Source organism: Nesoenas mayeri (assembly GCF_963082525.1).
Source record: "Nesoenas mayeri genome assembly, chromosome: 1".
Classification (NCBI taxonomy): domain Eukaryota; kingdom Metazoa; phylum Chordata; class Aves; order Columbiformes; family Columbidae; genus Nesoenas; species Nesoenas mayeri.
Genome location: NC_137541.1, coordinates 116760977 through 116832773, shown reverse-complemented (window position 1 = coordinate 116832773; position 71797 = coordinate 116760977). Strand labels below are relative to the sequence as shown.

Genomic DNA, 71797 nt, shown 5'->3' with positions numbered 1-71797 from the left:
GCTGTGGAGCTTGTCACCACTATGGGATTAAAAAGAAGGATTTGCTGCTGTTTTCTTGACATCTTCCACACAAAAGGAATATGTGGTGCTTTGTTTATGTGGATGCCAGGGTGATGAAAAAATGATGAACGTAGGTAGAGAATCAAGTTGCTTCCCCATGGGCAGAGGGAACTGTGAGCACTGGCTTACATTTTAAAATACCTTCATGCCAGCTCTTCAAAGAGAGGTATAGAGTCTGGTTTAACAGGTAACCAGTCATGCTATATTCTTAATTTATTAACATGTTTGATGACAAATTTGCTATCATGAAAGTTCCATCAGTTTGCCATCTTCATAAAACGTATTATAGGAACAATCATGGAAATAATTGTATTTGTCTCTTACAAACTGATTCGTGTTATTATGTATATTTTGTAAGGCTCTTAAGAGTTTGGGAAAAAAGAAAAAAGAGGGTTACTTGCTTGTACAACTGTATATTGTAAAAGATGTAGAGTCATGGCACAAAATTCTGTGTTAACCAAAGTACTTGAGAGCTAATTGTATGAATACTTGATAACAACAAGGAAGTGAGCAACCTGAGGCAGCCCCTTGTCTTTCCTTGAACTAGTACCTTATTTTTGTTTTCTCACTGGAGATCTTGATTCCAAATAGCACACCTGCTGTCAATAAAACAAAGACATTTAATCACAAGCGTATATCTAAGCCTTGTCTATCACTGGAACCCAAGACCTGGAAGAGAACCTAGGGACTTCTATTAAAATAATCTTCCTTTGTCCTCAGTGAGACTATGGTTTCACTGAAAGAGACTTTACAGTAGTGCAGAAATTTAAATATTATTTTTCTTTCTTTTTTTTTGGAGACATGAAAAAAGAAGTTTTTGAGGAAGAAGGAATTGTATGTCCTCCAAAATTACTTGGACGCAAAGAGGAGCCAGGATTAAATAACAACAGATCTGCCACTGCTCTCAGGCAAGAAGCCAACCCCCTTAAATCACAGATTACAAATATTCCCAAATAAACATGACCTGTGATTAAATGGACTAACATTCCCTTTTACATTTTCCTCACCTTAAGATCACCTTGGTCTTACAGTCTGTTCTTCAACAGAGATAAAAATGAGGTAGCCAAAGCTGTTTTACTTTCAAAGTGTCTCTAACAGTCAAATTGTTTAGGCATTGTCATAGACTGCCGCTTATAGCGTGTCTCCTGTGGTTGTGTACGGGTCAGTGTTCAGTGTTGCCTGCCTCTGTGTTTTGGAAAAAAAAAAGTAACTTCACTTTGCAGGAATATATATGCTGTGTGTGTGATGAATTTGTGCCTTTTATAACTGTAGCATTTTCTCAAGTGCCTCTGTGGTGACTGTCTCCCTTGGTTTCCTTCTTAAGTTCCCTTTTCCATAGTCTCTGCAGATATTTTTATCTGACAGCTGTGAACTTTTTTTAACCTTAATTAGAATCAATAAATATTGTCATGTCTCGTTTACTGTTTGAGGCTTTTCTTCTGTGGAAGCCCCTTTTGACTGGGTTGTGAGGGTGAGCATTACTTAGTAACACAACATTTCACATTTCATACCAAAGCCAGTGAGATACATTGAGCTACTCTCAGTAAAGCCATCACTGTAAAAAAGGAGAAGAAACCCGAATGAATTCCCAAAAGTGCCAAAAAAACCCAAACCATAAAAAACCAAAACAAAACAAACCCGAACACCAAAAAAATCAGAACACATTTCACAAAAATTCTTCCTGACTTACAGACAACAGTCTTACAGCAGTAAAAATATTTTTTTAAGTTTAAGTAGATCTGGAGTGTTCCCATTGTGAATGTACCCCTCTCACAGCACCTTGTTTACTAGAGCACGTATGGGTAGGGACCCGTGTTATAGCTGCTCATAAGAGTCAAGGGCAGGTGGTGTGTGGCTCTGACTGAATATGGGAAGAAACAGACTTTGTACCAAATACTATGTGGTGTAAACATAAAAAAAATCTAGAAGAAAAGACAAAAATCACTGGCTTCATTTCATCCATCAGCTCAGTGTCAGTGCTAGAGAGATAATGTAACGAAAGAACAAATTTGGCCTTGGGAGGGGACCTGTGTTTCACAAAAACAGTCTATGAATACTAGAAAAAGCATAACCATTCATGTGAAAAACACATCAAAAGCATGCAGTGCTCTTTGTATAGGCTCGACTTTCAGTATTACTTACAAGTTATAAAGGAACACAACCACCATGAAAGCAAATATCCTCAACTAATCCTTTGTATACTCTATAAAGCATCTGTCCCTAAGAAACATATCGGAACCAGCAATGCACTTCACAGGCCCTCAGAGCAACTCACAAATGGTTACGAACCTTAAACATTGCTGCCTTGGGTCAGACTTGAACTACCTCTTGCCCTTTGTTCAGACACATCCTGTGGCATCCCAGAGGAGGTACTGAAATATTATTATTATTTGTTAATTTATTTACAAAGCTTTTAGTGTGCATGAAAAAGAAACTATGTTAGCCAGGGGAACACTTCATTATTTGCAGCAGCAGTCCTGTGCACAGAAAATTAATTTGGACAGATTAATGTAGAAGAAATAGAAGATACTAATACGATTTCCTGAGAAACGAATTAAAAATTCCTCTAATTGTTTAGGAGAGGATACAACAGCTACGTGTTTGCAAATTATTTGGCTAAGGATTGCAAAACTCACTTCTAGTATGAGAACTGAGGATCATTTTTTCCTCCCACCTTATATATGCATGTGTTTATACCATTCTACTCATCTGAAACAAATCCCAAAATGTTCAAGGGACTGATGAGTTTTTTCTTCTGGTTCAAGACAGGATGAACACACCTTGGCCTATAGAGTTGTTTCAGAAAAAAACCCATCTGGGAATGGAAAGCAAAATTTGCCTCAGGTTTTACAGAACCAAGATACAGTTTGGTATCTACTGGAAACAAGGGGAGGCTTTCTGTTTAATTTAGACCAATGCATCAAGGCCCAAGTTTCTGCTGCCTCACCTGGTGTTCTTCCATCAATGGGACTGCCAAGACAGTTCTGGTCTGGCTGGTCCTTCTCTCTGGGGTGAGTGGGGAGAAAGTGGCTCCTCACCTGGCCATTCAACACATGCGGGACCAGAGGTGCCTTATGGACTCCTCCTTCTCTCTCGCTTTCAGTGTTGGAGGATACCTAAACTGATGAGGTTTCTAACTTCAGTAGCTCAGTTACATGTTTCAAATAGATGCGATTAACTCACATCTGTCTAATGCATGTGTTTCACTTGTTCTGCAAAGACGTTAATAACAAGGTTAGATGTTTTCAAAGAGTGAATGATATTTTGCCCACTTAGAGAGCAATTTAGGAGCCGAAACACAATTGCCTTGTGCCTTTCAGAAACCGTAAGGGCACCTTGTCTGGCCTCCAGCTGCTGCTCCAGAAGGTAGCAGCTCTTCCAGAGGCCACATGTCCCAAACCAGCCCTGCACAGGTGGCACAGACGTGCTTTGGACACCAAACTAGGCATCTTCTACTTCCCACCAACTGCTGATTGCACTTCGGCACTTAAGTGCTTTATTGGGATATTTAGCTTTGGAGAAATGCAAACAGGGATAAAGCAGGCCCTGTGGATCTGCTGTTGTGCAACTTAATGAATTGCATGTTAATAGATAGCTGCATATGTAGTGTGCTAATCCATAGCTGTCCTTTTTGCAGGCATGCTATACAATGATTTTGTTGGCCATTGAAAAGAAAAACAAAGGCATGATATTCTAGTCAGAATTTAGCCGAGTTTGCTAGAAAAACCTTCAATTAGCAGCTGAGTGCCAAGTTAAGCTGTAAGAAAAACACACCTGGGTACGAGGGTTCATAAATTTATTTTAGTCTGCGCAATTTGTACAGTCAGTAACAATAAGCTGTTCTGAAGCTAGGCTAGAAAAAGCTCAAAATGAATTTTAAGTAGCTTTGATAAGATGTGAAACACACACTAAGAGTCTTCTCCACTGAGTCTTTACTCAGTGTCATGCTAGCTCATCCCAGTTTTCCATTCTTCCAGGCCATACTGAAAGACACAAAGTTGTTTTGAGTTTTTACATCCATTGTAGGTCAAAGGCAGTCTCACTCTGTGTTTTGACAGAATGTGAGAGTTACCTTTTCTAATTTAGAAGTAAAAGGTTATTAGCTTTCACGAAGGGTTGTTTTTTTCTATGTGCACAGGGATTTTTCTGTTAGCAGTTTTTACAATTCCTCCTTAACAGAATGACCCTAATGAAATAATCAATATCCATCAAGTTGCACTTACTCTGACATCCACAGGGTCTGTAGACTCCCTCCATCTCATCCGAGTGATCCGCTCATCTGACCTACAGCAGAAAGGGTCTGAGCAAATACAGACTAGCCTCACCCACCCAAGGGCATAAAGTCATCGAATACCAATAACAACTTTGGGAGTTCATCGAGCACCATCTCCCTGCAGCAGCAGAGACTTGTTGAAGAAGCGCTTGAGGAAGCAGTACCCAGCAGAAACACCAGTCTTTTGGTGATTTGGTTTGTCAAATGGCTCAACTCGCTCCTTTACCACCGCCTAATGAGATTCAGCACTGCACTTGAATACACTCTAATGCTTGGATGGGAAGGAAGGGAGAAAAGGAAGTGTATTAATAATGCACTGAGGCACCCCTATTGGCCCTCAGGCTGCTGACTCCCAATTTGCGTATGCTCCAAGTTGCAAGAAAACACTTTGCGCAGCAGCGTTGCATTTGGCAGAAATTACATTATAATTTCAGATGCAGAAACTTCTGTTCCAGGTCTGAGTCAGTGAGATGTCCCATTGGGTTGTGCAGTCATTATCTTAAACAATTGAAATGCATGCTTGCATTTAATCAAAATCGAGCGGAGATGTTACACCCGTCTCCACTTGCCAATTCAGCCCAGAGTGTAATGAGAATATCAAACTAAATTAGAAACTATGTTATTTCGCAATTATTTCTTTATGAGCTGGAGCTTGGCCAGACTACTTTTTTCAGAGGTTGCGTATTTGAGCCAACACCGCTATCTACATCCACAAAGTAAACTGCTCCCAAAGAAACCCCCTTCTTAGAGGAGAGGAGTGTTCAGGTGCATTTAGGATCTGTGCTCACACTTTTTCCCAGCTCCTTCATGCTGCCAAGCAGCAGAAGACTCAAGTTTGAGACTTAAGACTTAAGAAAAGGCTTAAGACAAGGCTGAAGACTTCAGAGGAAGTCTTGCAGCACCAGCAGAGGGGTGGTGGAGCAGCTGTTTCATCACCCCGATTTCTGCCAGGGACTGACTAGTGCAGGAAGCAGAAGCTGCAGGAATGGAGCCTGCCTTTCTCTGCTTCCTCCAACGTGGCATATCGGAGTTTGGAGACAGGTGAGAACTTGGGCCTGTAGCTGGGCACTTGCATCTCTTTCCTTTCATGTGTTTCTGTTCCAGAGTTCAATATTTTGGGTACCCAACAGGACTGGTAAGAACCAGTGCAGAAATACCCACTGATACCTTTCTGCAAATTGAAGTGGTAAGCTTTTGGCACTTTTTTGTTTGTGAGGTGATAAAATACTGCTATGATGTAGCCAGGAGATGGCAGCCTTTATTTCAGCCTTGAGCCCCACTGCACCGTGTTGCTGTGCAGCAGATGGGCTGCAGGCCATGCATCAGCACAGCTGTCTGCAGCTGGTGTCTGCTACCAGTTGTGTCCCCTCCCCCAAATGCTAGGCTTCAATTTTTGTAATTCGGCCAGACATCCTGGATTTAACCAAAGTTTTGATGAAAATGGTTGTACCCAGGCTAAAATCCAAGGAGTTTTCAAATGAAAGGTCTGGCCATGGAAGTCCTAACCCCAGCACAAATGGTAATTACATCCTTTGCTTCATTTTTCAACCTCATCTTGAGTGGAAGTTCTCTTGGTGCACTGTGAGTGGCAGCAGAGCTCAGAGTTACATTTCACAGAGAGAGAGTGACAGTCAGAAGAAGGCGTTGGAACAGGCTGCCCAGGGAAGTGGTGGAGTCACCATACCTGGAGGTGTTTAAAAGATGCATAGATTAGGTTATTTGGGGACATGATTTAGTACCAGTGTTAGGTTAATGATTGGACTTGATGATCTTGAGGGTCTTTTCCAACCAAAATGATTCTATGATTCTATAGAAACGGCAAAGGACGTCTGCCTTATTATCATCTTGTACTTGGTAAGGTCACAGGGTCACAGGCAGTGCAAACTTACACCCCTGTCTGATCCATTCATGGATCAGGGTAGGGTACATCACATCTTCTGGGATCCCTGGAAAAGGAGATGTGCAGCTCGGAGGCCCTGATGACCTCCCCTGGCACCCAGCAAGTGGCCAGCCCTACTCTGCTACACTTGCCCTTTCCTCTCATAAGTACTGTCTCTCACTTGGGAAACTTTTTCTCCCTGCTCCTCCTTTGTGACCTGGGTTATTCTGTCTCTGCTACATGAGTCAACCCTTCCCCCCCCCCCCAGATAGAATTAAAAACAAACAAACAAAAGCACAAACAAACAAAAAAGCCCACCACCAAAACCAACCAACCAACCAAGAAAGCCCCAAACCTCCCCAAAACCCCAAAGAGAGCAAGAAACAGAAAGCAGAAACTAAGCAGCCATGTGCTACAAATAAAGAACAGAACAAGAATTGCAACTGGAGCCCAAAGCATTGATTGCCAAGTCCAGGAGCTGAGTGGGAAAAGAAAAAGTTACAGTTCGCTAACAAAGAGCACATTTAATTTCCCCTTCTGGATTTTCACCAAGATGAAATTTGCTTTCTCTCTGTGTGTGGAAAGCAACTGTTCCAGGGATCATTTAAAAAAAAAAAAACAACCAAAACTTGTTTATTTCCAACAGCTCTGTGGAAGAGAAACAGCCCCAGAGGAAAAGTACTGACTAAAATAATGTTTCCACAGAAGAGGAGTCTCTGGATTTGTCCGTTTTTCTATTTCTTGACGTTGCTGTCAGGAACTGGAGCTGAGGTCTGTGCAGAGAATGTAAGACCAGCCTCCAGCTTGTTCCCAGCCTGGTTTGTGGCCAGAGAAAGCCCTTGCTGTCAGGCAATAGAACCTGGTCAATGGGATGTGGCAACCAGCTGGTGGGAAAACTGCGTATTACGACCTGTCAAACCGTACAACATTGGCATATCCCCCAGGGTGGTATTTTTATTCAAATACATAATGCTAATTTGTGTGAATGATTGGAAGTATGCTTGATCCTGAGAAAAGAGATGAAGCATGACACTGGGGGCTGGATCAATCATGGGCTGGAAAGTATTGCCAGTGAATGACTATTGAAGAGACCAAGTGTAGGCTGCAACCACTTGCTTGCTCAGAGTGGATTTTGAGGCTGGATATTCCTTTAGCACCCCAGGTGAATCTGTTCAGACCTCCTCTTTGCCCCACATGATGAGCACAGCTGGAGCGATGCTGCCTGACCCAGGGGAAGTTCATGTCCACTGAGCCAAAGCATGCAGCCCCTGCACCCTGGCACTTCTCCTCATGATGATGATCCTTTCCCAGACACCTCATATAGTGGGTTTCCAGCCAGAGGTGTTTGGGTTGCAGGTCCCACGCTGGGCATTTTGGCGATGTGTGACAGGCAGGTGATGAGAGACAGAAAGCCACGTTGGGCTGATAGTGCAGAAAAGCCAGCTGGTGGCGCTCCTCCTGCACCCCCAGCCTGTCTGGCTCCTGACAGCCCATCAGCCGTCCTGTTTCAAGGTCCCCGTCCCCACGGGACTGATTGATGGCAGCTGGCAGCCAGGGAGGGGGCAGCCGTGCTGCCCTGCACAGGCGGGAGCTGCTGCTCAGGGCAGCGGGACAGAAAGGAGGTGGGAAGCATGGGAGTCTCGCAGGAGTGTGATCCCAACCCTAGTGCCAATTTCTGTGCCTCTCAAAGGTGTTGAAAGGCTAATTATGTGACATGTGGTGAGGGGCTTGGGCACAGCTGCTGTGGTATCTGTAAGCAAAACCAGCAATTTAATTAAAAGAGAGGCAGGTTCTTTTACATGCATCATCTCTACTTGCTTATTTCAGACTGCCTGATCTCTCTGCTCTGTGGTGCTTCCTATTTCACTGCTAGTATGGAGGATTAGTCTGGTGTTTTTTTTTCTTCCTCTCTTTTCCCTCTGTTGCTTATTCTGCCAGTGGTTGCTCTGGTCTTTGCTTTATTTTCAAGAATCAACAGCAGCCTTTTCACCTAAGGCTTTCCCATTTCCCAGACATGTGAATGCAATTCACTTCCCACCCCGATGACGATGGACTTGGTGAGGACCTTGGCGTCTCCCATTTCACCCCAAGGGGATTGGACGAGATAATCTTTTGAGGTCCCTTCCAATCCCTAACATTCTGTGATTCTGTGATCTCTCATCTTTGCCAAGGGAGTGCAGGGCTCTTCCTCCACCAACTGGGGCACTGAGCACCCCTGCTCAGAAAAGGTCACCAAAGGCTTTCCCACCCTGTGGCCCGAGTGAGGACTCCACTCAATCCACAGCAGAAAAAAGGTATTTTCATGGTACTTCAGCCTCACGGTTTTAATAGCGGCAGCGGCTCTCTTGGAGAGTTGTCAGCAGTGATAAAGTCTGTCCCACTCTCTTTCAAAATTGGTTTAAGAAAGATGCCTGGCTGTTTAATATTTAAGCTGAATGTTTAATGTTTAAACAGGGAAATTGTTCTGATTGTCAGAAAGGACATTAAAGCAGGATGGAAACTGGTCTACAATCTCTGACAAATGCTGCCCTTTCCCTGAAGCAGCATGGTGCCTGGGAGCTGCAGGAGTTTCAGAAATGCCAGTTTTTATCAACCTTCATTTCATTTGCTGCTTACCACTCCCACAGCAGTGAGACGTGCTTTTTCACTGCAAAGTGGGGAACATTATTTAACAGTATGAGATTAGTTCAGCCAAATTGAACATACACTTCAAAATCCTAGCAAATTGCAATAGAAATCTGCATGGATAAGGTGAAAAGTGAAGCTGGACAGTATTGGCTCATGGGTGTATTCCAGGTTATTTGGGGTGCCTTTTGCACATGCACACAGAAGCTATGAAATTCAGATGTCAAGTTCTGAGTCAGCACAAAAACGAATGGCTGTAACTGCCACAAATACATGTATGGATGAGTATTTTTGAACGGCTATGGAAAGTGTTTTTCGAGCAGTGGAAATATCCCCCTGGGGGAGTGTGTAAACGGTGCAGAACTGTTTCATGCTACATAAGGCTTGTCAGGAGTGAGCCGGTGCCCCCTCTTCTGAGGCCTTGGGCAGACACCATGGCTGTGCCAGGCTGCGTGCACAGGGGTGCTCCTGAGCACAGGAATCCCTGCTCTGTAATGGCTGGAGCTGGGGAGAAAAATATTCTGCAGGGAGCCCTTGAGGCAAAGAGCAATTCACATTAGTCACTTTTCTGCCCCCTTAAAATATTACTAAGGCGGCTGCTAAACCACTCTGTCAAACGACCTGTCAAAAAATCCTTTAAAAAAGCATTTAATACTACAGTTTATTATGTTCAAAATCCAACATTGCTGCTTCCTACTGGGATTATTCACTCCTTTCCAGCGTGGGTGATTTCAAGTGCATGTGTAAGTTCAAGGTAAATGTGAAAGCTGAAAGTTTAGATAGTCTTCTTATAAATACTCTGTTCAGGCTTTTTTTTTTTCCCCCCAGAGAAACTGGTATCAGCCGGTTAATCCTCACACAGAATGGCTGCGAACAATGAGCAGAGTAGCTCAGGAGACATATACTGTCTGTACAACCTTTTCTGTGCAGCGCTAAGTGCTGGCAGTGGGAGCACCTCCTCATCTCTGATGACAAGGGGCTTCCTGAAGCTCCCCTTCCCTCTGGGAAGGGCTTCTGCTTTGGAGACCAGCAGCACCTAGGCTGACATTGATCTGCACTTATGGTGTCTACAAGGCTTTTGCACAAAAAAAGTGAGAGGACATATGAATGTGGTTGAAGCAAAGTCCAGGGGCAGAATTCTCTTGGGTAGGTAGGTATTTTTGTTGGCATATAGACGGATGATACTGAGCAGAACTGTTGCATGTCATGAACCTAGTGATTTAACACAGGTGCAGAGAAACACCACCTTCCACAAACTCAAGAAAACAACACAAGAAAGAATTTGAAGAAAAGTTTATAGAAGAGCTCCTCTTATCAAGGTTTCAGGAGTGTTGAAAGGCACATTTCACCCATGTTCAATGACAGTTGAGTTCATGGACACATACAACACTCACATTTCATGGCAAGAAGATTGCATATAATGATGGTACATTGTGAAACATATATTCCAGACTTCAGTTAAACACTAAAGTGGTTAATTCTAAGTGTGTCATGTACATAATAAGAGCAGAACAGACAGATGCATCCAATCACTGTAATTTACAAGGCAGTAATTCAAGCCCCAAATATATTTGTCCTTATTGCAGGAAGGCGGTACAGATTAGGAGCAAAAGGAGGGGCAGTGAATTGACCAGGAGCCAGGAAGCTGCTGCCACTCGGAAAATAACAGCCAGCACCTGCTGCAAGTCAGAGGGCTCTAACTTGGGTAAACTCATTTCATTCCATTTTAACAGCAAATGGCTGAGTTGGATTGGATGCTCTTGGGCCAGGAAGCAACCAAGAGCGGTGCTATGGCCGTGCCGCACCGACACAGGCGCCCTGCAGAACAGATAAGCGTGGCTGTTTGCTCAGTAGCGGGCAGAATAAAGTCCACTCATGCTTCCTCTCTCACTGTTTAGCAAGCTGCTTCGTACTAATTACCTCTTCTCAACAAGCTCATGGTTAAGTTTCACGTTGCGATGACTAATAATTAATCAAATGCATTTGAAAATTAATTTGGCAGTTCTACGTCTGATTGGCATGCTAATCTCTTCTGTGCAGCGGGGATGTTATGAGAATAACCTCAGATATTCTGAGCTGCTAACCGAGGTGAATACATAAGGGTATTTATTATCTCATGTGGTAAAAAAATAAAACAGTGAGTGGAAATGAATGCATTCTCCAAGGCCTCTGGCTCTTGGGAGAGGTGTGATCTGCATTTTGCCTTCCCCTGCTAGGAATACATTATCAATATTATCATGTCCAATCAAAACAAATGGACAAGGAAAATGTAAATTTGAAAAATTCCCTCACAGTTGATTTATTTCTGTTTCACTGCTAGCAACTGCAGTAGATTTGATTCATTAATTATGGTACTAAAAAGAAAAATCATGAGGAGAACAACTTTTGTCTTTCCAGATGTCTTTGCCGCTTCTCTCCAAAAATAACACCCATCTGGTAAAAGGGAAGAAGAGGGAGTATGCAGCTTCCACTGGACATGTGTTCCCCACTAATTTCGAACCAGTAGTCCCTTTTTATAGGCAAACAGCCCTGCAGCAGCCACAGAGGTGAAACACACGGTTGAGCTAAGCAGGCACAGCAGTCCTGGCACGGATGGCAGGTTCCTCTCCCAGAAGCTGGTGGTGAACGGTCGGGCTGGGACATCCTGCGAGAGAGAGGAGATGGTGCCACCACAGGGTCTCCTTCACCATCTGAGAGGGGACGTGGCAAACATTCTCTGCTAGGCTGGGAAAATCACACGTTTTTTCCGAGGTTCAGATCAGGTTGGGTGAAGGAAGGTCAGGGCTGTGAAATGCTTATTTTCTCTTGTCCACAGGACAGCAAAGGTGGAGTTACTTGTGACTGGAAGGAGGTTATACCTGGCTTAAAACCATGGCCTGGGACTGGGCAGAACTAGGTTAATTTCCTGCATTTTGCGCTCCTTCAGGTTTCAAGGTCATTGTCCCTGGCTCTTGGCCATCAACCCCTCAGACAGGGGTAACAATATTCCTCACATGATGAAAAAAATGCATACCATCAGCATGTGAGGCGACCAAAACCTTGCTGAAGGAAGGACAGCAGGGGTGCACGCCTGACCGGGTGAAAACGAGAAAGTCCAGCTTACCTTTGACTCTGGCTCTGGCATCCAAATGTCAGTTTTTGAGATCCTGCCCATACTGTGTAATATCTAAAAGAAAAAAAATATTTGTACCACATGAGAAAAAATTTAAACCCACACTGCTTTCAGTTTTGGAAAAGCAGAGCAAGTCTAAGCAAGATGACATTGATAAAAGGCATAACTATGACTAACTGAAAGTGCTTTGTATCAGAAAATGTATAATGATTTCTCCATTTATATCAGCAAAGAGAGAAGAAGGCGGCAGTTTTGGCAGTTTGTGTAAATATAGGACAGCAGGTGATCAAATGGCTATGTGGCCAACCTATGTTTTAAGGAAAAAAGGACAGTTTCACAGAGCCATTTGTAAAAAGTAGCACTTCACTCAGAAATCCATACAAACTATAGCTTCTCCAGATGTTTATTTTAATTCCTTACTGAGGACAAGTAAAAATTATTTTTCTCATGACAGTTTCAGAACAAGCGAGGTGAGGTTACCACCATGCACGCAGGACACACAGCCTGTTAGGAGGGGTGCTGCTTGAATCACAAACTAGCAAGAGGAGAGATACAATTCTGGGGTTTTCAAAACATACAATTATGAAGTTATCTCTTGGCTATTCAGGCCGTACAAAGCTCATAGAGATTTTTTCTTGAGAATAAACTGATTTTAACAGTCATGAAGGTTCTCAGGGGCAAACAAATGCCTCCAGAAGAAAGAGATGACCATCTTTCTACCTACTGCTCACAGGCGTGGAGAAAGAAATATTAGTTGACTTGATACAGAGCAAGCAATTAAGATTATAAGGTGGATATCATGTTCTGTCAAATGGAAGCAAAGGGTGATTTTCCCTTAAATAATGGCTCTATGGCTCTGCCATACAGCAGTCATAACTGTAACGTACACCCTTTAATGCCTTTTTTCCCCTCCCTCCAGACCATTGTAAAGGGATTTCACTGTGACTGGGAACCCAGCCCAACGCATGTCATTCTGAGGAGATTTAGACAGTATCAGAGCCTCCCATTACAAATTCATAAAGGCGAGCTAACGGTACTCTCATGTAAAAGGAGAAGTAGAGGGATAGATCAAAAATGAGAACAATGCTCAGATTTCCAGATTGCTGCACAGGAAATAGCTGCAAGCATTTGTAATGACTTAAATTACTTTTAAAGCATATAGTGATTAATTCGCTAGAGATTGTGGTATTATATCTAAGGGCAGCATCTGGTTGGAGGGTTTTTCCTCCAGACACGAGGTACATGGCACGAGCTTTGTTTTAAGTCTCCAGTGCAGCAACACACTGTGTAATGTTCTGATTCATGTGAGATTCTCAGCTTTGCTTCATTCAATAACAAACTAAGTAAAGTTTAAAAATAAAAATGGCCTTGGTTCACATTCTCTCCTGGGATTCTTCCCCAACAATTCTAGGAGTCTCCACACAGTTACAGGGCTTGATGTACAAAATCAGACTCTCCAAGCTGTACTCAATCCTTTTAACCTTTTAATAGAGATGTTGAAAGCAAACCAACAGTCTGTACCTCTCTGGCTGCTCTCTCTCCTGCCTGTACAGCCCCCTCCATGTATCCACTCCATTGGGTAGCTGTCTCCGTGCCAGCAAAGTAGATTCTGTCAATGGGCTGGCGAATGATCCTTCAAAACAAATGGAGAATGTCAGATGACAAGTAACAGGAAGGCAATGATCCTTCTAAAAGCAATTTATGAGCTTTGATGGAGCACTCAACTTCAGCTCTCCAGAATTCCTGCAGATCTGGGCTGGGGAACATGGTGCAATAAGCTGTCCCCACAGGACCACCTACTTGCTTCTGTACACAAAACTCAAGATCCGAGAGAGAGAAAATCTAAGACATAAATCAATGTGCCCAGTTTCTGTGCAAAATAATATGAGCCTTATTATAGCGTTGGGATAAGGGATAATCCCAACAGCCCTCAGAAATGCAGTGCAGCTGATAAGATTCATGTCTTCTGCATGGCAGCTTTGTTGTTTTCCTGCCATTACAATGGGATGTGAATGATGTTTTTGCAGTGATGGGTCACTAATACCAGCTTCTATTTGGAAGCTGGACACCCCTGGCTGCAAGTCCTGCCAAAAGGGGATGGCAGCTGAAGCTTTCAGGGCGTTGCATTCAGACCATAGGGTCATATAAACCAGCCCTTCAGCTGTGCAAAGCTGCACAAGCATTCCGGTCAACCCAGTCATAGGCCTTTTCCCATGGAAAGATGTTCTTGCTCTAAGGGCTCCCATCAAGCCGCAGATTAGGTTTCCCCTGTCTGCCTGATTCCAGTGTCCCTTGGTCAGAGGTCTCCCCATCATCACCCAAATATTCAGATAAATTACAGCAGCAGAGACCACACATGAGTTGACTTCTTCCCACATACATCTTGGCACAGAGGCTGCATGTAACTTTGCGATGGACATGCTAAGGAGCTCATGCTGTGATGTGCTACATGGTTTTTCTGCTCTTTGGCTATGGATACAAGATTTGTCTGGTTGTTCCTATTATGTGCTGAACTGTGCTTTCCACACGCTTTTCAGTGATATACGTAGTATTAATCAGTATTATCTAGCTTGTTCCTTTAGGGAAACAGCCGTTCTGCGCGGGGATGGCCTGGGAGGCTTTGTTGAGTGGGAGGAGAGAATGAGTTTTAATGTAAGAGTTTTGTGTCTTTCCCTTGTGGTGTGGCTTGATGGGCTTCACCAAAACCTGGTGCTCCACCTACACAGCCAGTGGAGGCTTCATCTGTCCAAGATATGTGCCCTCAAGGCCTTAAAAAACAGTAAAGGGAACTACTGTAAATACTACGTAGTGGTAAATTATGTAAGTAACCTACTGGGGAAAGGTTTCCTGTCTCTAGCAGGTCCCCTTGTGACTCTGTTTTATTTCCTTTAAAGTCACAAGAGAAACTCTGCTGTTACTAAAGCCAATAGCAAGATACTTGTTATCTGGGGAGTAGGGGAGCAGAAAGAGGATTGGAGTTCTTCCAATATACTACATACTCTGTAAGTTTGTTGCATAAGCTATAACATGATACATGAGCTACGAAATGTCAATTAGAAAGCAAATAGCTCTCTGGTTTACCTTCCATAAGAATACATTACGCCTGGTGGGAAGTGGGATGTGTAACAACCCCCTGAATATTGCTCCATGCTCCAGTTCTTTTCTTCATAATGCACAGGCTGTAAGTATTATCAAACAATAGAAAGTGAAATGGTGGCAGACAAACTGGAAATAAAAAACAAATTTCATTTGAAAAGGGAAAAACAGGCTAAGGATACCTGTCAAAGGAGTGCCATGTCATCTGGCTAATGCTATCCATCCACACAAAACAAATCTTTGCACTTTTACAGAAGCACTAGCCTCCCACGGGGAAATGACAGCACAAATAAAACCATGCACTGCTTTCTCTTTTCTTATAAGGAGTGAGACTGGCAGCTCTTTTCTTCTTGTACTACATGCTGCTGCCCTCCCCTTGGGAGTACAAATTGTATGGCACAACATGCAACTTTAGGTATGTTGTAGGTACCAGGAATTTTGGTTTCATCCTCTACAACAAAGGAGCAACATTATGTACAACAGAGGTGAAAACAGGCATTCATCTCTTACATGTAAAGCCTCTTCCATCCCCATTGCTCTGGCATATGCCTCACAGATCTTCTTCTTCCTATATGAAAATAAAATCAGAGTCAGAAAAAAAGAAAAAAAAGGTGGGAAAGGAACCTCTCAGCTATTGCTTTTCTTATAAAAAGATCACATTTATTGCAATACACTGGAAAGAAAGTTGGGTCTGGCTCTGTTTTCAAGTCCGATTTCAAGTTATTATTCTAACATACATATTTCAAATGCTTATGTGACATCCAAAATGGACCCAGGGAATGGGAAATGAAAGTTGATTTTGGCAATGAGCTCTGAAAAAATAAATCTTTGTAAAGTTATTTTGGGATTCAGAGCCAATTCATTCTCATGTTCACTGATGTAAGACCAGAAGAGAAGCAATATAAATCAATGAAATGCCTACAAATTTGCTGTAGCTGAGAACAAAATATGAGCTGGAGAATACACCTCACATTCCTAAGCAAGACTCCTCTTTCACTTGCATGTTTACCAAAAATCACATTTAGAAATCACATTTCACAGACTAGTGGGGAAACCATGCTGTTGTAAACACATAAATTTAAAAGTTTTATCACTCAGACTCAATGTGAAGGACACCCAAAACTACGCATGTTGGTGCTCCCTCTATCCCTTGGGTGAAGCATCATTCAGTGGGGATGTAGTCTGGGAACGTCTTCGCAAAAATCTCAGTTCACATAGAGACAGGGAGCTGATAAATCACAACATAGAGGAGTGGGTAGGACTTGGAAACACAGAAATATCCATAGCTGGATGGATATTAGTGTCTTTGGCCTGTTTATGCTAAAATCTCAATTTTTGTCTCAGTTTCCAGTATTAGTAGTTGCACTGAGTCTCTGTATACATGCATATACAGACATATCCACACACTTATTCCTGTGCGGAAGCATCTCAGAGAACTGACTTTTTTCTGAAATATTTACCGTTTCTGAACTCTTACCTCTCCTCCTTACTGAGATGAGCCAGTTTAACAGCTTTTCTTGTAAGGATGAAACTGAAAAGAAAAATACAGCATACAAACGTCATGCAATGTCAGCACCCCAGCTGGTTCACAAGCTATTGCTTGAAATGACTCTAAGAAAACACGGGCAAAGCACTTTACTGGTGCATAATGGGCTTGACATTTTTTCGTCGTACCTCGTCACTTAACAACTACAGGTCACATGGGTGAAAAGGCCAGTGCGGGGTGTCCTGGGGTGTTACTTAAAAGGGAAAACGCACATTCCCAGGGGCTCAGATGCAGGGGACTGCCTGGCAGCTATCAGATGAGAAAGCTGTGGATTTCAAGTGTGTTTTCAAAGCTGCCAGCATTGGCCTCATTTTGCTCCATGGGAATGAACTCTCCATCCTCACTGACTCGGGAGAGCAAAGTTATACCCAAAGTGGGCAGAAAGATGACAGTGTCCAGCAAACTAGCCTGCACTGCCTATCCTCTTATACCTAGGTCTTACCCAAAAGGCCTGAGACCCTGACTTTTCTTGAGCTTTTGAAGTCTTGCAGACAGCTGGCCGTATCTGCGCCATATCACTGCTCATGTCATTTGGTGTTAGTAAGTGATGGGAGCTTGCTGCTCGGACAAGCACCGCACAGCGTCATGGACCAGTCCTGTAAGAACTGGGATTAATACTTATTCAGATTGAAGGAAACAGATTTGGTGGTTAGCTCATCTGACCTTAGTGCTGATGCCTTAGTGCTGAAGTATATTCCTGTACTCTTTTAGAAAGCTGCATAAATCCACAAGGAGAAAATAGGAAACTGCCATATAGGGTTTGGAGAAGGCTTATTGCTCTCAGGTCACAGAAATTTTTATGCCCTGAACATGCTCATAAACATGCACAGTTCAGTAGAAGTGGCAAGCTTTCCTTACCAGATACTTCAGGAGTAGCTGTCTGACATTTATATCGGCCTTTTTTTGGCAGTGTCATTTCAGATTACAGTGGAAACATTTGTAAAGATTGTTTGTTTATACTGGCTTAACCTGTTTTAAATCTAGTCAATGCTGTTACATGTTTTCATATCTATTTGTACAAACTACAACTTTTTTAGATGGCAGTTTCTTCAGAATCCTGATTTTTTTCACTACACAGCTGCTGCTCTGCTCAACCACCAGCTGATGTTTGTTGTCATGCCTCAGCTCAACAGGGAGAGGAGGCAAATGAGGATTTATTCAGATAACTGCGTTTTCATTTTGGCCCAGGCACTAAATACAAGGCCCAACATGAGCTGAATACAGGCTCATAAAGCTAGGTAGGAAAGGGATTTATTTCTAAATCTACTCCACAGCAAAAAAACATTAAGTGAATGCTTAAAATTAACTACAGATGAATTCTGTAACTTCTCCCCAACTGTCTCCTTTGTATTGGGCTATTTGTAGCAGAAGCTTCACATAAAAGCTTATACAGGATATAGAGGCACAAGAGGTTTGTCAGAAGTGCTCTCCTCCATCTACGAAGTCTGCGGGAGCAGGCACCACTGATGTAACCTGGTCATTTCATCTCTTCCTCCTCCTGCTATTCTGTACAAAAAGAAATACACATCTGTAATTATGTGCTAGAAGCTCCTAACCCCATAATGGCAGGGAAAGATCCGTCAGGTTTTGTGTCATCTAGGGTTATTCCAATTGGAGACTCTTCATCCTCAATAACAAAGGAACCGCAATAACCTAAGGGACGAAAAGGAAACAAAATTATTGTCAGAAAAATTTGTTGAAGATCATAGTTTCTGATAGTAGTGAAGAAGTAAAATTATCCATAAAAGGAATTGTACAGTAATTCCTTCATCACCAATAATACCTACATGTTTGAATTATTTCTGGAACAGTCTCTCGCCTTTCTTCCCTCTGACTTTGGGAAATTTTGTACACAGAATTATAAAAGTCATATTAAAATTCCATTACTACTTAGCAAGGAATTTCTGTGGATTGTTGCAAGTCCCCTTGGCTTTCTATATGGGGGCCAATAAACATTAAAAATAAATGGATTTAGCAGGAGCTATGATAGTCCATTCCATGAGTAACTTTGTCTAAAACAACAGCAGTGACAAAACCTAGTGTAATTAGATCTGGTCACTGCAGGCTCACACTTACACATTGTATTGATTTTGCTGACAATAAGACTGTCAGGAATGGTGTCCCATAACAGTAATGCAGCAGAAACATGGGCTGTTTAAACTAGTATCACATGAGTACCTGGTTCAGATGAACAGGCAAAAAATCCCACATAGATAACAATGTATAAACCTGTCCAAGTTTCTTTCTAATCCCGGTGGCTGTTTTATGCCCTGAAACACGCAAAATGGTGTTCTTTTAATTAAGAAATATTCTCATCCAGTGCAACTCTCAGGATCATTACATAGGAAGTGGAAACTAATCTGTTCGTACAAATAGTTCTGGAAATGGTATCAGTTAAAGCTGAGAAACACATGATGTTGCAGCACATGGAAAAATATCTTGACTTAAACAAAAAGCTAACCTATTTTTTCCAGTCCTCTGAGACACTGAGTCTGTAGAACAGAGGATTAAAAAGAGAGGAAGGTCTTGCTTACATCTTAAGCTCTCCTTGTCATCTGCTGTAAATTCTCTTTGGCTGCCTTAACTCCGTCTCTGGCAGGGAGAAGCAGGGACCCGCTGCTGCAGGGTCACTGCTTCTGTGCATTGCAGCTTTCAGCAGCAAACACTTCCCAAGGAAATCTCACTTGTTCTCTCAGTTGGCCATCCTCAGCTTGCAACAATGAGGTTCAGGATCCTATTTGGGTCTGGACTCATCTTTTGGGCAAGGCGTGCACTCAAGCTTGGAGGAAAAGCTCTCCTTTCTAAGGAGCTTTACCTTTCACTTCTGTGTGTGTTTGGTTTTGGGGTTTTGCACATTTAACGACTCCCCCCCCCCCCCGCTCAGCTTTGGATTTATCCTCTGACAGGCGGCAGAGCTTCAAAATTCGCATAGCATGAAGTTCCCAAGTCCTTCACTTTCCCCACATACCCTTCCTCTCCCAGAAGGCTTCCCTGTAGTACATCATGCATTTTATGACACACCCCATAGGCAAACGCTGAATTAACTGGTTTCTTTTTGGTGGCAGTTCTGGCTTGTAATGAATCTTTGTCATCAGGATTGGTGGGATAGCACTGATCACATACTTGCACTGAAATGTAAAACACAGTCAGTACAGACAATGTTTTGCCTCCCATTGAGCTCACCCTACAGAACACATTTGAAATACACTCTTATTAGTTGTTAACAGCTTCCCCACAGCTGACTTTGCTACCCGGCTTTTGCACACAGACATTTCCAGATGACCAAAATAATTCTACCATTTCAGAAAAAAAAAAAAAAAAAAAGCTAGGAAAAACATATTTTGTGGTTAGAGCATTCTTGATAGTTTTCTGGACACTACAGAATCAGAATTGAAACTTGGCTGGAGATAAGTGAGGAAATGGGACAAAATAGATCTTACGGCATAGGTAAAACTGCCTTTTATCATTCCCAGGAAAATATGACCCACAGCTGTCCAAATTATAAGGTTTAAAAAAAAATAAAATCACTTTTGTGTATGTTTATGGGACACTACTTCAGGACAAGCAACACTGATGGTGATTTCAGCTTTCCTGAACATGCTCCATCCTTCTCGCAGGTCCCGTGTCTGACTGGTGGGATAAAGAACATTCTGCTTTGGGTCACAGGGGGACCTTGTATCACAACAAACACTGCTGCTCTCAGGCATTCTAATGCTCGTGGGGCCACTGAGTGCAGGAAGCTCATCTCCCCCAGCTTGGCTGCCACTCAGCCAGAGTGGAGGGAGAAGCCAGTGGTTTAACCCCAGGGTTTAAAGATCCCTGGAGGAGGGAGTCCTCTCTCCAGGACATCCTTAGACCAGCTTCTCGGCCAAACAACCCCTTCTCTTTCTGCTGGCTTTCTCTAAATATCCTCCAAACACCGCCACCAGTGAGATGAGGGTCCTGCATAAAGCCCCATGGCAGGCTGGGCTCTGTGAGCAGAAGGGAGCTGCCACCCGTGGGAGCCACTGCGGGTAATCATGTACTGATGGAGCATTTCACAGCACGACTGCACAGAGGCAAAATCTCACTAAAGGCATTTAAAATGTCTTTTTTGTTGTTCTGCAAACCACAAACTTAGACACGAACACAAATGTTATTTTTCTTTTCTTCGAAATGGTCTCAATGCAGAATTAAAATCTAAAAATATACAATCACAGAAAAAGTTGAGGTAGAAAAGGCAGAGTAATGGCAGAAAAAAACCTAGCAGAACACCTCGAAGAGACCCAGTCATAAATAAACCGTAAAGCATGTTTCACAGAGTGTCAGCATAGTCTGAGAAATAAACACACACAAATGGGTACTTCCTGATTACATCTGGCTAAGAGCTACAGCAGATATATCCCCCACTAAATGCGTACTCTACTTTTATTCTGATCAAATTACCTCATATAACTCATGGTTTAGAGTCTCCACAATGACATTATCACCTGTCTGATCAATACGGACCACAGGTCTCTCCAGTTTAACGCTGCCTTTGAGGCGTTGCATTATTTTCTCTGATATCTGACCAGAACCCCCTTTAAACTTCCTCTCCTAAAAAACAAACAGAAAAGAAACACAAACAAAAAATCACCAGCATTAATCACAGTGACATTGAATATGACTTCTGCTCATAATAAAGAAACTCCAGGCCAAATCTGCAAATTCTAAGGGTGAGTAAAGAGGTTCAGACTTTCAGAAGAGTGAAGGCATAAACCTGAGCATCAGTGGGGATTGCTGCGTAAACCACTTTTGCAATGGCTTCCTCAATCATCTGGCTTAAAGCCTCTTGAAACCTAGAGAACAAATAAAGATAATGCATGTATTCTAGCTAGTATAAATATAACACTTCATTAAAAAGTGGTTTTGAGTATTTTATCCATCACTGTGCTACCCTCATGTGTGACAAAGACACTGACTTGCATCTCTACAGCAAAAGCCTGCACCAGCCCAGACGCAAGACAGGTCTGTAACTGGGTCTGGCCTCAAGTGCAGCAGGTAATGAGCTTTATCTGTCCCTGGGAGGACACAAAGACATTGCTGTCTGGAAAAAAGCACAATCTGTGACACATAGTTCCTTGCAATGTCTGTGCAGAGGCTCAGAGGAAGCACTAACTCTCTTTTATCTACCAGCCACCAGTGTTATATCAAGCAGCTCAATTTTACATATAAGATGCAGGTACTGGCATGGAGGAAAGGATCCACAGAGTTTTGTGCTGAAAGACTGAAATGGCTGTCTGAAGAATCTTGGGATTCTTCAGAATCTTGGGATCTTAATTAATCTTCGGATTGATTTCATTTTTAATTCTTCCTGCAGTGTCAGTTGCTGACAAGGGACAGTAAATGTGGCTGAGAGGCTCCTGAGGAGGAAAGCTCTTGGGTCCTTCTCCTACCTCAGGGCAGCATTAGCTCTACTTACATCCTTCCTGACACATAGTTGCCTGTTCTTACCCCAAAGGACAGATGTTGATGGAGACTTCGCATCTCTCCAGGCAACCTCTCTTAATGTCTCCCTATCCTGGTACACTTGGAAGAGTGTAGTAGTGTCTTCACTTTGGTTGTGGTAGCTTAAGTCTGAAATGCTGTGTATGCTTTCTGAGGCTGTGTTAACTGAGGTAGGAGGCTAGTAAAGGGTGCCGACATACCACATCCAAATTACTTTGACAGCCCCCTCTCCCCTTTTCTGAAAATTCATCCAGAATAATCACATGAAAAGCATGATGTTCTGCAGGCAACCACGCACCTGCCATGACCAAGGCGAGAAACAGCCTCAAGTAACTCATAAAACATGCTGTCATGTAAGCTGTCCAAAGAAATAAGGGCCTTTTGATATCTACTTCCAACTCTACTTATTAGAGGCTCCAACACCAAAAAAACATATTTCACTCTGAAGTACACTTGCTTTCAACTCTTGAAAACATTCAAATGTGCTAAGTAACCCACAGAAAACACACTGGCAAAAAAGCGAAAAAACAGCAACAAAAGGGCTGTGTTGAAGTGAATGCGGAAAAAAAAAAATGATTAAATTGTCCCAATTTATCCCAAAGCCTAGCCAATAAAATTCTTCAATGTACAGAGTCAGCCAAGAGGGCTGTTCCACCCTGTGAAAACATGATTGTCTCTGGTGTCACATGGACTTGGTGTTTCATCCTCTTTCATTAATTGCAGAGCTTTGACAGGTACAACCTTTCACTTGCTCCTTATGGTTTCAAGAAAGGAGGAAGAACATTTTGTACCTGGCCCCCATTGGTGACAGAGAAAATCCTGGATGTGCCCCCACACTGCCTCACGTACCACAGGAACCAGAGAGCGGAGACTTCATGAGGCTCAGACGTGACGTTGACATTCACGAAGAAGGTGGCAAATTCTTTAGCAGCTCTGCACGAGACACAGGAGCAGAAATAGTCAGTGAGTAAATGTGACTTCCTGACTGCTTTCAGGATTTTCTTTGTTAGTCTTGACAAGGGTTGCTTTCCCGAAGTCAGAAAAGCCAAGATGATTTGTAAGTGTCTCATTTTTCAGTCTGTAGAGAGACTGTTTCAATGGCTTTATATCAGCACCTCCCTCCCAAAACATTTACCCATTTGGTTTGAAATCCCACTGATTTCACCTTAGTCATTTGTTTAAACAGTTTCCCAGCTGCTATTCCTTTCATCAGAACAAATATTTTTCTCAACAGGAGAATGCATTTAGTAACCAGTTAGTGATACTCCTCTGCACTTCTCCTCCAATGGGAAGCTCATTGGACGCATCATTTCCAAGGTCTGATGGGCACCAAGGAACTCAACTAGCCACGCAGCCAAGACATTCCCTGTCTCCCATGTAACACTGCTGCCTAGATCTTTTGTGAAACCAAGAATCACACATGGTAAACAACGCAGAGAAACCAAATTGGCAATCATTGGCACAAATATAAGGAGAGGGTCAGCTGCCTACCACAATTAGTCCTCTGAACATAAACAGAATTACAGCAGCAGGAAATGAGGACCTGGTTATTTACATTTATTTCATTTGTGCCTACAGACTGCTAAGAGAATTGAGATTATTTTGCAAAGAAGGTGAAAGTTCTTTGACTTGGATGAGGTTCCATAAAACAGCAGGAATTTATAATCGTCTGCTAAAGGAAGCAACTGTGCAAGTTATCTGGGTCAAAATATGTAACTTATAAAGTTTTATAACCTCATTTCCCTGGGTATGAAGTCCCGCCACCTCTATTTCATTAGCCAGGATATGAAAACATCCTGCATGCAAGAATCCTCTGCCACAGTCCTGGAAGCACCAAGACACTGAACAGTTGTAGCACGTTCAGACCTGACAAATCTGAAGAGAGTCTCCAGGATCAGCAGGTGCTGATCTCTGACACATGACGAACAAATCTTCTTTTATAATCTTGACCCAAGTCATACAAAAAATGTACAAGAGCTTTTCTGTTTAGGGCAGTACAGTTTTTAACTATGTGTGTGTGAAAGTCTAGGTTGGCTTAAAGCTCTAAAATGGCTTTTTACTGAGCTTTTGTGTGTGTTTCAACTGAGCACATCCATTAAAACTGGAGTGCCACAAAACCACTGGCAGTAGAAGCAGTCTTGCAGAGAAGTGTGTTACAGGAGAGATCGCTATAAACCCAGTTCCGCTTATACTCCACTGGCTTCCTGACTAAAAGGAACAGTAAAAACTAGAAGAGGAACAGCCAGTGCACTTGTAACAGAAAGGGTAGTTCAAAGTAACTGAGTTTGGAGGCAAATGGCTCATAAAATTAATTGTAAAGAAAACTGCAATGCCACAGAGAGCCAGAGAAAGGCCAAATGGCTGTACCTTGTTTCACATGGAGCTGGAGCAAGATTGAAGCCAGCAAAATAAATTTAAAATTGAAAGCTTTGGTCAGGAAGCTGCAGACACAGCGCTAAACCCCAGTCAGAATGAAAGGGCAATTAGAGCACAGCCACACAAATAAAAGGTGCTGACTACGAGGGAGGAGAGCGCTACAATATTCTGCACAAGGGCCGGCCCAGCAAGCAGGGACACAAGAGCTCATATGAGCACACTTCTCTTTGCCTTTTAAAGATAATTAATTGAAAAAGGAAAGGCAGAAAAAGAGTATTTTCACTTGTTATCATCTCATATTTAACATTGTTCCTTTTTTTTATTCATACAATGTGGTGCCTCATAGACATATAAAACACATCACCTGTTTTCTAGGTGATACACCACCTTGGGCCATCTTCCTATCAGCTAGGGTTGATGCTCTATTGGACCTGTTACTCACAAACAAGACCTGTCAGATGATGGAGAGGTGAGGGCAGCCTTGGCTGCAGTGACCATGAGACTGTGGAGTTCAGGATCCTGAGAGGAGTAAGATAAACAGCAGAATTGCAACCTTGCATTTTAGAAGACCAGATTTTATACCCTCCTTAAGGACTTGCTTGGCAGGTTTCTGTGGGAAATTACCCTGTAGGACAAAGAGGCCCAGAAGAACTGGCTGGCATTCAAGGACAGCCCTTGGGAGGTGCAGTGCACTGCAACGGGAAGAGTTGAGCAAGTGCAGCGACAGGCTTGCTGGGATGAATACAGAGCTCCTGATCGGGCTCAGGCACAAACCAGCCAGGGAGGTGAAAGGCAACACAAAAGGTTACTTGGGCTGCCTGCTTTCCCTCCGAGGGTTTTGGAGGCCCAGCAGGCAATGCTGCTGAAACAAGGAGCAGCACTTGAACTTCTCCACAGTTTCCAGAGCAAAATGCTGCGCACTGCCCACTCCTCGGGTCTCTCCATGCCACCATCCACTGAGTGAATGTTGAGAAGCAGCTGCCCTCTGGCAGGGGCTGCTGCTCTTGGTGTGTCAGCAGCAACAGCATGCTCCATAGAATCACAGAATATAATCACAGAATCATTTCGGTTGGATGAGACCCTCAAGATCACTGAGTCCAACCATTAACCTAACACTGGCACTAAACCATGTCTCTAAGAACCTCATCTATACATCTTTTAAACACCTCCAGGGATGGCGACTCAACCACTTCCATGGGCAGTCTGTGCCAATGCTTGACAGCCATTTTGGTGAAGAAATTTTTCCTAATATCCAATCTAAACCTTCCCTGGTACAAATTGGGGCCATTGCATCTTGTCCTATCCATGATACAGGTGATGCAACTCATGCAGTACAGACAGACTCATATGATAACTGCACTGGAGAGGACACAGACAAGAGTCAGAGGACATCACTCCTCAGCTCCTAGCCTACTGTGTGGCTGGGGAAGCCCCCTCACTTCCTCCTGCCTCCATTTCTGTGCCTGCAAGTGACCTTCATTGATACCTACAAAGCGGAGTTTATTTACATGTTGCTCTTCCTAAAGACAAAGGCATGCGTTCTCCAACTGAGGGAAATTAATGCATGGTGAGATGAGCACATGCTGTCACTCTGGAGTACATGGGCCTGCTGAGGCAACCCCCAGGGTTCTGCAGTGCCTTTAATCCCCCCTGCTAGCCAGCCCAAGCTCTGTATACCACACCGTACTCCAAAGGTCATCACCTGCTGCCTGACAACAGCTCATCACAAAGACCAGACTCATCTCAAACACCTCCTGCCCTCTCACTGCCTTTACTCAGCTGTACCCCAGAATTTGCCAGGGAGCCACTATAATTCCACAGCTGGATTTCAAAGTGAATATAGAGTTATGTACTTGGTCCAGCAAATCTTATTTATCAGCTCTTCCATGGTCATTTTGTCCCATTCTTCAGCATGTGGAGCATCCCATGGTGCATCGAGGGGAATCTGGAGACAGAAGCAAAATATTCAATAAATTATTCAGTACTACATCATTGCCTGGTCAATACTAGTTAGTTGCCCAGAAATAATTGATATGTTAGCTACGAGTTGCTTTTGTCCCCTGCACAAGACTGTAAATTTGGAACAAATTCACTAAATGGAATAATTTCTATTCACACCCGAGTAATGAATTGTACCATGGCCACCAAATAAGGCTTTGTCTGATCAATGAACTATATCCTTATGCTGGGACTCATCTGGCCTTTAGCTGTCCAGATGTGAGGTGTCTGTTCTAATGTAGTTGTCTTGGTGTCCTCCAACAGTTGAGGGAAAAAGTCTCCAGTCAGTTCCAAGATGGGTATCGGAAGGTCCCTATGACTTTCTGTTAACTACAGAGGGAGCAAAAATATCTAGATACTATAAAACATTTTTTAGACAGTTAAATTCATAATAATAAACCATTGCATGTAAATACCATGACATGAGGACACTATCAGGCATTTGAATCTTTAAGAAATATGTATTATTTGACAAAAAAAGTGTAGTATCATGCACAAATTTGGTTCTGTAAAACCATATAAACTCAATGAACTTCGCAGGAATATAGTTAGTTATGATTGAAGGGTATTGTAAAGTAGGGTCCCTAGTCTGTAGCCAAATTATAAGGCAACTGATAAATATCTGAAAGAGAGCATGATGCTCCAGGGGCTACTTTTTGCACATAGGAAGATCTGCAGTTGTCCTGCTTGAACTTTGAAGGTACTTATTGTTTAAGAATTTTAGAAATAAAATTACTATGAAGCCAAACTGGAGCCCAACTTAGGCAGCTACAAAAAATATTCATCCTTACTCAAAAAGACTGTCACAGGGGAAGGGGAAAAACCCTTCTCAACTCATGGAATGGTTTGCCCTGGCATAAGAAAACACATACACTGAGGTTAAACTTCATTTTTTTCAGATATCTTAGATGCCTCCAGGTCTTTTTGTATCCGCTCATAGAATCATAGAATAGTTTGCGTTAGAAGGGACCATTAAAGGTCATCTAGTCCAACCCCTTCTTGGTAAGGAAGACCTGTTATTCCTGATAGTTCCCATGCAACATAGATATATTTCCTGGTGGATTTATATAAAAATATATATATATGTATGTATGTATGTATATATGTATATATATTAAAGAAGTAATAAAAAAGCCTAGCAGAAACAAATCAAAACAAAACCAGATTTACTCATAGTGACAAGAGCATTGTAGGTAACATATGCAATTTTCACAGCCTACCTCTTCTCCCAGCTTGTCCATGGTCCTCCACAAGTTATTGAAATCCAGATAAACTAAGGGATTCCATGTTGAAGGGGAAATACCTGTGAAATAGCGTGACTTTCCCTAAAATACACATAAGAACATAAGCAACTGAAACACAATAAAGCATACCTTCATTACTCAAGAACAAAAAATTCTCAGTCATCTCATGATTGACCTTTTGCCTCAAAAGATCTAGTGGTTCGGGGTTTTTTTCCCCTTTTTTTTTTTTTCTCTGCATATGCATGTAAGCAACGAAATGCATGAAGCTAAGTGTGAGTGCCAAAAAACAGTTGGGCTGACAATAAAAAGGGCAATAAGATTTTTTTTTTATTCTGAGGGGATAAGGAGGGGTACATTTGTTCTGAGGAGGCTGTCAAATTTTGGGCTAAGGAGATTCACGCAATGGCCAAGGAGGTAATATTGCTTGTTCCTAAGCATTCTTCATTATATTCTTCATTATTACATATTAATGAATCTAATGTTTGCCTGCCTGCTGAAATGTGCATCCTAAAATTGCATGGGTCTAAAATTTAATGCATTTTAAACTTTTAAAATTGCCAAAAGGAAAGTTTTGGGCTGTAGGATGAAAAACTTCATACACTTGCAAAATGGTATCAGTACTTACAGTGTGTATGACACATAGCTGCAACACGAATACAGACCATTTCAGATAATCCTGTGATATAATGATAAGTGAAACAATCTAACAGCAGCTGGCTCTTTGTGATAACTTTAATCTGAAAGAGAGTTGGAAGGTCACGAAATACTTTCTCTTATTAAATTGCTTTGAATGTTACCCCATGCAAGCCAATGGTAAATTTCTCCTCAGACGCCTTTAAGGTTTGCTCTTTCAGGTGTGTCAAAAGTTGGCATGAGGTCATATGGCAGGAAGCAGCGAATATGCTGGACCACGGCAGGTAGGAGCTGTGGTGCTAAGCTGTGTGCAATGTGCTTTTCAGGGCAATGTATACTGTGCCAGCCCACTGCACCTGGCAGGGGGGAGTCACAGACCAAGCGATAGGCTGCAGTGCTGTAGATGTGTGAGATGGTGACTCGGGGACAGGGGGACACAAAGGAGAAGCTAAATGCTCCTTCCCCACAGGTGGTGAGAGAGAATTTTTTGGTCTTCCTCACCGATAATTGTATATGTGCATGCAAATACAAATTTTCTGATATTCTTCAGAACATTTTTCTGCAAAGATCATAATGAAAATAAAAGGTGCAGGGTGAAACTCTGAGACCATATGGAGCTTTCAGATTTGGCAAAAGCAGTAAAATAGCTAAACTCTGACATTTTGTTAAACTTTCATCATCCCCAGGCCAGGTACAATGGAGGAGAGAAGAGTACAGGGATAAATCTTGCTATGGCAAACACTGCTTGCTCCCTCACTCCCCAGAGGATGGCTGCAGTGGTGCCCCAGCTCTGGTGTCCATTTAGGCCCATGGCCCGCTCTGTGCTCTACCTCCTCACCATCTTCAGTGGAGGCGACAGCAAACCTACTCTCCTGTTCAGTCTGGACACAGTAACCTTTGCTCTGGGCCCAGTGAGGCACAAGGTTGCGACCTCAGCACTTAGTTCAGCTTGAGATTCAAGTGCTTAAAGTTTGTGGTTTGTTTGTTTGTTTTTTAATTTCCAACAAATGTTGAGTTTTCAAATCACCAGGATGAGTATGGAGGTCGTCGATTACCTCCAGATTTCTGATTATATAATCTTGTGTACCACGTACTATATTTTCTCTCTTTTATGCCCATTTCTTTATGGTTTAGAGAGCCTTCTCCAGGTGCACGTGTGGATGCAAAACACACTTCTTCCGTGGCAAGAACAGAGAAAGTGCTCCTATGAACTACCAGCAAGGGAATCCTCCGTGACACTGCCTCTTTCTTTTCCTTGAACACAATTTCCCACTGCCAGTTTGGAGCACTGTGTGTTCAGCCACAGAAAAGAGGACCAAAAAACACATGCAAAGAGATATACTGCATGCTACAGCTTTTACTTTTATAAACCAACACTGTATCAAACAAGGAAACCCTGATACAAAGCAGTAATATATTGCCAATCATTATCTTTTTATTGCACATGTTGCTGTTTCAAAAAGATCATAAAATATTGCTCTTTCAAAGTTCATTAACTGCTAGACTTTTTACTCTGATTGGGAATGCAGGTGCCATCATTGTGTCTCCCTTGTCGTACTTCAACACCAACAATCCTGCCCTTAAGCAGAGATAAGATGCAATGCTGTCGGGCCACCCAACAACAGGTGAAAATAAGTTATTACTGCAGTTCTGTCATGTTGATATTGCAAGGGGACCAAGGGAAAAGATATAACCCCACTGTTCAGGAATAGCAGCAAAAACTTCCCAAAGTTTTCCACTGTTTGGTGAGAGCTCTTTCATACAGCTTTTTGATAGTGACTTTGCTTGTACCGAGTGGTATAACTTGCAAACACCTCTCCTATCATAGGCTTAATTAAAAAACCCCCAAACACTTCTTTAAAGAGAAAGTAAAAACAGTAACTTCTTCTAAGGCTCTCTCCTCTTGTTTTCAGCCAAACTCATTCCTTATACTGCTGGAAACAACAGCCAAAGAAAAGTTGCAGTACCTCTGTGATAAGGTTTGAGCCAAACAGCTTTTCCAGCTCCCAGCATTAACTCTACTGCGTTCAACAGCTACAGGCTGAGAAACTCCCAGCGCAACAAGTAGTGAACTGAAACTGACCAACTAAGCATTGGGCAATTGGTGAGAGACCTTGCCCATTGCCTGGCTACCTAAAATCTTCCTCCAACTTTTCCACCTCTATACTAACTGTAGGCCACCAGGACCACAAACTGCTGAGAAATGATCAAGAAATCTTACAACCTCAGCCACTAGTATGACATGTATCACGCTGGATATTCACTTCTCTGCTATTTTAAATAAGAACTAGCCTTTCATTACTGATTTGAAAATATTATCCCCGCATCTTGGGTCAATAGAGAAATAGAAATGGGACCATCAGAGAGCACAAGCCAACCAACCTTAGCCACATCAGTTTTACAACTCACAAGTATTTCCACAGGGAATAAATCTAGCCCAAATGACCTGGGGCTGGTAAGTTATTCATGTGTTTTTAATATTGTCTCCCTACTAAGCAGAGGAGCTCTGGCAGCATGTTTCACAGAGGAGCTAACTGTAGGCAGGCCAAGTCTTGCAATATTGCATTTTTAAACAAGTTTATACTGTTCTGGATATATTATTCTGAGAACTACTGTTTTCTTAACCGAACGGCAAATAACCCACTGGCTTTGCTCCCATGCTAACACAAGGCTGCTTGACTGACCCACAGAGTTTATCTAACTTTTTTTTCATTTCCTGGTTGTCAAACGCTTTGCTGCAGACCTCAGATTTGAGTCCTGCTGCCTGCTTGAATTAGTTACCCCACATCAATCCAAAGGAAACAATATCCCCAAGCACTGTAGTTCAGTGGTTGGAAAGAAGGCAGGAGACAGAGACATGCTCTACAAGGTCTGTCTTTTCCCTGATCAGGGCTATGCTGTGGCTTATAGCCATAACTATAGGAATTAAGCCCAAACTGTCGCAGCTGTGACACCACCCTCAGTTTCAATTTGTGCAAGAGGAGTAGACAATTCTCCCAGCCTTCCTGCCTGCTGTGCTGAGGACAAGCAACACATCAGGATGCACGGGAGGAGCATCCCTCAAGCTCCAGAGTAGGGATTACATTGCCCTTGGGCTGGGCACAGGACACACAGTGAGAGCAGCTGCTCCCTGCAGTGTGAGCACTCAAATGGGTATCCTTCACTGCCCAGGACCTTCCCAAACAGGTCCAGCCTCGAGAGCATTGCAGTGCTTTGGACTGCCTGTGATTCCTATGTTTGAACTGCACATTTGTGGAGATCTGCACAGGCTTAGTCACAGACTTCCCTGATGCACCCTAATCTCTTAATCTTAAACCTAAAGAACGGAAAGAAAAGACTAGATGGCCAATGTGAAGCATTGCACAGAAATGCTCATCTTTCGTCAAGTGTTATCTTACTCTGAAAATCATAAGCAAACAAAGAAGGAAAATTGGTCCTTATTTACGAATCTAATGTATACTGAAGCTGGGTGTTGCTGATAGATATGAGAGGACTGCAGTTATATGAGACAGTTAATATCACACCAAGACCCTCATGCCTTTACTTTCTAGGGTCTTCTACTAAAGAGAAGCTGAAAATAAAGCACAGCATGACCATCAAGGACCTCTGTAAAAATAAAAAGCTACCTGGCTCTTCTGGGCAGGAAGAACTCCAGCACATCTGCCTTTTCTTAGTTCTAAAGCATTCTTGGTGAATGTCCTGGTTTTGTTAAAAACAAGTTTCTCTTTTAGTGAACTTCCCTGTCAGCTAAAGCCTTCTTACTAGCTGCTTTCCTGAAAGCTAGATAAATGTTTTGGAAGACATAGCAATGGTATGCAAGGTCGCTGGACTGATAAGGATGGATGTACATCCTGCGAGAGGGGCAACGAGAAGTAGTCAACTGAAACTGACCAATTAAGTATTCCATCCCATTCATGTGATACTTCATATAAAAGTGGGAGATCACGAGGATCTCGTCCCTTTTCCTTATGGCTGACATTAGGAGAGGACCTTGCAAGTCGTCCCTGTGAACTGAGGCCTAGTGACAGACTGAATCCAGTTCCGGTTGGCTGCATAGTCCAGTCCAGGACTTCGGGTGCTGGCCATACATCTGCCAGAGCAGTTGCCGGGACTTTCAAGATTGGTTTTGTATATTTTGTATTATTTTCTCTATTTTTACTAGTAGCATTACTAAAACATTTTTAATTTTTCCGGCTCTCTTCTCTCAGTCCTTCTTTCCCTCCTGATCGCCTGTCCTCAGTGGGAAGAGGGGAGAGGGAGGGCGTAGAGAGGGAGGGGGGGCTAACAATACATCTGTCACGGTTTTATTGTCACCCCGCAATCAAAACCTTGACAGTGAATTACAGGACAGTAGCCGTGGAGCAATTTGGCTGGAAAGAAAGTCTGGGGCTTGTAACAAAATGTACAGTTTGAAGTTACAGATTTACGATAACAGGATACAAACAGATTCCTGATTGACATCAAAGCAGTCCACATTACCATGCTAACTGACGTGAAAGAATGAGCAAGCAAAAAAAAAAAAAAGATAAACAATAGTTACATATTTGGATTTTTCAAATAAACTGTAACTATAAAGAAAACCTGCCCACATGAAACAATTCGCAGTACATGGAATTTTTCCACACGCATATGGGAAAAATTCTTTTCAGAGCAAAGAAATTCATGAAATCCCTTCAGGGATTTCCACTTTCCCTTGGCTGCTTCCGCTGCTAGGATAAGCCATTTCTCCACTTTGACCTAACTCAATCCAAGCAGTAATCTGACAGTCTTCAAAAACAGCTAAACTGAATCAATTAGTATGGTAAACAAGAGATCAAAAATCTCTTAATCTGAGGATGGTGGAGATTATATACAGTCGAATGTTTGTCACAACAAAATCTAAAGCCATGTTTAGTCATTCCTCAAAACACTCTCACTTTTGAGAAAACTGCACAGCATTGCAGATTTTGGGGAAATGCTGTTGAGAAGAGACCTTCTTGTCTGGCCCCAGGTACATGATCCCCAGCAGACATCAACTGACAGAAATAGCAGATGAACAGGCAGGGAGAAAAGTTTTAGTGATACTTTTCAAACCTGAAAGGCAGCAGCTTCCCAATGGCTGACAGCATATTAGCCCAAGAGGCTGAACACATCCATCTTTCAGATTAATATTTGATTTCTGAGGCAATGATCCTTTAATATCAAATCACCTCCTTGTTAACACGTTTTCTGTCATCTAGGAAGTACCACAGGTGTCTGGGTTCCTGGAGCATTTTTTATGAATATGAGGGGTGCATCTATAGCCAGGAGAGCACAAATCCCTCCCTGGCCAACTCACCATCACAGCATGGTATCAGTGTGCCAGAGGGTAGGTAAAATGTGCAAGACCTAAGGGCCCTGAGCACTCATCAGCCCAGCCAAAAGCCAGGACTGCACAGATGGTTTTCAATAGGCTCGTAGAAGTGGGAGGCAAGAGAGGGTTCAACAACAGATCCCTAAAAAAAAGGGCATCTGTGCATGCTGGGAGACCTTAAAGACCCTTTGCTGTCACTCTGTTGCAATGACTACATCTCCTTGGGAACACTGGTTAGTTCAGCAGAACCATGGTGTCAATTCTAGAATTGATCCACAGCTTGTGATCCAGCTGAATAGCTTGTAATGCTGGCCCTTGCTTAGAAACATGCTTCCACTTCAAAGAAGACTTACAAAATCACATGGTCATTAGTAAGAACATGTATAATATAATGTGGGACAAAAAAATGCTGCAGCTTCAGTGTCAAAATGGTTTAAGGGCTTAAATTACTGTAACCCATTAGAGCCTTTTTTTTAACATACAGAAGATAAGTGCCTTTTACAATGCTAAGAGATCCATGTCTGAGCTTAAATTAAACAGAGTGGCCCAAACATTTAGCTGGTACAAATGAGCCTAGCCCACTTGCTGTAGAATTACACCAACTTTTACTTCAGGTGGTGTAAAATAACATTTTGAGCACTATGCAGTGGCTACGCAATTATTTAAGATGTGACTATCTTAAGTGCATGGCATGAATCTGCCCAATAAAGAGAGGTTACAGAACCAGATGATAAAACTTTGCAGTATGAATGCAATGCTCTAATCTTAGGAAGAAAAAGTGAGAACAAAAATTGAATCACTTAAGGATCCATCATGTGGTGTTACATCAACTTTGACTCATAGAGCCTTCAAGCCTTGTTCTGCCAGAGTCTGGTCAGTACTAAAATTAAAGGATATTTAAAAAAAAAAAAAAAAAGTGATGGTCTTTGGAAAGTAAAGTGGTTTGTGAGTTATGGAGATAGATGCTTGTACCTAATACCGATGGATCTTTGGCCTCTCTCCATCCATCTCCCTCTGCACTGGTTTGGGCAGCAGGTCCTGACTAGGACCTGAGCAAAATTTTGGTGAGCTAAAGAACTAAGACAAGGGCTCCTCTGAAGACAGGTTTCATTCTAGATCACTTCAGCCACACCAGTACACACTTCAGAGTGGTTACCTGAGCCCCCACTGCCCTGCATCTCAAATGTGAAGCTTGCAGCCAGCCTTGGGAGGTGCCTGTTCTATCCATTAGCTAGAGAGAGAATCTCAATGAGTCTCAGATGAGATGTCCAACTTCCAGACATTCACTTGTAAGCAAGATGAGTTCCATGCTACAGGACTGGGAGGGATCTTCTATGAATCTAGTTACATGAATGAAGCAAATATGTTGTACTTCTCCCAGGCTAGTCCCATAATACTGTTGTCTAGTATCCTCATTCAGCAGTATCCAATGATATTTTTGTTTTCCTTATTTAAATATAGCTTTTATTTCAGAGCAATTATTTTCCAAATTTCAGGAAAAAATTATTTAAAGGATATGTTCAAAGACAACCAGGCATCAAATGTATCCCAAATTTTTTAAGTGCTGTGAGTCCAATTTTCTGAACACTTTTCAAAAGAAAATAAGAACCATCAATCCCACTTCCAAGTTAAAATAGAATAACAACACTTCAAGCAGGTCCTTACTGGATTACTGAAAGCGAGTTTTAAATGAAACCTTCTTAATGACTGTCAGTGACTTCCAAAGCTCAGTCATAACTTTAGGTATCACAAAATGAAAGACGCAATACCTACCTCCTTATAATGGATCATATGGCCCTTGACATTGACTTTATAGGTCTCAATACCCAGCTCTTTTGCCAATCGGAGAATCCGGTTTTGGGTAGGTCCCACATACGATCCACCAACATCTACGTAGTTGACTTGATTGTTCTGTCAAAAGAAAGAATACAGGAATCAGAAAGTGGGAAGCTCCTCAGTATAAACATCTAGAAGTAGAAAGTATTACTGCATACTGGCTGGCACTGCAACCATATGCACAGGAGAAAAGGTGTACTGACTGACTTGTTATAAAAGTAGGCAGTATAGAGCTCTGTAATCACAGACACAGAGATCACAGTGTCTTCACTCTATAATGCACATATGTGCAATTGGATTTAATTCATTTAAATTTCACTAGTTTTCAGCATTGGTTTTTTAGTCTCACAAAAGACATGAGAATATGAAGAAATATTCAACCAAATCAATGCTTTGGTTAAGTCTAACCCTACTTTTTCAGCATTCATGTTACTCTTCTTGTCATTGCAAAAGATTTCTCAAGTTGAAACCATCTCCTGCACCAAGGCTTGTTTTCTCTCTGTAGATATCTACTTCGGCTTAATGCTGAAAATGCTGAGGACTGCACTGCAGTATTCAAGGAGAGTAATCTTGGCTCTAGCCTGGTGCACTCTGGCTAGCAGACCCAGCCATGCCTGCCATCAAAGGTGCTCTACACACCCCTCAGACGAGCATCACACGCACTTGGGAAGCAGGAAGAAAGCAAAAAGCTTCAGGGACGCATATTATTACAAGCAGGCCGATTTCCCAAGATGGTAACTCTTTTTAAGACTGTTTATAGTGAGCATTTTAAGCTAGGCATTCTCAGCGTCACAGAAGGATGGTGTTTATGCTCCATGTTTCACGCACAATGATTTCTGCTGAAACACCACTGTTTATCTCTGGTTCCCCAGCAATGTCATCTGATGTAATTTAAATCTCCCCTATTTCCCGGGGTGGGAAGCAGAGGTAATGTCTGTATTATGCTACCCTGTGGCACAGATGACTTGTTGTTTCTTTCATTTGCTTGTTAATGGCAATCAAGACGTGGTTCAGTTTTAAAAGCAGAAGTGTTATTTCAGATCATTTTCAGCCATGTTAAAATGTATGTCTGAGCTGTAATGACGTCTAGCTGTGCTCAGGCTGCTTCTTATAGGGCTCTTAGCTACCATGCCTGTTACAGTATGCAAAGTGAGGCAGAAATGAGAAGAGAAATGCTTTGACACTCCTTATCTCAGATGACAGTTTCACTCGGTAAAGGCAGAACAGATACTGCCATGGACAGAGTATGGACTGTGTGGGTGGAATTTAACTACCTTAATACAGATGTTTAAGACCATTTTAGACACCCCAAGGTATCCAAGACTTCTTTGCAAGGCTGATAAATTTGACTCACAACCCACAGAAGACTTGCAGCTGGAGGCCGGGCGAGGTATCCTAGGGCAGTTAAAATGGTACTACACACTTCTGGCACCCAAATCCCATTTGATGACTCTCAGACTTGCTTAGGGACCAATTTTAAAGCACTTTGTGTCAAGAGAAGCCCACTGGCATATACTGCAATGCAACCTGTCCAAACAGAGCTCTGTTACGTGACAAAAGAGATGGCAACTTGAGACACCTGTCTCCTTTGCGAACTCTTCTCCCTCTCTTACCCTAGCTAATGATGTCAAACCCAACATAATCACAGAATGATTGAGATCAGAAGGGACCTCTGGAGATCACCTGGTCCAATCCCTCCTGTTCTGGTAAGGTCACCTAGAGTCAGTTGCCCAGGACTGCATCCAGACAGCTTTTAAACATCTCCAAGGAGGAAGATGTCACAACCTCCCTAGGAGACCCAAGACAGTACTTGGTCACTCTCACAGTAAAAAAGTGTTTCCTAATGTGCAGATGGTTTGAACCTCCTGTGTTTCAGTTTTTTGCCCACTGCCTCTTGTCCTGCCACTAGGTAGCACTGAAAAGAGTCTGTCTCCATTTTCTTTGCACCCTTCCTTCCCTCCCTTCTATATACTGATGAGATCCCCCATCAGTCTTCTTTTCTCCAGGCTAAACAGTGCCTGTTCTTTTAGCCTTTTATCATAGGACAGATGCTCCAGTTCCTTCATCACCCAGATCATTAATGAAGATGCTGAACAGGACCAGACCCAGTCTGGTCCCTGGGGTACACCGCAAGTTACTGACCTCCATTTAGACATCATACCAGCAATCACAATCCTCTGGCCCAGGCTGTTAGCCAGTTTTCAGTCCCCCTCACTGTCTGCTCAACCAGCCCATACTTCATTAGCTTTTCTATGAGGATCTCACAGGAGACAGTGTTGAATTACTGAAGTCTAGGTAAAGAATATCCACTGTTCTCTCATCTACCCATCCAGTCATTTCATCATAGAAAGTTATCTAGTTAGTCAAGCATGACTTCCTCTTGGTGAATTCATGCTGATGACTTTCTTGTACTTCACGTGCCTAGAAATGGTGCCCAGGATTAGTCACTGTACCACTTTCCTGGGGATTGAGTTGATGCTGACTGACCCGTAGTTCCCTGGGTCCTGCTTCTTGCCCCTCTTTGAAATAGGAGCGATATTTGCCATGTTGCCGACCAGCACAAGTGAGAGTCAAGCATCTCATGAAGCACTTACCCTGATAGTGAACGTCCTTCCTCCAACTCTGTTTCGGGCCTCAAGAACCACCACGCTGACCCCAGACTCAGACAGCAATTTGGCAGCAGACAAACCTACCAGAAAAAGAGGAAGTGTTTTAAAGCAAGTGGCAGCAATCAGCCACATTAACGGTCAAAAATGGAACCAAAGCTTCAAAGTCAGAGATTTCAATACTGTTCTCACAAATTCCTGAGAGAAATCAGAAATGTATCATGGTGTCTTATCACAGAAATCATGTGGCTGCTGCTTAGTTGCAATTATAACTATTTGTCTCCATAAACAGCATTCACGGACTGAAGTTTCCTCCTTCAGGTTAGCATTTTGACATTTTAAAAACAGAATTATTAAGGGACACACATCTTATTCTTAATTTGTGCAGCATATAGGAAGGTAGAAACCAGCTTGTGGGGCTTGCAGTACTAAAGTGATAGAAGTGATAATACACTAAATAGGCATCTTTCAGTAAAGTAGGCTTCCAACTTCTCTCATTCATCAACTCTCCACTCTATTGCTATCTGTTGTCCTCATTCACATACAGAAAGAAAGCCTGCTTCACTATCAAGATTCATTTTAAACAAGGGTTTGACCATGGCAATCAAACAGGCTGTATGTAGATACTTTATAAAAGGAATTATGGTAACAGCAAAAATCATCTAATTATGGAACTTTGTGAGGGAGGCACTAGAAACAACTGAAAATTCAATTGGACAGGAGTTCTCCTTGCTTTTGACAAATGCAAGCTGAAATTGTAAAAAGCAATCACGAGTTTGTGAAATCAGATTATCCCATTGCCCTGCAGGCCAATTTGGCACTGAGGCATTATTTCTTTGGAGTTGTTTCCCCTCCTTAAGTATATGAAAGCCAGCCTTATTGATCAGAACTTCCAAGATACCCTGCAGGAAGGAATAATAATATTATATTCATGTTTATTGTACTACCTCAAAATGTAATTAAAAACAACCATTTCGGAGCCTACAGAGAATGCACGTCTGAAAAGACCAGAGGAGAGGAACTGTTCTGAGCAGCATTAAGTACACTCATTTGTTCTGAGAACAATACAGAATCACCCATAAGCTTCCGTGCATGTAAGCTTTTAATGGGGAAGTGGAACACCATTCACTGGAAACCAGAACTGAGGAAGTTCAATACCCATCTAAAAATAATTTTACATCCTTGCATCATATTATTTAGATTGCTGCTGGAGCAGAAGTATACTTAATTCTTCTATCTATTTAATATTCTGTTTTTTGTTGTTGTGTTGGTTTTTTTTTTATTTGTTTGTTTGTGTTTTCTTTTTTTAATGCAAACCATTTGTCAATGAAGCAAACATCTTATAATTTGATCTAATTTCTTTCAGTAATTTTTGATTATTTTTTTTTCTACATGGAAGTCTACGGACATTTTACAATTTTTTTATAATAAATTCTTCAGTCCTTTCAGTGATTATGTTCTCTTTGTCCGCAACACAAACATAAAAGACATGAGTCTAGAATGTTGCAAACACAAACTACTGTATTTTCTTAATCTTCTTTTACTTGAGGAAAAATGATTTTTCAAAATATATAGTGGGTTTTGTCACAAAAAAGTGGATTTCCTACATGTATAAAATAAAAGCCTTAATTTCTCTATTCTATGTAAATACCACTGGGCACTCCAGCATGAGTGGGTAATTCTTTCGTAAGAAAGTTTACTGTAGATATACAAGTTTTGAAAAAATGCACAGTGCATTCGTGTGTTACCCTATAGAACACAAAACAGCAAAAATCTGGCCTAGGTGTGAAAAAAAAAATTGCAAATCCTCATTGTCTAAGACTATATTTCATGCAGTATATGGTATCTATATTCAAGCCACGGTTGTTTAGGAAGAATAACAGTTGCAATGGACTTGATTGGAAATGGAGCTTATTACGAGTTTATGGCTTAATTATACAATACATCCAAATAAAGAAGGACTTCTAAAGGATGAAGAACACATTGTAACATGACTGAGGTTCTCTAACCTGTTTGCTTTTTAAACTGTACCTCCTGCATTATAGCCTTACAAGTTTTTAGTTCCATTATTGTTAACCCAAGTGCCACCATAGATAGTGGTCCCCCCAAAAAAAAGGCTTCAGAGCTACACAGACTGGGAAATGGCAAGAGATACATTTAGACAGCGATGGCTTACTGGCAACTGGGAGAGAGTCCAACTCAGAAATAAAAACATGGCAAAATATGTTGCTGAAAAATATTATTACTACATGTTTCTTTGTTTAAAGCATGGAAACGTGTTTCTTTTAAAATGAAGGGCTAGCAACAACACCTACACATGGAGTAGCTCTATGTAACTGTCTGTCAAACCCAGCTTTTCAGCTCCATTCTGGTGTGACCAAAGTGCACCAGATACAGGGGCTTCCACAGGTATATCTTAAGCATCCCACAGGTCATGAAGCCTACATGCTTTTGATACACAATTAACCTCCAAATAGATGGCATAGTTTGCCTTTATCTTCTCCATAACTTGAATTTTCAAGACTTTTGTTGCTGTTCCAGTACCCTCTACAGGACCGGATGCCAGAGAGAAAACATTTATTTGTTTGATCAATGGGGTGATAATGAGAGACAGGAAGGAATGAGATCCTCTCCTTTCCAGTCCCTTGCCCTGTCCCTGCCTGCTCAGCTCCCCTCAGGCCACATGGAGCTAGCCTCCCACCTCCCCTACTTACCCAGAGGGCATCACACATCTTCCAGGAGCTGTCAAGGCGGAAGGCAGGACCTTCATACTATAAGGACCTCCTGTAATGAGAGCGCTAGTCTAAAACAATAGCCTTCCAGAGCACGTTGGCTCTGATACCAGCCATAATGTCCTAGGATATTCATAAAATCATAGAACACCAGGTTGGAAGGGACCACAAGAATCATCTGGTCCAACCTTTCTTGGCAAAAGCACAATCTGGACAAGATGGCCCAGCACCCTGTCCAGTGGAGTCTCAAAAGTGTCTGATGTTGGGGAATCCATCACTTCCCTGGGGAGATTATTCCAATGGCTGATTGTTCTCAGAGTGAAAAATTTCTCTCTTGTGTCTAATCGGAATCTCTCCAGGAACAACTTATACCCATTGCCCCTTGTCTTTTCAGTGTGACTCCTTGTAAAAAGGGAGTCCCCATCTTCTTTGTAGTTACCCCTTAAATACTGGAAATTGGTGATGAGGTCTCCCCTAAGCTTTCTTTTCTCAAGGCTGATATTGGGGATATCCACCAAGACCTGCGAGCATGCCATACAGGGCCAAATCCAGTACTGGGCTGTGATGTCTCAGGCCACAGACAAGCCTCATGCCAGGTATTTCAAAGGCACCTGTGTAGTCCTGTATGACTGCAGCACAGACATGTCTATTACAGCTGAAGCTTCTGTTGTGCCCCATTGCTTCCTCCACCTCCTCCAAGTGTAGCCTAGAGATAAAGCTGCAAATCATCGCAAATCACCGGCCATGCTCTTTCCAGATATTACTCTAATTCTAAGAATTAGAAATAGATTACTTGCCTCAGAAAGATGAAAGGAGACTGCCAAAACCATGCCTCATTTGAAGTATCTGGCTGTAGAAATTCACTTGTTATTAGATGAGAATAAATAACGCAAGATGACTTATACATCCACCACAAGGGTTTCTATGGCAATCTCACACCAAGCTCCCACCTGTCTGAAGGCACCATGCAGGAGAGCTCTGTCCCTATTGATTTTGCAGCACTATGAAGGACTCAGAATTACTGCTGCTACAGATGATACTACTGCTGCTTTCATTTCAGAAAATTGTCATAATCCTATCAAGCAAAGTAGTTTCAAGTGCATCAAAACACTGGATATACAGCTAAAAAAAAAAAAAAAAAAAAAAAAGAAACTAAGATGGATTTATGCCAACCTGCAGACAACCAGACATAGACCATGGCTGAAACAGAGACGCTGAACAATACTGAATTTTGTATGTAGTCTAATGGAAAATACGACAAAGCATGTCTCAACCTCATAGGAGAAAAATGTTCAACTCTACAGATATTGCACAAGGCTGGGACTTAAGAGACCTGAGCTCAGTTCCCAATTGAGATCCATAATGAGGGAAATATTGCCCTATTTTTAAGGAAGCCTTTATCAGATTAGTGTTTACAAGAGTAATTCCAAGTTGCCTCAATACTGGGATTACAAGAATGGTTACAGAATGGCTAGGGTTGGAAGGGGCCTCTGGAGATTATCTAGTCCAACCTGCCTGATAAGGCAGGTTCACCTAGAGCAGATCACACAGGAATGTGTCCAGATGGGTTTTGAATGTCTCCAGAGAAGGAGACTCCACAACCTCTCTTGGGCAGCCTGTTCCAGTGCTCTGGCATCCTCAAGGTAAAGAAGTTTTTCCTCATGTTCAGATGGAACCTCCTGTGCTTCAGTCTGTGCCTGTTGCCCCTCATCCTATTGTTGGGCACCACTGAAAGCAGTCTGGTCCCATCCTCTTGACATTCGGTCCTTGAGATATTTATAAACATTGATGAGATCCCCTTTAAACCTTCTCTTCCCCAGGCTGAACAGACCCAATTCCCTCAGTCTTATAAGAAAGGTGCTCTAGGCCCCTAATAATCTTCGTAGCCTCCTGCTGGACTCCTTCCAGTAATTCCTTGTCCTTCTTAAACTGGGGAACTCAGAACTGAGCACAGGACTCCAGATGCAGCCTCACCAGGACAGAGTAGAGGAGGAGGATAACCTCCCTCAACCTGCTGGTCTCACTCTTCTTAATGCACCACGGGACACCGTTGTCCTTCTTGGCCACAAGGGCACATTGTTGACTCAAGGTCAATCTGCTGACACTCAGAACTCCCAAGTCCTTTTCTGCAGAGCTGCTTTCCAGAAGGTCCACTCCTGACCTGTACTGGTGCCTGGGGTTATTCCTTCCCAGGTACAGACCCTTCACTTGCCCTTGTTAAACTTCATCAGGTTCTTCTCTGCCCAGTCCTCCAGCCTGTCCAGGTCTCACTGAATGGCAGCACAGCCTTCTGCTGTGTTGGCCCTTCCTCTCAGTTTGGTATCATCAGCAAACCTGCTGAGGGTGCACTCAGTCACTTCATTCAGGTCCTTGATGAATAGGTTGAACAAGACTGGACCTAACGCTGACCCTGGGGAACCCCACTAACTACAGGCCTCCAGTCAGACTCTTCACCATTGATCACAACCCTCTGAGCTCTGTCATCCCACCAGTTCATGATCCATCTCACAGTACATTCATCCAGCCCGCACTTCCTGAGCTTGCCTATGAGGATGTTGTGAGAGACGGTGTCAAAAGCCTTGCTGAAGTCAAGGTGGACAACTGCCACTGCTCTCCCCTCGTCTACCCAGCCAGTCATACATCATAGAACGCAATCAGGTTGGTCAAACATGATTTCCCCTTGGTGAACCCATGCTGACTACTCCTGATAAACTCCTTTTCCTCCACATGCTTGAAGATGATGTCCAGAATGAGCTGCTCCATGACCTTTCCAGGGATGGAGGTCAGGCTGAAAGTGTGATAGTAAGTCTATAGTAATAGTATAGTGATTCTACTTTTCAAAATCTAGGCTCTGTAAATCCAGTACATCAAACAGATTAACTGACACACCATGACTGGAAGCAAAAATCACCAGCATCTTTCCCATGATGTATGCTGAGCATCTCCCAAACATGCCAGGGCAGTATCCATACAGGGTAATGAAGGGCAGTGAAGGAGAGTGATGATATTCTGACACCATTAACCGTTTAACCCTTCAAACTGAGGCCACTACATATGTATTATATTAAGCACACGAAAACAAAGGCAGAGAAAATTACCTGTTACTACTGAAAAGGTAACTGTCTGCTGGTTTTCTGCTGGTTTTCTAGCTACATTGCTTGCGTACTTGCTAGCTTCTTTGACAAAGTGCATTTGCCTTTTATGCACCCACCATCGGGCTGAAAGTTTACCAAAACCAAATTACTACATTCCTTTGTAAAATCCTTGCTAATCCACCGTACTGTACATGGAGTGGGAGAATTACCTTGTGTGAGAAACTACTAACCCATTATTGCACTGTTCTAGTAAGCTTTAACATAAGGAAAAAACCATCTTTCTGGAAAAGTGCTACATTTTTCTAATCTTAGCAGGGGAATACTTTTTAAACTTTTTTTTTTTTTTGCATAATACATCAGTAAAGTGAGACAATTGTCGATATATCCTCATTAAAGTTCCACTGCAACAGCATGCTAATGCTGCAATTAATTTTACTGCTTCCCTGATGGAAGACTTAACTTTTTCCAAACGCAATTGAGTAATTAAATCTGGCAATGGTCACCTTTGAATCAGCTCTCATTATTCACCTAGAAGTCTGTTTGCCAAGTAAACATGAACCTGTCAATAAGAGACACAAAACATTTCTACTGTGACTGTAGGGCAAAATCTCCTCACTTCTTTCTTCTCTTTCTCCCCCACCCTCGATTTTCTTTCATTGGCATTTTTGTACACATGATAGTACTTAAATAAATTTAAAAATGTAGTTAAAATGTATTGAGTTACATCAAACCGACCAGAGAAATCACTAATGGGCAACAACATATAGAAGACTGAGAATTAAAGAACTGTTTTCCTTCACAGACTAAAGATTTGAAGCCTTAAAAATGCCACAGAAAATGAAAAAACTTATTGATTAAATTACAGCCCCTTAAATTTGCACAAAACAGCAGGAATATACACTGCGGATCACAAGTCTACATTCATTTCTTCTTCAGTGTTGCCTAATACCAAAACATTGCTAACTTTCTGTTTATCAGAAACTGCATTTTATCTTTCCATATGTTCTTTCTCAATCCTTGTTTTAGAATACTTGATAACGGGGATGAGGTTGCATTTATCTATTTCATAATTTCCAGGTAAATATTTTCCATTTCTTTTTTGTAAATTCTTCCCCCCGCCCCCATCAAAAATAATCCAGTTGATTCACCAGAGATTTCAAACAAAAGAGAATAAATATTTTCTATTACAGAGTACATTGTCCAACCGAGATGAAGCCACTCTAACTGCTTTCAATGGCACTACTGTCTAAACACTTTCAACAGACGCAAGCCTTGTTCTGAAGGGTACAAAGACAGATTCTCATGGACAATGTTAACAGAAACACAGTGGGCAGGAAGAAGGAATTGTATCCCGAGGCTGAATCTACTTCTCCGTACACACCCACTGTGATTTTCAAGCCCGGAGCCCATTGCAGTAAACAATGCTTCCCCAGAATAACTCTGTCCTCCTCCCCCCAAAACAAAGGCAGAAAAAGGTTAACTAGTATAAGCACACAGTTAGAAATGGAGCATCTTCCTTCCCCTTACATATTAAAATAAGTATCACCAGTTAAAATTATGATGTTTTGATACTTTCTACTTTATGGGAACATCCAAGGTAATTATGCCCATTTTCTAACTGTTGATATCTGTTTTGGTCAGTATGCAGAATAAATTCTTGGCAGTTAATTGGTGATCTTCAGCTAAATACATATGTGAAAAAATGTTGCTGCAAAACTGAACAACATCGTTACCACAAATATGAAGAACATCAGCACTGGTATTCCTGGGAAAGACATAATACCTGTCCCATTCCTGGTTTTGTTACGCTAGAATATTTAGAGATCTGTCCTAACTACTTGGCTATTTCTTTCGCTAGCTGTAGAAAATAACACTCTTAAAACTACAGACCTACCAAGCTAATACTCTTTCCTACCTTTCAACACCTTTCACTTAAGCCTGAGGCATGGTGCAACATCTGTTCCTCAAGGATAAACCATAGGTTTACAGTACTCTCTTAGGAGCTCTGAATTTGCTAACCTATAAATCATGCTAGTGTACGCTGTGGTTTTGTCAGAAACAAACCTGACACATTCTTCACTCAGGAGCAGAACCAGCTGTGACTCTACAGGTTACCCCCTGGGTTAGACAATGTTTTTAAATGATGCATCTACCATAGAAAACCACATGAAGAATATGATGAAAGATGAAGAAAATAATAATATTTCTACATCTGGTTGTATAATGAACACATCACAACCATATTTTGGCCAAAACAAAACATCTAGCACTGAGCATAATGCAAAGGAGTGTCTTAACCAAAATCCATGCCCCACATCATAAGGTTTTGCATGTTTAGGAGCAAAACATCAGAACACATGATGCAGAAGATGGCAAATGAAAATTCGTATTTCTGCTTATTCGTGAGTATTGTACATATCATCTATTACATTTTATATAGGGGTCTGAATGTTTTGTTCCTGCTGTAAACTATTCTCATAATGGCAGTCAGCTTGCAAGCAGTATATGGGGAACTGAGAGATCTGTGAAACATTTATATTTATTTCTGCATCCAAAAAAAACGGCTTATAGGAATTTCTGGTATCAAGTGACAATATTATCGCCAATTATCAGCTTTCCTCTTGGATCTAGAAAGAAACGGAAGAAATGGGGTAGCCGGAGCCCAGCACAGGGCAGATGCAAAGAGATGAACACAGGATACATTTTAGGAACCAGCTATGACATTCCTACAGGTCAAATTCTGGGTAAATTTAGAAGTAACACTAGAAAAAAAATCTACTGAAAACTATTCTAGATTTACAAAGGTGGGACTGATTATATCTTCTACCAGTAACTGTGTATTTGACAGTTTATCTGACACTACCACCCACCAGCAGCTTGGCATGCTGTCATAACAAACAGAGCAGTATATAACATAAGTCGTGGTGCCATTATAGCAGGCAAGGAAAATCTGCATTTCGTCATCATTTGGTCTTTCACTCAGAGACTACAGCCAATGCGTAGGTAGCTCGAGTGGTGGAGCTGTCAATCACACACCATGGAGCAGGAGATGCCAACGCATAGTGCTCTTCTATGAAGAGGAGAAAAAAAAAAGCCTTAATAGTATAGCATATGTTTTGTTTCAATATAAAGACTAATTACTACTATTTTTACAACCCAGATTCTCCTACAATTTGTGGCACTTTGATCCCTCCACAAGTGCAACAGAAAACAGTGCTGTTTTCTGTACGTGGCTGGCAAATCTAAGTGTCTATTTTGTTGAGTCATGAGATCTCCCTGTTTTGAGCTAAGAACAAACGTGGTTTCATTTGGAAATAAGAACTATCCGTGTCAAAGAACGATAATCTTCAGTGCAAGTTTCAATTATGGCTGTGTTTCCCTTGTGTCTTCTGTTTGTAACATGATGTGCTGAAATTTCTTCCAAAAGATACTTGCATGCAAGTTCTCTTGGACTTGCCTGCTTCTGGACATACTTCTTATCTGACGTGTCTCTGATTTGCGTTACTCAGACAAACGTTTTAAATTCCCCATGCCATCTTTTGATAAACTGGGCTTCCAGTGTCCAAAATTCATGTGTAAGGTGAGGCTGGCATACGGATGTACCCTAAGATTCAAGTTGAAAAAGTTGGGGTGTTTTGCTTACATTCTTTTTTTTTTTATTTTTTTGCCAACTTTTGAACTACTTAAGCTTGAATTTTCAGAGTGTGTTTTTCAGGCTGACTCTTTTTTTTTCTGGAAAATCTTAGTCAAAATTGGCTGGCTATTTCTAACCCTTCACGAAACAAACATTCTTCTTTGATTTTGAAAACCGTTGGCTTTTTTTTTTTTTCTCCTATTTTGGAAGTTCTAGCAGCAACTTGCAATTTGGCAAGGAGGTAGCCTTTGAGTCAACACAGCACATTTTGTTATCCATGTGAAAATATGCCCCAATAAGGTCAGTTAGAAAGTTTTGAGGAATTACAGGTTCTAGGTAAGCAGTAGCCATTTTCTAGCTCTCAAAAGCTGAAATATCTGAGGTTTCTGACAAAACTCTTCAAGCACTTAGTGCTGCCTGGTTGTTAATGAACAGTTCACAAGGACTGACAGAGCATCCCAGACCTCCTTACAACTCATGTCTTGCCTCAGAGCAAGCTGGTATGCCCTATCCTAGGGCTACGGAGCCAAAATCCGAATTTCCCCGTAATTATGGTCTTAGCTTGGGGAACGGATAACAGAGCTGGGATGGGGATGATGTGTCAAAAATAGGGCGGTAACTTCCTGCATAAAAGGGACAACTTCTGTAAACTGTTAATACAGTAGTTAGTCCACATAGAGGATGACAATCTCCTAGTCCTCAACTAATGTAGCCCCTTAACCCAAGCATCAGAGGACTGTCTGATGGGATGTTACGTTTACAGTCCTTCCAACTGATCAGACAAGCATCCATGGCACATCACATGCTGTCAGCTTATTGTGTTTAACAAACATGCACAAGAAAACAAATGCAGAAGAAAAAGATCAAAATCAATTTAAGCCAGAACACCCTCTTCATTTCGGTAGAAAACCCCTATAAATAGAAAATGGGAGCAATATTCAGGGCATACAAACGAGAACCCCCCGTGGCTATAGGGAAAGTCTTTAACTTCAGGCATCAGTTTATCTAATATGTTTGAGTATAAAATGTTATAATTAATATTAACTGTGTTATAGGGGACACTATCCATTAAGAATGATACAAACATGTGCCTGGGGCCTTTCCTGGCCACCATTCACATTTTTTAACATGCACGCCCATGTAAAAAGAGGAATCTAGCCCAAGCTCTGCAGCTCCCTTTCTGTAGGGGTCCAAACGCACTTGCTGATGCCATCTGGACCGTTTCAACATGATTCCATGGGGTACAGCAGACAAATCTCAGCAGTAGAGGCCACAAGAGCCAAGTTCATCTTGCAAGAACTTCCCTGCTGTGAAGCACTCTTTGCAGAAGGTCCCTTGATTCCTACGTTGCCGCTTCCTACAGGCAGAGTGGGTTCTGTGTCCCTGTGAAGGGCCACGTACAGACGCATGGGTACAGACAGCAGGAGCATGAGCAAGACCTGTGCCTTGGGCTGTACAGAGTGGCTCTCAAGACCATACTTCACATTAAGGAATAGATATCTCCAGAGATGCCAATCAGGATTTGAGCTTCATTTTCCAAATCTTGTACAAATATTTTTAAAAGCCACAATCTCACTGCTGGGAAGTCTGCAATACAACAAGTAGCATGCTTACACCTGAAATACATTTCATGTATTCCTAGTAAAGAACCAGTTTATCCCAAAGTTTCTCACCCTCTCCCGCAAGTATCAGGTAATGAGTTTTTAAGATATGGTAAAATGAGACAAGACAGTAATCTTATCAGATGAGGCAATTTCAAATATATCTTCAGATACAAAAGCAGCAGCAAGTCAAGACTGGAGTCAGAGACATGTAGAAGGAGAAACCCTGTCCATACTGGAGCGTGTTTTACTATTTATCTCACCAGAACCAAAAGTGTAGATGCAGATTATTTCTTTTAAGACCAGAAAGCAGCCCTGTCTTGCAGCCTCTTACAGAACTGAGGTGTAGCTATATTTGTACAGGAAGAACAGCGATAGGGAAGCTGTGTGAAAAGCAAAACAAACTAAGAGCTGATAGGAATTACAAAGACGGATTAATTACGAAATAAAGCATTAATTGTCCATTTTTCAAAGGCTGCTTTCTTAAAATGATGTCTGTTCTAACTCGTAATAGGCAAAGACCAATTTCTATGCCACTAGTATGACATAAGGGTTTCCACAACAAGAAAAATGTTCCTGTACCCCAAGAGCGCTGTGACATGTTTATTTGTCTTCCTAATGCCACTGACAAATTTTCTGGGAGTGTAAAGCCTTGAAATTTCCTGTTTGGCTCCATTTCAGACCCCACACCAGGCTTTAGTCCAAGGTGTAAGTGTTCTGAAGTATGCTACTGATTCTTGCACCAGTGAGGCAAGATATTACTTAGAATTGCGCAATGCATTTTCCAAAACACTGCCAGAGGTTGGAAAGACGGAGGAGCAAGGTATCCTAAAAGGAGGAAGAGTTTCCCAAGATCCCTAATAACCATGTTAAGATCAGGTTGCCAGGAGCTGCCCACAGTATGGGTGGTAATTCCCTAAGGGCACTCTGTGTATTACAAGAACCTTAAAGACAAAGACCAAATGCTTGTGTTAGCAGGAAAACACCCAGGCAGCTGGTAAACCAAAAAGCAAGAAATCTGGGTCCGAAATCTTTCTTTCTGTTCAGCAATACTACAGATTATTTACAGAATTACCTTATCACAAATAATTATTTAAACAATTATTTTTCTCTTAGCAAATGAAATAATGCAATTAAGTAAACAATTTGCTGGTTTGTGCATTAATAGACTGCAGATTAAAGGACACCTTCTCAGTCCTAATAAAAACTAATTTTAGCTATAGCAATAATGGCTGTAGTATCACTGAAGTCACGCAGTCACATAACTCATCTTTCCTGAATCACTAATGAAGTAAACACTCCCTGAAAAGTGAAATCTGGCCAAAGCTGCTAAGACAGTGTTTATCTGATGGACAAACGAAACACAGAATTTCTCCAACATACCAGCATTCTCATCCTAGGTACCATCAGGTTCCATTAGAATAATTACTTAATTTTTAAGGACAACAATCCGAAACCACAATGCACTTGCTAATGTTAAAAGAGATCTGAATCTGAATAGCATTTTGTAAAGTACTTTTCCAAGTCTGTTGCATTAGGAGAATTTGGCTGTCTATGGAATACAGTTCTTCTCACAGTAACAAAACCCAACGTGTTTTTGCAGATATTCCCAGATGACTTTCTGCAGTATTTATCAAAAGAATACAAGCACCAGCACTGCAAGATCAACCTAAAACCCCACAATTTGAAAACATCATATTTCCTGTGATGCAGAAATCCCAGCCTGTATCCCTGCATTCTCCTACACCTGTGGAAAATTATAAAGTCAGTTTTCCTATGAATTCTCTTCAGATGAGCACGAAGTACTCATCAACACAAAAAGATACGTCCTAAAATATCGACATCGATATTTCTTCCCCCCCCCCCCCCTTTTTTTTTTCCCAGTTTATCTGAAGCCCCCGAAGACCATCGCCCAACGCCAGCTGTGAGAACAAGCCACCCCTAGACCCGCCGCTTCCAGCCCCCGGGCTGCTCGGCCGGGAGCACCCGTGTCCCCCCGCCGTCCCCGCCCGCAGGACGGGCTCCGGGACCGCTCCCGGGGTGATGACCCCAGAACGGCCGTCGGATGCGCGGTGGCCGCACCGCTCTCCCCCGGACCCACCTGAGATGCCGCCCCCAACCACGACCACGTCGTACTTCTCGGCCATGGCGCTGCCGCCGTCCTGGTCGCTCACTCCCTCCCGCGGCGCCGGCGGCTCCAGCTCCAGCCTCGGCCCGGCTCTGTGGGGCGGACAGCGCCGCGCCGTCCCGCCCGCCCCGGACCCGCCCCTGGGCGGGTCCCCCACAACCTCCACCAATGGTTACCACCTAAGGGATCTTTCCCAGCCACGCCCCTCCAGTCCTCGCCCTCCCGCCCGGTTCGGGCTTTCGGGCGGGGCCCGTCCCGACGGGGCGGTGCGGGTGGCGGGAGAGCGGGAGGGTGGCTGGGGTCGCTGGGGGAAAGCAGCTGCCCCACGCTGCCTCTGGGTAAATTTTGTGCCTGGGCCCGGCTCAGTACCGGCTGGGTTTCGCACCAGCCTGTCCCCGGTGCTCCAGGAGGGCTGGAGGCAGACGGATGACAGTGACTGCTTCAGGCTTTGTCAGCCCGCACTCTCTAAAACCTTTTCATTTACTAAAATTTCCAGCGGTGAGTGTGGGAGGGGAGAATATCCATGGAGCTGCAGTGTCCCATGTTGCAGCAGTGTACAAGCTTCACCTTGTACTATGATCGAATAGCACTTGGTCTGTGAACTGGGGAATGAAAGGTTAATCTTTGCATGAAAGTAGCTTCCCAAAGACTGAAATAACAACTGGTTGCCAAAATACCGATTTTGTTTGCACTTCTACTATTGCTGCTCAGAAATACATGGTGGTTGTGATTTTTTCATGCACTTTACAGCTTGTACAATTTTTATTTCCAAAGGGTAAATGTCATCTCTGTGAAGCTAAGGAGAAAAAATAGAGATCCTGTCCATCCCCTGCCAAGTAAGCACAGAAGACCTTTACAGTTCACACAATTACAGAAAATCCTAATGCCACTTCATGTTAAATATTGATATAAGTTCTGAGAGATGCCCAATTCTGCAATCATATACCATGCCTGGATATGACCAAAGAATTGAATGAGAGTGCAATACTACATAGTCAGTGTCCTCAGAAATGCCTTGGCTTTCTTACAGTGGAAAAAAATAGGACTTTTGGGTTGTACCAAATAAGCAAGATATGGACCTATTCAAGTGGGTCCAGAGGAGTGCCACAAAAATGACCAGAGAGATGAAACACATCTCCTATGATGAAAGGCTGAGAAAGTTAGGGTTATTCAGCCTGAAGAAGTCTCCAGGGAGACCTTATTGAGGCCTTTCAGTACTTAAAGTGGTCTTATAAGAAAGATGGGAACAGACTTTTTAGCAGGACCTGTTACAGTAGGACAAGGGGTAAAAGTTTTAAAGTAAAAGAGGGGAGATTCAGACTAGATATAAGGAATTATTTTTTTTTTTACTAAAAGGGTGGTGAAACACTGGCACAGGTTGCACAGACTCCCATCCCTGGAGACATTCCAGGCTAGGCTGGATGGGGCTCTGAGCAACCTGATCTAGTTGAAGATGTCCCTGCTCATGGCAGGAAGGTTGGACTAGATGAAGTGTGAAAGTCCCTTCCAACCCAAACTATTCTATGATTCTATGATAACAGTGACTGAAGGCAGAAACATCTATGAAATCATCAGGCTTCTCTATGAGAGACAGAATAAAGGATCTTCTTCCAAAATAGGTGCTTTAGAAAGTGAAGTAGATGTACAGTGCTAATTAACTTTGTTGCATTAGCTGCAGACATGCAATAGCAGGTGCAAATAAGAAGAACAAGAAGATGCCTGCTGCTCTGAGAAATCATCTACTGACACAGAAGTTTATTATTGCTGGGATCGCTGCTGCTCGCATACCAGAGTAAAGTGAGCAAGAGGGGAAAGTCTGAGACTGAGAGTGATACGTATTCTGAAATGGGAAATGCAGTGCATCAATAGCCATTTGTGCTTGTTGGGGAAAAAAAGTCTTTGCTTCTTGAGCTCTCACAGCTCTACTGGCCCCAGTGAGCAGGTCACAGGGAATCTGACAAATAAAGTTTCTCCAAGCTGTAACTTCCTCATAATCTAGAAGCCAAATTCAGAGGAAAACAACAGGAACATTCTTTGTGATAAGAACAGGAAGTGTGTGTGTATCTAGATAACTTGCTGATAGATAAACTTGCCAAAAATTCTCTAGTGCTAAAAAGAAGCTGCAGCAGGCTTGTTAAAAAGCAATGGAGAATGAAGTGGTTTTACCTGGAGCAGTTCTAACAATGAGAGATGACATCAAAGTGTGAATTGTACACATCGTGCTTGCCTCAACCCTTGGAGTAAAGACTGAAAAACTACCTAAGGGGCTACCAAGGATTATCTCGGGCATCATCAGCCTCCAGACATAGCAATGGCTGGCAGAACTGTGTAACTGCTAACTCCTTAGCATCTCTGTGATACAAATAAGAGACGTTGGAATAATTCTGCCTCAACTCATATAGATCTGCAGACATCTAGCATCTGGGGGGGGGGTAGGGTAGGTCAGGGGGAGGGGAAAAGAGCAGATGCTGAAGCCTTGCCTGAAAACAATGGGATTGAACCCAATGGGAGATGATCAAGCAGATCTTGTCAACATCACAGCTTAGCCCATCAGGGTTTGCTGAGGACTTGCTGAAAAATACAAGAGTAGGAAAGGGAACAGGTGACGTGTCATATGGAGAGTGATCCTTCTTTCAGAAATGTTATGAACACATTTTCAAAGAGAAATTTGGAATGTGCTCAGAAATTAGCAGAAAATAAAGGGATTGCAAACTTTACAGTAAAGGCAATTCTATTCCAAACACATAAAATTTTATTTGGAAAGACATTAATTTTTGCTCAGAGAATTGAATAATAAAGAATTGCTTGCCAATGCACCCTATTCCTTATACACTATAACAAACCTTCTCAGGTGATTTCATCAGTAGTCACAGTTATGTGTTATTTTGCATCTGCTCTGTACCTCAAATGATGAGTAAAATCAGTCATAATTGTGATGGAAGACAGAGATGGTTTGCATTCTTTCCTGATTTTCCTGTTACTTTATTTTGCCAATGCATCCGAAAATTGGAACACAAACAGCGAGAAAATCTTTGGCATTAGAATAAAATGTTTTTGTCAAAATAAAAAACATTATCTATCATACATTCATATGTAGAGTATAATTTTTTAGCTCTTTATTTTTTTCATTAATGTCTTTTGACAGGTAAATAGAGAGAACCTAAGTGCTCTAGGGCAAGAATGCATTATCACTAGAAGATTCATTGTCCTTATTAAGATCATAATTAACCACCTCTGAAGTCGTGTAATTCTTGTATCTTAATGATATCAACAGAGCTTATCTGAAATATCCTAGAACATGTAATTTTAAGAGTTACTGCCTGCTGAAATATCTGCCATCAACTCATCATCTGTGTTGATTAGCACTCTACTCTGCAGGCACAAAGATGAGCTCTCCAGAGAGTATCGGAGCCTTTTGCTAAGCTTGGTTCACATAAATTTACATTCACAAACATTTTAATTTTGGTAATTATATGGTTAGTGCTCTGCATTACATCAAGCTGAAATATTAAAAACTTTGAAAAATAACCCAAACTCTTTCAAACTTCAGACTCAGTGGTTCTTTTGGGAGCCCCTTTGTTGGACAACAGCATGCATGGTAATGAAGTAACTTCAAGTCTCAGCTGTAGGTGTTACTGTATTTTCTAAGGACAATTTTCTACTTTGGTACATTATCTTAGACTACCTTAAGCTAGATTTGGTGTCTTCAATTAATTTACAGTGTTAGTAATGCTTACATAGTTGTTGATATTTTTTCCCCAAGGACTTTATCTATAAGGGAAATTATAAAAGGCAATGTAGCACATATATACACACAATATTGTACACCATGAGTAGCAAATATAATAAAAAAAAATAATATTCAATAAAAGGTTTCAAGTTTGAGAGCGCTTTCCTCCGAAATGCACAAAATCCAAACAACCAACCCCAGATCAAAGTCTCTCCAAGGGTTTTATGAAAGTGGAAAGAGAGAAAACACATATTCCCAAACAGCAAGGAAGGGGCAGTCCAGCTTCCTGCCCACAAGAGGTCCAGCAAATCCATCCTAGGCAATGTTCATACAAACTGTCTGTCTCTCTCTGGTCCTTCAAATAGGTAGTCATTTAGGTCGACTGAAATGGCCCCAGTAGGGAATTTGTAAAGACACTGTGCTTCAGGTCGGTAAAAAACAGCCTGCTTTTTTAGAACAGGCTTCACTGGTATAAAAAAAATGCTTGTATACATGGTTTTATTCATCACTGTTTATTTTTACTGGTATGTTTAAAATTATAGCAACTGTGTGCTTCCTGGCTAGCTATATTTCACGCACCGTGCTGAACTCTAATCAATGAATAAATACCTTGAAGCAAATTATCATCACTCATGGTTATTAATATTGGATTAGTTCATTTTACCTTACAATCACAACCAGGACATCTTCTGGATTACAAACTCAGGCAATAAAAATTCAGTGTTTTTCTGCTCCTTTACTTGTGTTTCCCATTCTTTCAATTACTGAGCATCCAACAGAGCTCCTGGTGTGGTGTCCATTCTGAATACAAGATGGGAGCAGCGGGACACAGAGAGGCACACGGGGAGTGGTTTGCTCTGAGCTGGTTCCCATCACTTGGAGAGTTTCTGCCCTTCAGCAACCCATTGGCACTATACCCACTGTATAGCTTTTCGTGCCCTGCACCATTCCAGAGACCTTGGTCCCCTCCACAGTGCAGGATGCACAAGGCATCACTCACGTCACTGCACTGCATTTGGGGACCCAGAAAATTTCAGTGGGAATGGGGTAGATAGGCAGCTACATGTAAGGAGTTTTCTTAAAGCCATGAGGAAAAAGTCAACTACTATGACCTTAATGTGCCCAGGTGAATCTACAAAAACAATATAAGTTGGCGAATGACCTATTAGAGAGCAGTGTATGGGAAAGGGACCTGGGGATCCTGGTGGACAGCAGGATGGCCATGAGCCAGCACTGTGCCCTTGTGGCCAAGAAGGCCAATGGCATCCTTGGGTGTATTAGAAGTGGGGTGCTTAGTAGGTCGAGAGAGGTTCTCCTACCCCTCTACTTGCCCCCGGTGAGACCACATCTGGAATATTGTATCCATTTCTGGGCCCCTCAGTTCAAGAAGGACAGGGAACTGCTGGAGAGAGTCCAGCGCAGGGCAACAAAGATGATGAAGGGAGTGGAGCATCTCTCTTATGAGGAAAGGCAGAGGGAACTGGGTCTCTTTAGCTTGGAGGAGACTGAGAGGTGACTTCATTGATGTTTATAAATATATAAAGGGTGAGTGTCAGGAGGATGGAGCCAGGCTCTTCTCGGTGACAACCAATGGTAGGACAAGGGGCAATGGATTCAAACTGGAACACAAGAGGTTCCACTTAGATTTGAGAAGAAACTTCTTCTCAGTAAGGGTGACAGAGCACTGGAACAGGCTGCCCAGGGGGGTTGTGGAGTCTCCTTCTCTGGAGACATTCAAAACCCACCTGGACACCTTCTTGTGTAGCCTCATCTGGGTGTTCTTGCTCTGGCAGAGGGATTGGACTAGATGATCTTTTGAGGTCCCTTCCAATCCGTAACATTCTGTGATATTTTAAGCATTTATCCAAATTTCAAAGTGCTCCTCTACAACTGGGAATAGAAAAACAGAATACAAGCTGAGACTTATGCCCTAAAGGGCAATACCCTCCACTACACACAATGAAGTTTTCTATTTCACCAGAGAAGCCTGTTACATACTCACTGAATTAAGTCTCTCTACTTCAGGCCACCAAAAGACAATTCAACTTCACAGAAATATGGAATAAAATTTTAAGTATTTTTAGCCACCAAAGATTTAGGTAAATATTTTCTGTGTGCTAAGATACTATCAATAATTTTATTTTGTAAAATATTTCCAACTCTTAATTTCATTTTATAACACAACATACCTAGGCGTGTGGGGTGTAAAAATTAGAACATAGTTTGGGAAGGAAACTGAATTATCTCATTTAAAAAAAGTGTAAAGTAACATCCCTGCATGAATGTGTGGTCTGACTATAATCATTATTGATCTTTCAACAGCATCAAACTCTCCTCTTTGTATAAGTTTCAAAATTGTCAAATATGTTTATATGAAGTAGATCTTGAAAATTTGAACATCATATTAATAAGCACTGGGCAGGCTTCATCAATGGGTGAAATAAAGCCCAAACTTCCATGTACCAGAAGAACTCAGTTATGTGTCCAGGCAGCTCTTGCAGAATGAGATAGTTGTTTGGTACAGCCATAGGCAGAGTGAAGAGAGTTTGTGTCCTGTTATTAAAAGGCACATACATAGTGCTATGATGAAGTGCAATAAGCCCATTTTTTTCTCAGGACCCAGCCTTTCTCAGGACCCATAAACAGCTTTTCAGAAAGAAAGTCAGGTTTTTTAAAAATATCTTTATAATTTCATAGCTAGTTAAGTTCCACTACAGCACCAGTAGATTCCAGACAAACTCTTGATAAACATCTTCTGGGGGTCACAAAATATTGTGTGTTTTTTTGGTTTGTTTTGTTTATTTTTTTCATAAGGTGTGAAAGCAACATTATTTCAGATATATGACTCATGCTAACAAAATAGATGGAAGCAACTCAAAGTTAGTATGTGTCACTAAAAAAATTAGGCTGGTAATTAATTTTTAATCTCTTTAGCTCACTAGCCTTTGTCTTTAATTGCATCCATTAGTTTGACAGCCAGTGTTAAGACAAACATGAAGTCTTTTCCTTTCTCTCTAATTTATCCTCATGACTCATTTGCCTATAAAGGGAGTTCATTCTAGTAACTATGAGATAAAATATGTTCACTGACTGTAGTAATAAGGATTTTAAAAATGTGTATATGTCTTTGTTTGCTTTCAAATAAAAGAAGCCTTGAAATGATTTCAACAAGCTTAGATTAAATAAATCCTCCTGGATGCTTAGTTCTACTAACACTTTCATCTCTAATATAAGCTTCAATATGAAGTCAGTAGGTGGGAGAGACTGCAAGGAAGGTCTAGAAGAAGGGTTCCAGCTACTGTTCAAAGCTCTGAAGCTCCTTCCTCCCATCTTCATAGGGGCAGACCTCATTAGGCAACACATGTGATGCTTTCCTTGCACAACAGGAGGAGCAAGCTGAAGGCGAAGTGGCCATACAAGCAGTTCAGAGCATAGGGTCGTGTTCAAAAGGAGTTGTCCAAATAGCTGCCAGTGGGAGATTTCTGCAAGAGTTTTGGCCAAAAAGCAAGCACAGCCCCCAGGCAGGCATGTAGGTTATGGCAAGGAGCAGCCATGGCAGAGCAGCCTTTGCCTCTGGACACAAGGAGATTTTTCGGAGTCTCCCTTCTCAGACTCAGCTCCTCAACAACTTTAACACTCAGTTTAGTACAGTCGGTTTAACACTCAGTCTGTACATTTTAGGTCTCTGGCTCCATCACTGTGTAACAGACTTACACTACTGTATTTCTGAGGGCATATTACATTCACTTAATTCCATTAGTAGTTTAGTAGCTTCTGCTGATTTGCCTAGACTCACTTTTCAGGCTTCAGACACCACATGAGTGCAAGAGCCTTCTGGACTTTGGAGGGTAGAGTGTTGGTATTGTACTATGTATACTCCAGATAGTGGACAGGATTTTATGTGAAAAACTGAACTTTGCTCGTGTTCTTTAAAGCACGTGAAACAGAATTATACGGTGCAGTGTCATTGCTTTTATCAAGTTTTCTATGTGTCCTTCACCACCATCACACTGTAAGATAATTTTTATGCATTGGGCTTTACAATGCACTTTCAGTGATATTAAAAAAAATGTTCCTTTAATTATCAGCTCCATAGAAAAATGACTTGTATATAGCTCATGGATTGCTGGTATCATTTGAGATTAGTTCAAAGCTTGTATGAGAGATAACAACAATGTGAACATGATAGTACATTTGGAGAACAAGAACTGGTTATAGATAACGAACGCTGGCTGCAACTTGAACAGCATTTTAGGAGCAGAGCAGTCATTATAGGAATATGGGGAGATCAGTGCAGATCATTACTGGATGCAGTGAAATATCACAGGAGTACAATAAGATTTGCTCTGAGAGTAAGAGCGAGCCTGGTGGAAACGCCAGCCAGAATAAAGAATCCAGTTAGAGCCATTGAACTCCAGACTTCAATACTACAACAAAAAACATTAAAAATCTTTGCTAAAAGTACATTAGAGAGATTTGTCATGCCCTCTCACTGTATATCAGGTAAAACAGTATTGGAAACCTATAGCAAGCATCCAAAAAGAAAAAAAATCTGTTCTCCTCTGCAAATCCTGTATGGGATATAGACAGCTGAAGCCAAGTAGACAGCTTCGTCTCTCCTCTAGATTAATGATGACCTCACTGAACACCTAAAACCCCCAGCACCCCTCCCGAGAAGAAAATTTACTGCAGAGTTTTTGGAGCTTAACAGCCCTTTCTGCCAGCACTCCTCTCCCTGTGCAGTGAGCCCAGGCACTTGGCAGTTGGACCCAGCTGACTGAAATCAGTCACACAGACACCTTTCCCCATCTCTGTTAGGTAGGTGAACTGAGAAGGACAGAAAGTCTCATTTCCAAGATGTTATTTGTGTTTTTCTTGAAAATTCTTGACTAGAAGTTACCTTGCAGATTCAGCAGTCTTTCTAGTGTAACTCAAGGAATCACATTTTTGTTTTGAGTAAATAACATTAATTGTGTGTTTTCCATTTTGCAAATCCTCACAAAGAATCTCAGATCCTGGAACAGTTTTAAGCTTCTAAGCAATGATTTTGGGTGTTAAAACAAACCCTGGAAATAACATCGTGCTCATTCCGAAGACTGATTGAGGGATACGAGTATTCTTTTCCCTTGCACAATTACTCAAATTCAGATCATACATTATTTGAAATTGGCCGAAGCAATGAACTAGCACATTTTGTAGTTAAGAACTGTGAATAACTTAGTTAAAGTTAAAATAATTTGAATTGTTAGTAATTTTTTTTTGACCTCTGGAGTAACTATATGCTCTCAGCAGTATTTATGATAGTCATTATTGCTTATCTGGTGATAAAACGTGTTCTAGAATACTATTGGTTATTTCTGCTTCATGCAACTTAGTAACATATTAAACTTTTTGACTGCTTCAGAGAAAAAAAAATCTTAATGTTGCTCTAGATTAAAAAACAAAAACAAACATAACCAAACCAACCAACCAACCAACAAAAACACACACCCCCAAAAAACCAAACCAAACCAAACCAAACCAAAACACCACAAAAACCCCTGAAAACCTGAAGTTAATTTCTGGTCAAGGTAAGTCTGTCAATGTGCTTGCAGTAAAGGAAAAAAGCCTGACTGTACCGTGTGATGCACCATCTTGCATGGTTTCTCAGAGCTCTGCTTAGCAGCTGACACTGCCAGCTTCAAAAAGAGAGTCCCAGGAGGCAAAAGGAAGTGCATGGCCACAAGTACCCTCTTGATCAACAAATAGGTGTGCAGCCCTGCTGCATTCAACTGTACAGAGCAAGCAATATGAGTCTGCGAGGCCTCACAGAGTTATATATGATATAGGCATAGAAAAACAATCAAAGTTCAATTTGTAGCGTCAGGGCAACAGAGAGGAAGGACAGGAAAATTGTTCTCAAATGTGAGTTGCTTGCTGCTTGCCTCGGTGGTGCTGATTTACTGAGAGCCAAAATGCCAAGCACAGATGTAAGTGTAATTTACAGCAGCAGGAGGCAGGTATATTTATATTCTGCTTCATGCCTTTGGCACATGCTACAAGTGCAGTGCAGTACTAGTAGTGCCAGTGCCGGTGCCTGGCCAGGGTGGCAAAGTCCTTGCTGTCACTGTATGACCAGACCATGAAGCTGTGCATCCATCCATACAGTTGGAAATGAGGGGTGCAGCATCAGACAGCTTTGTGGGTACGTTGTGCTCCTGAGTCATGAGAAAAATGCATTGTCTATTGTCTCCTTTCTTAATGAATCTATAGGGCAGTCAGTGCAATTTTCTAAATATTTTGGGATATTTCTTAAGTAACCATAAAAGTGGTTTTCAATCCTGTGAGCAGTGTTATGAGAAATAGGCATCATTACAAGTTCAGTCTTCATTTTAGATCTCTGAAAAGAGGACTGAGGGAAACCACACATGGGAGTGTACATTTGCTTTTTGGAAAACACACATGGGAGTGTACATTTACTTTTTGTTCACAGAAAGAAGAACCACCCAATGCTAGTCTGGACAGGCATTGGCATGGCTCCATCAGTGGTGTCCACCAGGGCTATTTCTCATAGTGAAAGCTTATGCCCACCAGTGTAGGTAGCCAGTGTCAGGGCAGGCAGCAGTGGCAGGGCACCGCACCATCAGTCCAGGGTGATATGACACCTACGCCAGGATTTGGAAGTGGAGACATCTGGCCAGGAGGGTGATTGACAGTACCTTCACTTGTGCATTTGCAAGGCATTGAACGGGGACTGGAAGAAAGATGATGCCTCCAAAGACCAATTTCTGACCCTTCTCAGGAAGCTTGTCAGTCCTCCACATGTTGCAGAATCTGAGGGTGACAACATAGGCTGAAGTGTCCAGCCAAGCCAGGAAGTGCAAGCACCATTAGCAAGGCAGTCTGAGTGTAGATCTCCCTTTGTGTTTCTCTGTATCCTAATTTCCCTTTCTGGGCTTTTTCTCTTGGCTACATGACAAAGCCACCTGAGACCAGTTCCTGCAGATTCACCAGCCTCTAGTAATTTGGGGTGCACACAATGGAACCAATGCAATGCTGCAGCATAAAGGCTATTTCTGTGTATCAACTGTGCCATGCTTAAGTAAGTATATATCTTGTTTGGTGCTTTTTGGATTTTGACTTCTGGCAGGTTTTAGTTTTACTATCTTGAATGAGATACAGCTATCGAAATGAGCCTATAGCAATGAACAATTTGGTGATTTGGTGTGATTGCTCTTCGTGTGAAAGTACACTTGCTGAACTGTGGAAATATCCTATATATGAGGTTTTATATCTGCCTGAACTTGTTATCTGCAGAACATTTTGTGTTTGCAGGTGTTGAAGGTTACAAAGTGGTGAATCACTGAGTCTTTTGAAAAGGAGAATTCTACCTCCTCTGAAATTTGACTGGCTTTCAAATATATTTCTAAGGAGATAATACCCAGTCATTTTTTTTTTTTTTCCTGAGAAAACATATATGTGATGAGGAAATGACTATTGACAGGAGATTCTTGAAAAGAGAAGGAATAAACAAAATTACCATAAAGAATTAGATTTGCAGTTCCTGTGTATTTGTCAGCTAGGACATGGGTATTAGTGTGAACTACTCCCAAAACATTTTGTTGTGTTTTTCTGTGACTGTTTGAATCACAGCCTTGTGAAAGTGCTGTGCTTGTTTTCATTTCAATAGCTACTCTTTTCTAGTTATGCTTGCCATCTCCTCAGACACTTTGTCTGAAGTGTGCTGATCACGTTCAGATCTCTTGGTAACTAATCTGACTGGAAATTATCTCATTTATTAAATATTTTTCTATCAGGACTATGGTAGATCTTTTCCTCTTATTTTCCAGAGAAGAGAAATATCTGTTTATGTTTTGTGTCATGTATTTCAGATAGTTATGGAGTAAAACATATTGCTTATGTGCATGTTGTTTTTTTTCCTTGCCTTTGCCCTTGCCTTTGCCCTTGCCTTGCCTTTCCTGCCTTGCCTTGCCCCTCCTTGCCTTGCCTTGCCTTTGCCTTTGCCTTGCTATGCCTTGCCTTGCCTTGCCTTTCCTGCCTTGCCTTGCGTTGCCTTGCCCCTCCTTGCCTTGCCTTGCCCCTCCTTGCCTTGCCTTGCCTTGCCTTTGCCTTTGCCTTTGCCTTGCCTTGCCTTGCCCTGCTTTGCCTTTATTTCTTTTTTTTTTTTCCTCTTTTAATGTATCATTCTGTACTATGCAATAAAGTAGAAAATTATTCTTGATCCTAAAGCATTGGTCATCCTGCCTGCTGCAATCAGTGGTCAGTACACATACAGAGCTGATAGGTTAATATTATATGAGAACCGATGGCCATTTGAGCAGAGCAGCCATGACTTCATGATTTGGGGAACACTTGCAGTTATCATCCACAGCTGAGGAACAGGAGGGGGCATTCTGCCCAGCCAGAATGGCTGTACAGGGACAGGCTGCCCTGGGAGGCTCAAGCAGAGGAGCAACTCCCAGGTGCAAGGCTGGATGCAGGCTTCTTTGATGCTTTGCTCCCCATCCACCAGCCCAGGCAGGATGTGGTGTTTCTGATCCTCCTGGTACGTGGCTGGGCAGCTGAGACACTTGCTCCCAGTTAACTCGCTGCACACTTAGACCCATACAGTGACAGATTCCATGGAGCTGCCACAGCATGGGGGTGACAATCTGCTGTCCACATCTCTAGCACCTCACAGTGGCTGTGTCCCCTGCCAATGCTGTGTTAACCCTGTCCCAGGCCTTCAGCCCATGTTTATAGCATGAGGTTTTTCCTCTGATTGGTGAAAAAGGCACAGTTCAGTAGCCAAGGGCAAACAAAAGTTGCAAGCAAGTGTGACAGAACTGTTGTCGACTAACAGAGCAGCTGCTGACTGGCACAGTGTGCTGGCTGCTGGGCATCTCCTCCCCAAACCTGGAGAGGAAGTTGGGTCTCCTGCTGACATGTTTTCTGCTGAAACATCCAGATGGACTAAATAGTTTCAAACCTCCTGAATGTGAAAAAATGTTAATAATTTATTTCTAGGACACCCATAACCTAAAGAATCCCTGATTGTCAGGCCAAATAAGGAGAGTGTGACTCTGAGTACAATTCATCTCTCCTGATTTCATCTAACAAGAAGACATCGAAGCTGTCTGTACAGTTCACAGAGGGTGAGGGTGTATTGCACAGGCACAGTTTATCCTGACTGAATTGTATTTACAGCTAAACATGTGACAGTGGTAGGCAATATAAATACATTCTTGCAAATAAAATGAAGATCCTCCAGAAAAATAACAACTTTCCTTCTGTCATTGACTAAAACTAGAAAGGAAATGACATGGACCAGATGACTCCCTGCACAGCATGTAGGGATGCTGCCTCCAGGTTCACTGTCACTTTGGGCATGTAGACTGATGAGGTGCATGAGCTCAAGAGACAGGATCGCGGCTCCGACTTATATTTTTGCACACTTCGGTGCATTTTTGTCATGGCTGAGACTGGAAAGGGAAATGCTGAGATCCCATGAGAAAAATTTCCTGTTCTGTCATCCCCAAGGCAGATGTGCTGACTTTATTCTGCTCCTACTGGGAATTTCTCATTGAATCCATTACCAAGTTTTTCTAACTAAATAAAGACAGATTTTTTTTTAGTTTGAGATATGTGGACAGCTCAGGTAACATCCAGCTTTCATGATTCTATTTTAACCTGTGTTTTGATAGTTGCCAGCCATCAACCTGCTAATATTGCAGCACAAAATCTGACAGACAAGAGTAAGTCTAGCGAACACCTGGCAGTGGTGACTGTAGCCAAAATCTCATTCTTGTTCCCAGATCCTTGTAAGAGAGGAACTGTGTGCATAAAAAATTTATATTGATGAATACGTGTGCACACATAAGCACACAAAATCCTTAAGGTTCAAGCACGTATTAGCCTGTGCTCGACACTAGTCTGCAGGATTTTAGAATAAACAAAGTCCATCTGCTAAGATTACTTCCACAGTCTATTGCACCAGAAGCTGACAAAGCCTTTCAAAATTAAAATGCTGATTCAGAAAAGGAAAAGCCTATTATAAATAAACCAGTGCATTAACAAACAGAATATTTAGGTAGTTAAGAAGTGTGTTTTATGTCTATCTAGCAGAAATCCATTACAGAAGGAAGTAGTTACTTTTAACTACCTTAAAACAACAAAAAAACCTGAGTGAAGATGCTTTCCTCTTGTCTATGATTGCAGCTATAGTGGCATGAATGTAGATATCAAAATCCTGTAATATCTGATTAAGCATTTTATTTAACTGATAATTTCAATTCCTGAAAGTAAACGATTTCTGAATTTTTCTTAACAGCTGCTGAACTTTTTGTAGTACGGATAATGCAGTAGTTAGCTGAACTTTTCTCTCATTTTAATGACTAGCAGGTAGGTGCCTGCAACACTGTAGAAGTAGGCAAGAAAAAATAAAAGTATTTTTCTTAAACCTTCCTGATTTCTGCAGATTGCACAGGCATAGGCAGGGCTAAAATCTAATCCTCAAATTGGTGATGCAAAGCTGCAATTCAAATGATGTGGTGCTATAAGGCAGCACTCCTTCTTGTGCTATTTGGCATACACCGTTGATGGCACGGGCTTTTATCTGCTGTCAGAAGAACAGGCCTGATTGGGAGAGAACCCATGGCCACTGCTGGGACTGCACACCGCCATGCTCTCAAACCCTGTTACAAAAGCAGAAGTGCAGCTCTGATGCACATGTGGGTGAAACACTGTTGATGAATCTGCTCGAACTTCCACAAAGTCAGAATCTATGATAATTTCAACATTTGAGGCTGATAAAGGTCATAATTCTCCCTGATTATTTTGCATTTTCCTACATCTCTGGCTATATTCCATCTGATTAAGATGGAATGTAAAAGCACAGCTACTACAAAGATGGCTCTTTGCACAGGACATAGCATCCACTTTTCCTTCCAGAGGCTTAGCAGCTTCAAACAAAGAGTTTGGTTCCACTGTATGCTGGGGAGGAGGGAGAGGGGAGTGACCATCAGAGAGACCTCACACCTCAGAGAGATTCTGCATCCTCTCATACCTCTTTCTCATCATGCTCTGGAAATGGTGGTGGGAACATTTTTTAAACCCAACAGCCTGTAGATGTGACATCTTCCATGCCCACCTACTTCAATGCATGTGACAATTTGTAAGCTATGAGAAATGACCTCTCCATGGCTAAGCAGTCCATCTCCAGCTCCCCATGAAGGAAAGGCAGAAACCATCTGTTGATGTATAAAGCTTGATCAGTAGAGATGTAAGTGGGTGCCAGAAGGGAACCACACGGGCAGTGGTTGCCCCCAAATCATGGGGCACATATGGTCCTATTCTCACAAAGTTTGCAGGATTGTGGGTGGCATGTGTCCAAGCATCATCAGACAGGCTGTGATAAATTAAAAAATGGGCTTTAAACTGTTGAGATTTAGAAAAAAAAAGAAAAAAATGACAAGAGCAAACAAACAAAAACTGAAAGAAAAGAGGTATTTCTACTATTTCTTTTGCATTGTTTGCTTATACCAAAGGTGTAGCTGCAGCTTCTTTTCTGCAGCTGTGGGCAGCAGAAACTTGCTTCTTTAAGAACAGTTCAGTCCAAGATTTTACTATAATCATAACAACCTGAAATTCAAAGTTTTAAAGACAAAGTCTCAAAACCCCAAGATTTTTTGGTGGAGTCAGAAGAATTGGCAGCAATTGCTTTGCATCTCAGTTGTATGAAGAATCCAACAATTGTAGTAACTTTGAGAAAACACCCCAAATTTTTGGGATGGCTCTTAGAATAGAAATCTTGAGCTTTCAAGGGCTGTTTTTTTTAATTCCTGTTTCTCTACAGTCAGGCCTGAGGCAGCTGGTATAAAAATGCAGCATTTCCAGTAGTGGAATTATTATTTCTGTCAAAGCTTAATGATTTATACAAAAATGTATGGCACCCTGAGGTGCAGGCTTCTGAAGACAAGATGTTTTATGACAATTAGAAATATTAATCTCCTTCCACACTGATCTACAGTGTTTGTACTAATACTCAGCTATAACAAATGCTTTCCTTCTTTCTTTCCAGATGAAAACACAGGCTGGATGACAAATGAAATATTTATGTATTTGCAAATATGATATGAAAAATCCCCCTAATGCATTGTGTTGATGCTAGAAGACAGGTAGTATAAATCAGGTGTTACTTTCCAGGCAGGGACAGACACAGCTGGCACAGGAAAATGGCAGATTATCTCCCAGGGACTGCAGCAAGATCAGTCTCCCAGGCCACCTGGATACTGCAGACAATGCTCTGTTCCCTTATCTCCTTGTCCCTTATCTGCTCCTTGCACAGTGCTGGTGGACAGGAGCCTGCCCGTGCCACCCCTCCTGTGTTCCACACTCCTCTCCCAGGGCACCATGATGGAGGCCAAGACATGAGGTGCTCCTGTTCAGAGGCCATGGGGCTGGGATAGAGGACATGCTCACCTACACTGAGCTTATCCCCTGAAGTGCTGTTGCCATGGGTTGGACTCTGCTGCAGGACTCCCTTTCCCAGGCCTCATGAGCTCTACATAGACCTGAGGAAGAAAGTCCCACAGCCACCAGGGTCCCTTCCTCAGGGTGCTCCAGCATTCAGGACAGGGGCAGTGGCTCCAACATAGGAGAAGTGCTGCTGTGGAAAGTAAGAGTTGGAATTTAACATCTGTTTCTGTTTAGATAAATCAAATGCTAAGAGCCACAGAAGTAGAACAAGCTTTCTGAGGCTGCTGATCTTCCTGGAGGCAGAGCATATTACTGGTCTTTCATGCAGTATGTTACCTGAACTAATGATGTTCACCTCTCTTATTTCAGTGGCATTTAACTGAGACATTTAAAAAATACGGCAATGAGCAGGAATGTGACAGATTTCATATTGTTAAACATACCAGAAAAGGTTGCCTTTACAAAGATTTATCCTGCATCATCATATTTCCCAATGGAGTTTACAGCCTCAGTTGTATCTGGATGAAGACAACAGGGCATGTGCTTGTGTGACAGCCACCATTGCAGCTGAGACACCAGTGGCTTATATGTAGATATTCAGAGTTAAAACCATAAGCTGGTTAAGCTTAATCTAAAGAATTAACATCAGGGGCTATAGATGTTCCTTGTAACAGACCTTGAATAATGAATTACATATATCTCACAGGCTAAGAAAAACAACATTCCTGTACTCCAACATAACTGGCTTCAATCTATTCTCCCGCTTCCAGAACATGAATAAACATCTTGGCAGTAAAACCTAGCCACTAACTAATGGTAGGGAAGATATCTAAGCCAAAACAGTGACAATGAAGAGTTATGCAGTCATAGACTGCCACTCTGTTGCCATTCTCTCTCCAGCTCCTGGTAACTGACCCCCACAAAGGTTTATGGTTTTAAACTAAAAGAGAGTAGATTCAGACTAGATATAAGGAATAAATTTTTTTACAATGAGGGTTGTGGAACACTGGCACAGGTTGCCCAGAGAGGTGGTAGGTTTCCTACCCCACAGACATTCCAGGCCAGGCTGGAGGGGGCTTTGAGCAACCAAATCTAATTGAAGATGTTCTTCCTTATTGCAGGTGGGTTGGACTAGATGAGCTTTGAAGGTTCCTTCCAACCCAAACTATTCGATGTTTCTATGATCATCCTAGACTATGCCAGCTTGGTGGGTGGGTAATCAGCCACATCTTGGGATTGCCCTGCTTGCCCAGTGGCAGACTGGTAGATTCAAAAATAGGCATCTTCTTGCTTGGTTGCCTACCAGAAACGCAATACTCCAGAGCTATACTGGATCTTTAATGACATTCCTGGTCTTGAAACTCAAATTAATGGTTTAGGTATTAACAGACATTAGGTTTTTTCTTTGCTTCTTTTTTTTTCCTAGTTACACCATTACCATACTGAAACTCCCTTCCCAACTGAGCTCTTATACAGAATCAAATCAGATAAATCGTAATGAAACACCAAGTGTCATTAAGTCTTTTGAAACATGTCATAACTTCTGATACCACAAGAATTTTGGAACCATATGTGCCTTTTGAGAGATCTGATGTTTTTTTCTCTCTTGGACAGCCTCCGGGAACCTGTGTTGTCAAGGCTCCTACTGGACAACCCTCTATAGAGACAGCAAAAGCCACTCTGGTATCATTTCTTAGTCCTGCATTCCATCTAGACTGTGGCCTGCAGCACCCTGAAGCAAAACACTTTCTCAAATATTGGGATTTACCAGCCTCCAATATAATTGACTCAGCCCTGCTCTATCCTAATTGAACAGTTAATTTCTGTAGATTAAAAAAAAAGTTGTTTCTTCATTGAACAGCATTTTACTACTTTGATGTGCTCTAAGAAAAACCCCGTGCAGCATGTTTAATATTGATAGAGATTGTCTTGGGATATTTTAGGCTGATACCATGAGATTTGTGCACTCCCACTAGTTGATGCTCCAGGACTGTGAATGCTGTAGCCAAAAAGCAATTAGCTGGATTCAGCTGGAGCTGAGCTCTGGCCCTGACCTGCAGCATTCCTGCTTCCCAGGGAAAACGTGTGGGTCCAGACAGGGTGACCAGGCATGACCAAGCCCCGGCTGCTGCAGCTCTGCAGAGCCCAGGGCAGTGTGTGAGGAGCAAGAGGAGGGAGACAAGGGGAAGGGGAGAGGTGGGAGTTGTGGGAAGCTAAAGCTTCCAGTGCTGAGAGAGATTAGTGGCTGCCCAGGGAGGGAAAAAAAAAAACGTACTTTTCACCCCTAGACTTCTGTATTTTGTGCATGGTCTTATCAACATGGTCTAATCTCATGTTTTAAGGTTCTTGGTAATGTTTGTTTTGTGTGAAGAGCTCTATTTGTGATTATTAGATGTAAGCATTAAAAATACGCATTTTTCTAACATACTTTGTGGTCTGACCTGCATACTGCTACAGTGTTGTCAGCTAAATACTAGGCTATGATAAATCAAGCTACTAGAATAAGTATGCTATGAAACAAAATTCTGTTTTACATTTCCAGCAGAGCAAGTTGTTCGTGCAAGAGAACAGCAAGATGCATAGAGCTTGGTTAAAGAAAGGGAGCCTACTGGGGAAGACTTTAGAAAAAGCACTGGCACATTAGCTGGTATGCACATCTTAAATGCTTCAGCACTTTTGAAGCAGTTCAGCAAATAGGTGCTGTTATGTCTGTTGAACTGAAGAAAAACTGAGCCTTTTCATCTCCTCAGCTTTGGCACTGGATGTGAAAATTGGGCTGTGCTGACTTCTGAGCCTGGGGTGACATCTCTGCTGAAGATCAAAGCACAGCCAGGAGTCTATGCTGAGTCCCCACACTGTAAATCTCAGGATGTCTGTGGGGTTACTTACTAGCTCATGAGAGCCCAAGGTTAAGAAGAACAGGACAAGGAAAGGCATGTCCAGGATGACCTGGATTAGATGTAGTCCTCATCAATGAGTAGTGACGGCTGCATAGCAATGCTCTCATTCATGCAGGATCAGCTTCTTGTGCATGTCCTCTCCTCCTCAGCTCTTCTGGTTTGTGCTCACACATGGACCAGTCCCCACCTGTGCAGTCAGAGCTACACGCTGAGATGACTTGTTTGGCAGACTGCACAGAAAGTTAACTGATTGCTGTAGTGAAAATGCCTGATGTCCCACGTGATGTATGCTAATTGTTGCTAATGAATTGCTCAACTAAAAAGGCTTAAAGTCCATAATTTGGATCAATGTCCAGTCTTAATTAATCAGTGGACACCATGGATAATTTCAAGCTTCATTAGACATGAAATTACACTGCTACCCCCTATTTCTTTTGTGTGACTTGGATTACCAAGAAAAGGGAGTAATTTAGAAAAAAAACAAAAGCTCTGACTCACTTTGCCCAAAACTCGAATGCCTGTGTGGTTAATGAATGCAAGAATCAATAAGATATTCCACCTCTGATAATAGCTTATTTAACTCCACCTGGCAGGACTCTTTGGAAGGAATATCCAATATGTAGCGAAAAGAGTCTGAAGAACATCTGAGATGAGGAACACACACTGCCCTTTCTCATATACTGATAAGAAGAAAGTTTTATGGGTTTTTAGAGAGATAGAAAGTTAGTGGTAAAAAGCTAAGCACCTGTCTTAGAAGAGACACTGTACCAGATTTAGGTGACATTGCCTGGGCATGGTTGTAGAGAAGTGATGCTCACTGGTACCAAATGTGAATACATCCCTGAACCTGCAAGCTCCTGACAGAGCAAGAATGTTAGCAACTTCTGTTACAATCTGCTTGCAGGGTTGGGAACTATGTCTCAGAAGAAGTCATTTTAGGATTACATCCTTACAGAGAAGAGCCAAGTTTATCACTCACCTTTGGTTTCTTGTAGACTGATAAATATCTTATGGGCTTTCTCTTGTTTTATGGTTTTGTTCTTCTCTTTTACAATAAATGGCTTGTTTCAGTGAGATATGTCTCATGTGGATGGTTCCAGTCAGAGACCATAGGCAAGCTGAGACTCAAGATACCAGCAAAAGTACTAACAATCAAGATTCCTTGTTTAATTGATTGAGTGCAATGTAATGACCAGAAACCCCAACAAAAACTACATCAGCATAGATAAATGTAGAGGTGCTTTGTGCTGGCCAGGTGAACACCTGTATGTTTATTGCAGATGGTCTGCTCCTCTAAGGACACGGACTGAAGGGTAGTTGGTCTTGTTTGATGATGGCCCCTATTGGAAGGAGTTGTGAGGGGAGAAATAAAGACGGGTCAGAGTTAAACGGTGGCAGGAGCTCTAGAGACATGGCTAGCTTATATATTGTCTGTTTGG

General features: G+C 42.0%; 1 protein-coding gene across 1 annotated transcript; it reads right to left on the bottom strand.

Moving 5' to 3' along the window:
- Positions 1 to 11325: 11325 nt before the first annotated feature.
- Positions 11326 to 51291, bottom strand: LOC308040256 (amine oxidase [flavin-containing] A-like; the record flags this gene model as incomplete). The annotated part of the gene is made up of 15 exons (XM_080344161.1): positions 11326 to 11481; positions 11941 to 12003; positions 13471 to 13582; positions 15031 to 15128; positions 15556 to 15613; positions 16523 to 16576; positions 18148 to 18244; positions 19560 to 19719; positions 21017 to 21166; positions 22849 to 22990; positions 26287 to 26378; positions 27652 to 27756; positions 35414 to 35551; positions 38071 to 38165; positions 51246 to 51291. 15 exons carry the CDS (start codon positions 51289 to 51291, stop codon positions 11326 to 11328), a joined length of 1566 nt encoding a protein of 521 aa, XP_080200287.1.
- Between the last annotated feature and the right edge of the window lie 20506 nt (positions 51292 to 71797).